The 71552-nt window shown below is 42.8% G+C and overlaps 2 protein-coding genes and 1 long non-coding RNA gene across 6 annotated transcripts; all 3 read right to left on the bottom strand.

Annotated features, from left to right (window-relative positions):
* Positions 1 to 38481: 38481 nt before the first annotated feature.
* LOC124667955 (7-methyl-GTP pyrophosphatase-like) lies at positions 38482 to 53409 on the bottom strand. Of its 2 annotated transcripts, XM_047205176.1 has the most exons (8): positions 53271 to 53409; positions 53099 to 53170; positions 52607 to 52699; positions 39828 to 39897; positions 39653 to 39744; positions 39024 to 39065; positions 38788 to 38868; positions 38482 to 38688 (listed from the first exon to the last, which is right to left on the bottom strand). In XM_047205176.1, exons 1-8 carry the CDS (start codon positions 53349 to 53351, stop codon positions 38608 to 38610), a joined length of 612 nt encoding a protein of 203 aa, XP_047061132.1. In that variant the 5' UTR covers positions 53352 to 53409; the 3' UTR covers positions 38482 to 38607. The 2 variants fall into 2 exon arrangements, with proteins under 2 accessions (XP_047061132.1, XP_047061133.1); XM_047205177.1 differs by lacking the exon at positions 52607 to 52699.
* Positions 40812 to 46633, bottom strand: LOC124667956. 3 transcript variants are annotated; one of them, XR_006991498.1, is made up of 8 exons: positions 46072 to 46633; positions 45921 to 45977; positions 45728 to 45785; positions 44734 to 44845; positions 44510 to 44614; positions 43325 to 43483; positions 41840 to 43215; positions 40812 to 41116 (listed from the first exon to the last, which is right to left on the bottom strand). It is a non-coding gene; the product is annotated as an uncharacterized LOC124667956 (long non-coding RNA). The 3 variants fall into 3 exon arrangements; XR_006991499.1 differs by having other exon boundaries at positions 41840 to 41897; positions 41993 to 43215; positions 45921 to 46633; XR_006991497.1 differs by having other exon boundaries at positions 45921 to 46633.
* A 2923-nt stretch (positions 53410 to 56332) lies between the features above and the next one.
* On the bottom strand, positions 56333 to 60001 carry LOC124661478 (7-methyl-GTP pyrophosphatase-like). The gene is made up of 9 exons (XM_047199334.1): positions 59907 to 60001; positions 59752 to 59823; positions 59575 to 59649; positions 59105 to 59197; positions 58139 to 58208; positions 57961 to 58052; positions 57106 to 57147; positions 56869 to 56949; positions 56333 to 56777 (listed from the first exon to the last, which is right to left on the bottom strand). Exons 1-9 carry the CDS (start codon positions 59928 to 59930, stop codon positions 56697 to 56699), a joined length of 630 nt encoding a protein of 209 aa, XP_047055290.1. The 5' UTR covers positions 59931 to 60001; the 3' UTR covers positions 56333 to 56696.
* Between the last annotated feature and the right edge of the window lie 11551 nt (positions 60002 to 71552).

Consider the following 71552-nt stretch of genomic DNA (forward strand, 5'->3'; position numbering starts at 1 on the left):
TTCTAGATGAGCAACAGAAGATTTTCAAAAAAAAAAACAATCTTTACCTGCTGTTCTGTTTTAACAGATTTCTGCACTATTTGCATTTGCTTCTTAAATCTCTTTCTTTTTTAGTTATTTTGATCAAAGAGCTTTTTGAAGAGTTGCTACAGTAGTTAATGCTTTAAAAGGTGTTTTATATATGTTAAAACTGAACCCAAGTGGATTTGTTTATTTTGATTGTACTAATGCTGCTAATAAAGAATTGTGTGAAGTTTTGTATGAAGGAAGTTTTCAAGTGTAGGGAGAGAAGAATGATGTGATGAGATGAATAATGTACAAAATCTCAAGCTTGGGGATGCCCCTGCACCCCAAGAAATATCCAAGAGGTACAAGCGTCAAAGCTTGGGGATTCCCAAGGCATCCCCTTCTTCATCAACAAAAATATCAGGTCATCTTTCAATACGTTATATTTTATTGCTTTATACGCTATGTGTTGTTCTTGGAGCTTCTTTATTTTTGTTTTTAGTTTTCTGTAGCATATGGTTAGATCCTAGCATTCTTGTGTGGGATAGAGACACACTCTGTTTTCATTGCATAGAATACTCAAGTTTTCGCTCTTATTGTTTTGCGAGTGTTCTAGTTTGCTAGTACTACGTTTAGCTCTTGTTCTTTCACTCGAATTTTGTTCAGAGCTTGTTAGTATTCTTTATTTATGTATGATTAGCTCTCTGGTCCATAATGATTTTCCTCTGAGATCTATTCCAAATAAGTTGATTGGTGTTGGATACGAGTAAAATATTTCATGACTATAGTGATGCAAACGGAAGCTTGTCTAGACTGTGGCATAGACTTTAGCATATCATGTTGGATGTTATTCTTGCCATATTCTTAGTATCTATTGTTGTAGCATGACTTGTCTCAAACAGCTGAGAGTGCATAATGTGCCATTGAAAGAATCATGTGTTATTTCCATCATACAAAGCATAATATTGTGGTATTCTCCTTTGATGTTTTATTGGGTTGACTTAGCACATACTTACAACATGTTATGATTACAAACTAGTCACCTAAAGCCTCTATGATCATTTAGTTTTTTACTTGTAATATCATTTTATGCTTTGATTAATAATGTTTTGTCGCTATGCATGATTATGGCAATTATTGCTCTCTTATTTGGTCGCTCCCAGTCTTTTGCTAGCATTCGCATGTACTGAGTATGAGATCTACTCGTTGCTGAGCGCGGAGTTGATGAATGAGAATTTATGCGCAACATTGAGTGGAATCCCAAGAGGAAGGTATGATGAGCACATCAGGAAGTTTTCCCTCAGTAAGAAACCAAGGTTTATCGATCGGTAGGAGAAAAACGTTCTCTCCCGAGGTGTTGTGAACCAACTCGTGGCAGGGCACACTGCTGGCATCAGCAACAATCTGGAGACCTGCACACAAACAATCAAGTACTTTGTCCCCAACTTTCAGCGAGGTTGTCAAGCTCACTAGTTTTGCTGAAAACAACGGATTAAACGAACCGTGTGGAAGAAGAATTGTTTGCAGAGAACAGAACAGGAAAATGTTGTACAAGATTGCAATTAAAAGAAGAAGGACCGGGGTCCACATTTCACTAGAGGCGCCCGTAGGGATTCGTTGCATAGGAAACAAAAAATTTCCTACCGCGAGAACGCAATCCAAGCCAAGATGCAATCTAGAAGATGGGAGCAACGAGGGGATGAACGAGACTAACCCTTGAAGATTTCCAAAGCCTACAAGAGGAGGCTCTCGTTGCTGCGGTAGACGATCACTTGCCGCTTTCAAAAGCGCGTAGAAGATCTTGACGGTGCCACAATCGGGCAGCACCTCCGTACTCGGTCACACGTTCGGTGTTGATGAAGACGACGTCCTTCTCCCCGTTCCAGCGGGCAGCGGAAGTAGTAGATCCTCCTTGGAATCCCGGCAGCACGATGGCGTGGTGGCGGTGTCGATGGAGATCTCTGGCGGAGCTTCGCTAAGCGTATGCGGGAAAGGTGGTGGAGGAGGGGCGGCTAGGGTTTGGGAGAGGGGGCTATGGGCGTCGGCCTCAAGGGGGCAGGGGTGGTGCGGCCAAGCCATGGGCAGCCCCCTCCCTCTCCTCCTCATTATATAGGTGGAACCCTAAGGGTTTGCCCAAAGTCTTCGAATAAGACCCCAACAGAAAAACTGCCTTATGGACGAAACCTAGAGGGACAGGGACTCTCCCCTTCCCCTTTTTACTTGGCTGGCCAAGGAGGTGGAGTCCACCATGGACTCCACCCTCCCACTTGGTTGGCTGGTTAGGGTTTGTGGAGTCCCTCCGGGACTCCTCCTTCCATAGTGATTTATTCCGGATAATTCTAGAAACCACCTTCCATAAATTCACCAGATCATTTCCAAAATTGGAAAGTGACTTCCTATATATGAATCTTATTCTCCGGACCATTCCGGAACTCCTCGTGATGTCCTGGATCCTATCCGAGACTCCGAACAAAACTTCGAACTCCATTCCATATTCCATATCTACTTAAACGACATCAAACCTTAAGTGTGTCACCCTACGGTTCGCGAACTATGTCGACATGGTTGAGACCTCTCTCCGACCAATAACCAATAGCGGGATCTGGAGATCCATAATGGCTCCCACATATTCAACGATGACTTTAGTGATCGATCGAACCATTTACATACGATATCGATTCCCTTTGTCATGCGATATTTTACTTGTCCGAGGTTTGATCATCGGTATCTCTATACCTCGTTCAACCTCGTCTCATGACAAGTACTCTTTACTCGTACCGTGGTATGTGGTCTCTTATGAACCATTCATATGCTTGCAAGCTATTAGACGACATTCCACCGAGAGGGCCCAGAGTATATCTATCCGTCATCGGGATGGACAAATCCCATCGTTGATCCATATGCCTCAACTAATACTTTCCGGATACTTAATCCCACCTTTATAACCACCCATTTACGCAGTGGCGTTTGATGTAATCAAAGTACCTTTCCGGTATAAGTGATATACATGATCTCATGGTCGAAAGGACTAGATAACTATGTATCGAAAGCTTATAGCAAATAACTTAATGACGTGATCTTATGCTACGCTTAATTGGGTGTGTCCATTACATCATTCATATAATGACATAACCTTGTTATTAATAACATCCAATGTTCATGATCACGAAACCATGATCATCTATTAATCAACAAGCTAGTTATACAAGAGGCTTACTAGGGACTCCTTGTTGTTCACATAACACACATGTATCAATGTTTCGGTTAATACAATTATAGCATGGTATGTAAACATTATCATAAACACAAAGATATATTATAATAACCATTTTATTATTGCCTCTTGGGCATATCTTTAACAGTCTCCCACTTGCACTAGAGTCAATAATCTAGTTTACATATGTAAAGATATAACACCTTGGCCTTCCAGTGCTTTATCATGTTTTGCTCACGGGAGAAGTTTTAGTCAACGGATCTGACATGCTCAGAAACGTATGTATTTTGCAATTCATTTGCATCTCAATGCATCACTCATTTTCCAAATGAGTCGGCATTAAATATGTTTGGTCTTCTGGTGGAACCTTAATTCCGCGGTCTGAAATATGTCACTAATATTGTCATACACAATATAGCTTCAAAGTTCTGACACTATCGGAACTACACCAAGTTCTCAAAGAACCTCTCGACTGAACATCCTCAGTCATTGTCAAAACAATGTCATGATTTGCCTATGTTTGTAGAATCCGTCACAATATTTAGAACTCTTCTAAATCTAGCATTGTGTTACCTTTTAAACAATACTTAGCCTAATTGAGATTTGAATTTCATTTTTATATGTGACCAAACAAATATCGGTGCAACACCTTACAGCGATTTGTTTGACATTACCCCATATAAAATTATATATATATCCTTGGTTCTTCTAAAGTACTCAAGGATATTCTTACTGTCGTCCAATGATCATCACATGAATCATTCCGGTATATGCTCATAACATTTTAGAGCACGGGACATCCGATTGTGTACACATTATTCGTGATCCATAATCACTCATGTGTTTTTACTCATTGAGTGTCGGATACACTCAAGTCTTGTTAAAACTTCACATGAAAAGAACACCTTCTTAATATTTCTATATTGAACTACTTCAATATCCATTCTATGTACTTTGACTTAAACTTATTATGTGTTTCAATCTATCTTCATAGATCTTGACACTAAATATGTTTCTGTCCATATTCTTTCATTGAAGTTAATTCTCAATGAAACCTTTTATAATCAAGTATATAATTACATCATTTATAACCAACTATATGTCATCTACATAAAGTATTATAAATATGTCTCAGCGCTCCCACTTAATTTCTTGCAAATGCAAGCATCTTCATCGTTTACGATGAAATCCAAAACTCTTTGACTATTTCATCCGGTGAAGATTCCAACTCCGCGATACTCACTTCATCCAATTGAAGTTCGTATACCTATCTAGTATTCCACGGACTAGCAAAACAATTGGTTGTATCTTGTATACACCTTTAATACACACTTCTGTTAAGTAATGTATTTTGCCATCCTACTATTATATCTCATGAAAGAAATATGTAGCGATTACTAGAATAATCCACATAGACTATAAGCATTGCTACGGAAGATCTAATCTTATCATAGTCAACTCTTTGAACTTTGTCGTAAACAACTTTTCGACAAGTCGAGCTTATTCAAGGATATTCCTATCCAAGTCCATCAATTTTATAGATCCATTTACTTTCAAAAAGTATTCATCTATCTTGGATTTCATGGCGTATAGCCATTTTAACGGAGTTAGGGCCCATCACAACTTCTTTGTATGTAGTTGGTTTATCATTGTTCAAAAAACAATCCTTTGTTCACAAAACATTTATTTGATCACAAAGTAAACCATACCTACAAGGTTCAATAAGTACTTCGATCTCCATGACTATAACATTTTGTAGACATGGGAGCCATGATCGTCGTGGCCGCTTCCGGAACCAATTCCGATGCTGCGCTACTCTGATCATTATGCTCAGGTTCATAAACCTTATCAAGTTCTATTGTCCTCCCACTCAAATACTTCGCTAATTTTTTTTTCTTGGAAATAAGTAAGAAACATGGACAAACACTTTTGTCTTTGTCTCCATAGTGGAAAGAATTCCCAATCAACTCTGTGGGATAACCAACAAAGACATTCATCCGATTTTGGTTGTAAACTTATTTACTTTATGCTATGCATTCCAAAATTTAAGAAAGGACTATTAGGGTTCATACCCATGCCATAACTCGTATGGTGTCATTTCAACGGATCATGATGATGCTCTATTCGAGTGTAAAAGCGGTAATCTCTAAAGCATAATCCACAAAAAATATAATGGCATCAATATTTTATCTCATCATTGATCCAACAAGGTTTGGATACATCTCTCGGATACTCCATCATCACTATGATACTCCAAGAAACGTGAGTTGTAGAACAACTTCATAACTCTCTTAGATGTTCGCTAAAACTCGTAATTCGAATATTTCCACCATGATCCAATCATAGATATTTGACTTTTATATTACGATGATATCCACTTCATGCTGAAATTTATTTGAATCCATTCAAATGTTTCAGACTTCTTCCTTATCGAATATATCCTCATATATATACTCAATTCATTGTTGGAAGTTTTCATGAAGTAGAAGAATCTCCCGCACACAACTATGCCTAGTGAACCACATACATCATCATATATGTTTCCACTAAGTTAGTTGACCATTCAACTCTTGGCCTATGAACGGTATTTTAGTCATTCTCTTTTGAAAAGATTTGCAAGCGCCAAACGATTCAAAAATCAAATGACTCCAAAAATCCATTTGCATGGAGTTCCTTCATGCGTTCCTTTCTAACATGACCTAAATGGCGGTTCCACAAATAAGTGGAATTAAAAACATTTGCCTTATGGCATTTTAGCGTCAGTGTTATGTATGTGTGTTTCACCATTAAGATTTATAATAACTTATCCATCGTACATGGAGTAATGTCATAATTTGAACAACTCATTGTTTTCATTTGACCAGAGCAAAATAACAATTATTAAGTTCTTTATTATAAATTATAAGGGCTATGTAGAATGCCAACGACAAGCATAATAACACTTTATTATGTTCCAGATGTGCATTATTACCATATTCCTTATTAGTCACTTAGGCCATCATATTCTTGTATTGTGTTATATTGTATGACATCTCATACCAACCAATCTGGTACAAATACCCAAGAATTTCATTATGTGACCAAACAAGGAATACATCCATAACATGTATATCACTTATATACACCTGAGCTAGACTTTCTAGTCTTTTCTTTCTTTCTGCCAAAATATCTTTTGTAGTTTCTCTTTTAGCTTTCCTCATTCTCAGAAAACACTTCACCTTCAATAACTTCTAGGTTTGTTGGTCAAATACCAATAACCTTGAGTTTTTTACTTTGAAGTTGATCATCATATGGCAAGTATTTCAGATTTCACTATTAGTAACTTTGTAATATGATGAACAATTTCACTCATAATTTTATCCATCATATCATGATGACTTTTTCGAGACCATGTTTGTACATGCTAGGCTCATAAAGTTTAACATTAGTATTCGCATGTGCAAATCTGGCTTGTACCCGTTGTATGCACACGTAGAATCTATACCTTAGTATTCGAAACGACGAGTCTTTAGCAACGGTGCATACTAAGGACGATCACTTCATGGATATGCGAATATCGTTAGTGCCCCAATAGTTGGAGGATTGGGACGCCTTGCGTCTTCAACCTTCGTACATTCCCATAAAACTTATGAGTTTATGTAGTCTCACCAAATTATATCCTATCATCTTGCAATAAGGTCTTAGATATCACATATATCTCATACCTTGAGTATTTCTGAAAACTAAATTTTCAGCTCCTTACTTTTCAAACACATTTGAACTTCAAGTTTCATGGAGACAAGATAACTTTAGGTACTAATTGAAACCATACTTCTTTGAATCAACAATGTGAGGTTTACTAAAAGTTTGCAATAGGACTTAATTATTTCTTGATTCTTTAACAATACGGTACCAGTCCGTAAAGTTTCTTGTCCGATTTTAACAGTATTTCTATCTCAATTACAAGACTAGCGCTTGGTAGAAAAACGGATGCCAATACTACAAATTAATTCAAAATACTACTCAGACTATGTTTATGATAATTAGTTCATGTTTTAATCTAATTACTAATGAACTCCCACTTAATACAACATCCCTCATAGTTGTTAAGTGGTACACGATCCACATCCACTACACCAAAACCGATCATCACGTGAGATGATGTAGCTTCAATGGTGAACATCAACATGTTGATCATATCATCCATATGACTCGTGTTCAACCTTTCGGTTTCCGTTGTCCCGAGGCCATGTCCGTACATGCTAGGCTCGTCAAGCAAACCCAAGTATTCCGCGTGTGCAACATGGCTTACACCCGTTGTATGTGAACGTTGAGTCTATCACATCCGATCATCACGAGATGCTTCGAAACGACGAACTATATCAACGGTGCATACGAGGGGAGAACACTTTATTATCTTGATATTAATGTGAGGGATCATCTTATAATGCTACCGTCGCGTTCTAAGCAAAATAAGATGCATAAAGGATTAACATCACATGCAATTCATATGTGATATGATATGGCCCTTTAGTCTTTGTGCCTTCGATCTTCATCTCCAAAGCACGGACATGATCTCCATCATCAACGGGCATGATCTCCATCATCGTCGGCGTAGCATCAAGGTCGATGGCGCCGTCTTCATGGTTGTTCACCCCATGTAGCAACTATTACAACTACTTTGAAATACTACTCAACATGAAATTTAAAGACAACCATAAGGCTTCTGCCGGTTGCCACAATACAATAATGATCATCTCATACATATTCATCATCACATTATGGCCATATCACATCACCAAACCCCGCAAAAACAAGTTAGACGTCTCTAATTTGGTTTGCATATTTTACGTGGTTTAGGGTTTTCGAGTGAGATCTAATCTACCTACGAACATGAACCACAACGGTGATACTAGTGTTGTCAATAGAAAGAGTAAATTGAATCTTCACTATGGTGGGAGAGACGAGACACCCACAAAGCCACTTATGCAATACAAGTTGCATGTCGAACGTGGAGCAAGTCTCATGAACGCGGTCATGTAAAGTTAGCCCGAGCCGCTTCATCCCACCATGCCACAAAGATGCAAAGTACTCAAACTAAAGACAACAAAGCATCAACGCCCACAAAACAATTGTGTTCTACTCGTGCAACCATCTATGCATAGACACGGCTCTGATACCACTGTAGGGATTCGTTGCATAGAAAACAAAAATTTCCTACCGCGAGAACGCAATCCAAGCCAAGATGCAATCTAGAAGATGGGAGCAACGAGGGGATGAACGAGACTAACCCTTGAAGATTTCCAAAGCCTACAAGAGGAGGCTCTCGTTGCTGCGGTAGACGATTGATAACCCACAAGTATAGGGGATCGCGGCAGTCTTCGAGGGAAGTAAAACCCAAATTTATTGATTCGACACAAGGGGAGGTAAAGAATACTTATAAGCCTTAACAACTGAGTTGTCAATTCAGCTGCACCTGGAAAAGCACTAATAACAGGGGTGATGTGAAAGCAGCAGTAGTATGAGAGCAATAGTAACAGTAACACATCAGCAGTAGCAATAACACAGGAGCAATGGCACCGGAAAATAGTTGATACAACTTCCAATGACATGTAGAATGAGTATATAATGATGAGAGATGGACTGGGGTTCCCAGCGATCTACACTAGTGGTAACTCTCCAATAACAAGTTACAAGCGTTGGGTGAACAAATTACAGTTGGGCAATTGATAGGATTCAAAGCATTAAGACAGAACATCAAGATTATTAATCATGTAGGCATGTTTTCCATATATAGTCGTACGTGCTCGCAATGAGAAACTTGCACAACATCTTTTGTCCTACCAGCCGGTGGCAGCCGGGCCTCAAGGGAATCTACTGGATATTAAGGTACTCCTTTTAATAGAGTACCAGAGCAAAGCATTAACACTTGGTGAAAACATGTGATCCTCACATCACCGCCATCCCCTCCGGTTGTCCCGATTTCTGTCACTTCGGGGCCTTTGGTTCCGGACAGTGACATGTGCATACAACTTGTAGATACAATCTAACCAATAATTATAGAGCTTAAATCTAAGATCATGCCACTCGGGCCCTAGTGACAAGCATTAAGCATAACAAGATTGCAGCAACAATAACTTCACAAACTTTATAGATAGACTAATCATAATGTATCATCCATCGGATCCCAACAAACACAACACCGATTACATCGGATGGATCTCAATCATGTAAGGCAGCTCATGAGATCATTGTATTGAAATACATGGGATAGAGAGTACCAACTAGCTACTGCTAGAACCCGTAGTCCATGGGGGAACTACTCACGGAGCATGATGGAGGCGATGGCGTCAATGGAGATGGCTTCCGGGGGCACTTCCCCGTCCCGGCAGGGTGCCGGAACAGAGACTTCTATCCCCCGAATTGGAGTTTCGCGATGGCGGCGGCGCCCCTGGAGTCTTTCTGGAGTTTCGTCAAAAGGTCTCACGTTTTTAGGTCGAAAGGGCTTATATAGGCGAAGAGACGGAGTCGGAGGGTGCCTGGGCCCCCCTCACAGTAGGCCGGCGCGGCCAGGCCTGGGGCCGCGCCGCCATGTTGTGTGGTGGCCCCTGGCCCCTCTCCGACTCTCCTTCGGTGTTCTGGATGCTTCCGGGAAAAATAGGGTTCTGGGCGTTGATTTCGTCGAATTCCGAGAATATTGCCCGAACAGCCTTTCTGGAACCAAAAACAGCAGAAAACAGGAACTGGCACTTCGGCATCTTGTTAATAGGTTAGTTCCGGAAAATGCATAAAAACATTATAAAGTGCAAGCAAAACATGTAAGTATTGTCATAAAACAAGCATGGAACATCAGTAAATTATGGATACGTTGGAGACGTATCAGCATCCCCAAGCTTAGTTCCTGCTCGTCCTCGAGTAGGTAAACGATAAAAAGAGTAATTTCTATAGTGACATGCTACTTACATAATCTTGATCATCCTATTATAAAGCATATGAGATGAATACAGTGACTCAAGGCAATGATCTATAGTTGCTAACAAATAGATAACATATAGCAAAACTTTTCATGAATAATACTTTCAAGACAAGCATCAAAAGCCTTGCACAAGAGTTAACTCATAAAGCAATAAATTCAAAGTAAAGGCATTGAAGCAACACAGAGGAAGATTTAAGTTTCAAGCAAATGCTTTCAACTTTCAACATGCATATCTCATGGATAATTGTCAACACAAAGTAATATGATGAATGCAAATAAGCAAGTATGTAAGAATCAATGCACAGTTGACACAAGTGTTTGCTTCTAAGATGGAAGGAAGTAGGTAAACTGACTCAACATAAAGTAAAAGAATGGCCCTTCGCAGAAGGAAGCATTGATTGCTATATTTGTGCTAGAGCTTTGGTTTTGAAAGCATAAAGAGAGCATAAAAGTAAAGTTTTGAGAGGTGTTTGTTGTTGTCAACGAATGGTAGTGGGCACTCTAACCCCCTTGACAGACAAACCTTCAAAGAGCGGCTCCCATTTTATTTTTATTTTTGTGTGGCACTCCTTCCAACCTTTCTTTCACAAACCATGGCTAACCGAATCCTCGGGTGCCTCGCCAACAATCTCATACCATGAAGGAGTGCCTTTTTATTTTAGTTTTATTATGATGACACTCCTCCCCACCTTTGCTTTCTCAAGCCATGGCTAACCGAATCCTTCGGGTGCCGTCCAACAATCACATACCATGGAGGAGTGTCTATTTTGGTTAATTAATTTGGGCCTGGGAATCCCATTGCCAGCTCTTTTTGCAAAATTATTGGATAAGCGGATGAAGCCACTAGTCCATTGGTGAAAGTTGCCCAACAAGATTGAAAGATAAACACCACATACTTCCTCATGAGCTATTAAACATTGACACAAATCAGAGGTGATAAATTTTGAATTATTTAAAGGTAGCACTCAAGCAATTTACTTTGGAATGGCGGAGAAATACCATGTAGTAGGTAGGTATGGTGGACACAAATGGCATAGTGGTTGGCTCAAGGTTTTGGATGCACGAGAAGCATTCCCTCTCAGTACAAGGCTTTGGGCTAGCAAGGTTATTTGAAGCAAACACAAGTATGAACCGGTACAGACAAAACTTACATAAGAACATATTGCAAGCATTATAATACTCTACACTTGTCTTCCTTGTTGCTCAAACACTTTTACCGAGAAAATATCTAGACCTTAAGAGAGACCAATCATGCAAACCAATTTCAACAAGCTCTACGGTAGTTCTCCACTAATAGGTTTAAACTACATGAAAAAAAAACTTAATCATGATCTACTTGAGAGCTCAAAACAATTGCCAAGTGTCAAATTATTCAAGACAATATGAGGCATTTTCTGTTTCCAACCAAATAACCATAAGTGATGTAGCTTCCAACTTTTATCATTGAACATTAAAAGTAAAATGAAGAACAAGTGTTCATATGAAAAAGCGGAGCGTGTCTCTCTCCCAAACAAGGATTGCTAGGATCCGATCTTATTCAAACAAAAACAAAAATAAAAGCACACGGACGCTCCAAGTAAAGCACATAAGATGTGACCGAATAAAAATATAGTTTCAAGAGAAGAAACACGATAAGTTGATGAAGAAGGGGATGCCTTGGGCATCCCCAAGCTTAGACGCTTGAGTCTTCTTGAAATGTGCAGGGATGAACCACGGGGGCATCCCCAAGCTTAGGCTTTTCACTCTTCTTGATCATATATCATCCTCCTCTCTTGACCCTTGAAAACTTCCTTCACACCAAACTTCTCATAAACTTCATTAGAGGGGTTAGTACTCAAAAAACTTGAATCCACCTTGGTCCTGTAGTGACACATTGCAAGAACTCAATAAAACATTAGCTACAGCTCTCCACGTCTAGAAAGCCTTGCTTAAAGTCCACAAGAGACAATGCAAAAAACTGAGACAGAATCTGCCAAAATAGAACAGCCAGTAAAGAAGAATTTTAAACAGGTACTTCCATTGCTCAAATCAGAAAACTCAAAACTAATGAAAGTTGCGCACATATCTGAGGAACATGCACGTAAATTGGCATAATTTTCTGAGTTACCTACAGAGAAAACAGCCCAGATTCGTGACAGATAGAAATCTGTTTCTGCGCAGAAATCCAAATCTAGCATCAACCTTTGATTAGAGGCGTCACTTGGCACAACATTGCAATAAAATAAAGATAAGGAGAGGTTGCTACAGTAGTAACAACTTCCAAGACTCAACAAAACAGTAGCAAAATAAACACATGGGTTATCTCCCAATAAGTTCTTTCTTTATAGCCATTAAGATGGGCTCAGCAGTTTTAATGATGCACTCGCAAGAAATAAGGTTGAAGCAAAAGAGAGCATCAAGAAGCAAATTCAAAACACATTTAAGTCTAACCCACTTCCTATGCATAGGGATCTTGTACACAAATAAATTCATGAAGAACAAAGTGACAAGCATAAGAAGGTAAAACAAGGGTAACTTCACGAGTTTCAGCATATAGAGAGGTGTTTTAGTACCATGCAAATTTCTACAACCATATTTTCCTCTCTCATAATAATTTTCAGTAGCTTCATGGATAAACTCAACAATATAACTATGACATGCAGCATACTTTTCATGATCCATAAACACATAATTTTTATCAAGCTCAAAAATAGTAGGATTAAAACTTTCAAACCCACTTTTATCAATAATATAACAAGATGATTGATCAATCTCAAGAGATATGGGACTCATAGATAAAGTCAAGACTTCTCCAATCCCATTTTCATTAGTAGTACAATTAATATTATCAAGTAACATAGGACCATCATCTAGAGATTTATCATAAACATTTGCTAAGCAAAACTCTTTAGTACCATGCATCTCAACATCAGGCACAAACAAAGCATTATCATAAGATTTATCAAAATAGCATGGATTATCATAAATAACAGTAGCATAATCATTCTCACAAGTTTTACTCATAGGTAATATTTCAAGAGAATCCACAGGAACATAACATTCATCCTCTTTCGGTAAGCATGAAGGACAATCAAATAGTGTAAGAGATAAAGAGTTACTCTCATTAGAAGGTTGGCATGGGTAGCTAATCCATTCTTCCTCCTTTTGTTCATCACTCTCCTCTTCTTTTTCATCCAATGAGCTTTCGAGTTCATCAATTTCCTCCTCTTTTTCATCCAATGAGCTTTCGGGTTCATCCATTTCTTCTTCCACAGGTTCCCTGCAAATTGTGAGTGCATTCTTGTGCATTAATGAGTCTCTCTTTATAATCAATGATATAAGGATTATCACTGTAACTTTCTATGCAAAAATTAAGGATAGAAGAGACATAATCTTTAAGGTCCTTACAAACAACACAAGTTTCATAATTTTTAAACATGAAGGATTCTATCTCAGAGGCTCCCATAAATATGACAAATTGTTCTACCTCTTCGAACCCAAAATGAATATAGTTATTCCAATTATAGTTCTTAATTAAAACTTCCTCACTAAAGCCACATTGAAATTTAAGATGTTTAGTATCCTCTTTAGAGCAACAGTTTATATCATGGCGTTTAAGCAAGATTTTAGCAATTGTATTCAATTTTTCTATCACAGCACTCATAACTTTTCCCTTTCTTGATTCTCTATAATTATTATATAATACTATAAGCTCCATATAGGTTGTGGGTTCTCCCATAACAGCAGTTTTTAATTTTTAGGTTTTTCAAATTTTTATGGATTTTCGGGTATATGAGAAAAGTAAAACAAAACAAAGACAAACTAGACAAAAGTAAACTAGGCAAAATAATACTAGACAGAAATAAACTAAGCACAAATAAACTAGACAAAAGTAAACTAAGCAAAACGAAATAAAATAAAACAGAGAGAGAGGTAGAGTGTACTCCCCAGGTGAACTTATGAGTAGAGCTATGCCTCCCCGGCAACGGCACCAGAAAACAGTCTTGATAACCCACAAGTATAGGGGATCGCGGCAGTCTTCGAGGGAAGTAAAACCCAAATTTATTGATTCGACACAAGGGGAGGTAAAGAATACTTATAAGCCTTAACAACTGAGTTGTCAATTCAGCTGCACCTGGAAAAGCACTAATAATAGGGGTGATGTGAAAGCAGCAGTAGTATGAGAGCAATAGTAACAGTAACACAGCAGCAGTAGCAATAACACAGGAGCAATGGCACCGGAAAATAGTTGATACTACTTCCAATGACATGTAGAACGAGTATATAATGATGAGAGATGGACCGGGGTTCCCAGCGATCTACACTAGTGGTAACTCTCCAATAACAAGTGACAAGCGTTGGGTGAACAAATTACAGTTGGGCAATTGATAGGATTCAAAGCATTAAGACAGAACATCATGATTATTAATCATGTAGGCATGTTTTCCATATATAGTCGTACGTGCTCGCAATGAGAAACTTGCACAACATCTTTTGTCCTACCAGCCGGTGGCAGCCGGGCCTCAAGGGAATCTACTGGATATTAAGGTACTGCTTTTAATAGAGTACCGGAGCAAAGCATTAACACTTGGTGAAAACATGTGATCCTCACATCACCGCCATCCCCTCCGGTTGTCCCGATTTCTGTCACTTCGGGGCCTTTGGTTCCGGACAATGACATGTGCATACAACTTGTAGATACAATCTAAGCAATAATTATAGAGCTTAAATCTAAGATCATGCCACTCGGGCCCTAGTGACAAGCATTAAGCATAACAAGATTGCAGCAACAATAACTTCACAAACTTTATAGATAGACTAATCATAATGTATCATCCATCGGATCCCAACAAACACAACACCGATTACATCGGATGGATCTCAATCATGTAAGGCAGCTCATGAGATCATTGTATTGAAGTACATGGGATAGAGAGTACCAACTAGCTATCGCTAGAACCCGTAGTCCATGGGGGAACTACTCACGGAGCATGATGGAGGCGATGGCGTCGATGGAGATGGCTTCGGGGGCACTTCCCGTCCCGGCGAGGTGCCTGGAACAGAGACTTCTGTCCCCCGAATTGGAGTTTCGCGATGGCGGCGGCGCCCCTGGAGTCTTTCTGGAGTTTCGTCAAAAGGTCTCGCATTTTTAGGTCGAAAGGGCTTATATAGGCGAAGAGACGGAGTCGGAGGGTGCTTGGGCCCCCCCTCACAGTAGGCCGGCACGGCCAGGCCTGGGGTCGCGCCGCCATGTTGTGTGGTGGCCCCCTGGCCCCTCTCCGACTCTCCTTCGGTGTTCTGGATGCTTCCGGGAAAAATAGGGTTCTGGGCGTTGATTTCGTCGAATTCCGAGAATATTGCCCGAACAGCCTTTCTGGAACCAAAAACAGCAGAAAACAGGAACTGGCACTTCGGCATCTTGTTAATAGGTTAGTTCCGGAAAACGCATAAAAACATTATAAACTGCAAGCAAAACATGTAAGTATTGTCATAAAACAAGCATGGAACATCAGAAATTATGGATACGTTGGAGACGTATCAACGATCACTTGCCGCTTTCAAAAGCGCGTAGAAGATCTTGACGGTGCCACAATCGGGCAGCACCTCCGTACTCGGTCACACGTTCGGTGTTGATGAAGACGACGTCCTTCTCCCCGTTCCAGCGGGCAGCGGAAGTAGTAGATCCTCCTTGGAATCCCGGCGGCACGACGGCGTGGTGGCGGTGTCGATGGAGATCTCCGGCGGAGCTTCGCTAAGCGTATGCGGGAGAGGTGGTGGAGGAGGGGCGGCTAGGGTTTGGGAGAGGGGGCTATGGGCGTCGGCCTCAAGGGGGCGAGGGGTGGTGCGGCCAAGCCATGGGCAGCCCCCTCCCTCTCCTCCTCATTATATAGGTGGAACCCTAAGGGTTTGCCCAAAGTCTTCGAATAAGACCCCAACGGAAAAGCTGCCTTATGGACGAAACCTAGAGGGACAGGGACTCTCCCCTTCCCCTTTTTACTTGGCCGGCCAAGGAGGTGGAGTCCACCATGGACTCCACCCTCCCACTTGGTTGGCTGGTTAGGGTTTGTGGAGTCCCTCCGGGACTCCTCCTTCCATAGTGATTTATTCCGGATAATTCTAGAAACCACCTTCCATAAATTCACCAGATCATTTCCAAAATTGGAAAGTGACTTCCTTTATATGAATCTTATTCTCCGGACCATTCCGGAACTCCTCGTGATGTCCTGAATCCTATCCGAGACTCCGAACAAAACTTCGAACTCCATTCCATATTCCATATCTACTTAAACGACATCAAACCTTAAGTGTGTCACCCTACGGTTCGCGAACTATGTAGACATGGTTGAGACCTCTCTCCGACCAATAACCAATAGCGGGATCTGGAGATCCATAATGGCTCCCACATATTCAACGATGACTTTAGTGATCGACTGAACCATTTACATACAATACCGATTCCCTTTGTCACGCGATATTTTACTTGTCCGAGGTTTGATCATCGGTATCTCTATACCTCGTTCAACCTCATCTCATGACAAGTACTCTTTACTCGTACCGTGGTATGTGGTCTCTTATGAACCATTCATATGCTTGCAAGCTATTAGACGACATTCCACCGAGAGGGCCCAGAGTATATCTATCCGTCATCGGGATGGACAAATCCCACTTGTTGATCCATATGCCTCAACTCATACTTTCCGGATACTTAATCCCACCTTTATAACCACCCATTTACGCAGGTGGCGTTTGATGTAATCAAAGTACCTTTCCGGTATAAGTGATTTACATGATCTCATGGTCGAAAGGACTAGATAACTATGTATCGAAAGCTTATAGCAAATAACTTAATGACGTGATCTTATGCTACGCTTAATTGGGTGTGTCCATTACATCATTCATATAATGACATAACCTTGTTATTAATAACATCCAATGTTCATGATCACAAAACCATGATCATCTATTAATCAACAAGCTAGTTATACAAGAGGCTTACTAGGGACTCCTTGTTGTTCACATAAAACACATGTATCAATGTTTCGGTTAATAAAATTATAGCATGGTATGTAAACATTATCATAAACACAAAGATATATTATAATAACCATTTTATTATTGCCTCTTGGGCATATCTTTAACAGCGCCTCCCCAATAAAATAAATATGCTGGCTAAACAAATTACAGATGGGCAATTGACAAACAAAGATTCTACGCTAATGGTTGGTGCAGAATACATGCTATGAAAGTATGCGGGCATTACAACAATATACATAGACTGTAATCCAACTGCATCTATGACTAACAATCCACCTTCAGGATTTCATTCGCGACACCCTCCAGTATTAAGTTGCAAGCAATGGACTATCGCTTTAAGCAATGTGTGTAAAGTAAACGATGAAACTACCCTTGAATAGAACACCGATGTTTTCTCCCTAGTAGCAACAGCACATCTACAACCGTAGAGAACAAGGTCACTTCCCATGGTTAAATAAAGGCATGAACCTACTATCGAGCATAAATACTGCCTCTTGGAGTCGCTAGCATCTACTTGGCCAGAGCATCTACTAGAAATGGAGAGCATGCAAGATCATAATAACATAATACATAATCTCAACCAAAGCAATCTCTCTATAAATTGGATCCACATCAAACCAACATGTAGCAATTACAAATAGATGATCTTGATCATGTTAGGCAGCTGATACGTCTCAAACGTATCTATAATTTCTTATGTTCCATGCTACTTTTATGATGATACTCACATGTTTTATACACACTTTACATCATTTATATGCATTTTCCGGCACTAACCTATTGACGAGATGCCGAAGAGCCAGTTGCTATTTTCTGCTGTTTTTGGTTTCAGAAATCCTACAAAGGAAATATTCTCGGAATTGGACGAAATCAACGCCCAGGGTCTTTTTTTTCCACGAAGCTTCCAGAAGACCGAAGGTGATACGAAGTGGGGCCACGAGGTGGCCAGACCATAAGGCAGCGCGGCCAGGGAGGGGCCCACGCCGCCCTATGGTGTGGGCCCCTCGTCAGCCCTCCGACTCTGCCCTTCCGCCTACTTATAGCCTTCGTCGCGAAAACCCTATTACCGGGAGCCACGATACGGAAAACCTTCCAGAGACGCCGCCGCCGCCAATCCCATCTCGGGGGATTCAGGAGATCGCCTCCGGCACCCTGCCGGAGAGGAGAATCATCTCCCGGAGGACTCTTTATCACCATGATTGCCTCCGGATTGATGTGTGAGTAGTTCACCCCTGGACTATGGGTCCATAGCAGTAGCTAGATGGTTGTCTTCTCCTCATTGTGCTATCATGTTAGATCTTGTGAGCTGCCTATCATGATCAAGGTCATCTATTTGTAATGCTACATGTTGTGTTTGTTGGGATCCGATGAATATGGAATACTATGTCAAGTTGATTATCAATCTATCATATATGTGTTGTTTATGTTCTTGCATGCTCTCCGTTGCTAGTAGAGGCTCTGGCCAAGTTGATACTTGTAACTCCAAGAGGGAGTATTTATGCTCGATAGTGGATTCATGCCTCCATTGAATGCGGGACGGTGACGGAAAGTTCTAAGGTTGTGGATGTGTCTGTTGCAACTTGGGATAAAACATCAATGCTTTGTCTAAGGATATTTGTGTTGATTACATTACGCACCATACTTAATGCAATTGTCCGTTGTTTGCAACTTAATACTTGGAAGGGGTGCGGATGCTAACCTGAAGGTGGACTTTTTAGGCATAGATGCATGTCTGGATAGCGGTCTATGTACTTTGTCGTAATGCCCTGATTAAATCTCATAGTAGTCATCATGATATGTATATGCATTGTTATGCCCTCTCTATTTGTCAATTGCCCAACTCGTAATTTGTTCACCCAACATGCTATTTATCTTATGGGAGAGACACCACTAGTGAACTGTGGACCCCGGTCCATTCTTTTACATCTGAAATACAATCTACTGCAAACTCTGTTCTTTACTCGTTCTTCGCAAACAAACATCATTTTCCACACTATACGTTTAATCCTTTGTTTACGGCAAGCCGGTGAGCTTGACAACCTCACTGTTACGTTGGGGCAAAGTACTTTGATTGTGTTGTGCAGGTTCCACGTTGGCGCCGGAATCCCTGGTGTTGCGCCGCACTACACTCCGTCACCAACAACCTTCATGTGTTCCTTGACTCCTACTGGTTCGATAACCTTGGTTTCATACTGAGGGAAAACTCGCAGCTGTACGCATCACACCTTCCTCTTGGGGTTCCCAACGGACGTGTGTTAACTACCACGCCAACAGCAAGGATTTTTCTGGCGCCGTTGCCGGGGACCTGAAGAAAAGCTACACCACAAAGATTTCTATCTCCCACGTCAACTGCACGCCATCAAGGATTTTTCTGGCGCCGTTGCCGGGGAGATCAAGACACGCTGCAAGGGGAGTCTCCCACATCCAATCTCTTTACTTTTTTTTGTCTTGCTTTACTTTATTTTATTTACTGCTTTGTTTGTTCTCTATATCAAAAATACAAAAAAAATAGTTACTAGTTTTACTTTATTTACTGTCTTTTTTGCGTTCTCTATATTAAAAACACAAAAAAATTAGTTACTTGCATTTACTTTATTTAGTTTGCTTTATTTATTACTGTTAAAATGAATACTCCTGAGAACACTAAGTAGTGTGATTTCACTAGTTAGGCTTAATGGAAAACAACAAAAATATTAGAGATCTTTATAGTATTTATCTTGAGTTAGGACATGAGGTGTTTGAAGAGAAAAATAAAAAACCTATGGAACTTTATATGCATGGTAATGGCAATGTTATTAGTATGAATGCTTTGAACACCATTGTTGCTAATGCTATGGAAAATTCTAAGCTTGGGGAAGCTGGTTTTGAGGAGCATGATATTTTTAGTCCCCCAAGCATGGAGGAGAAAATTTACTTTGATGATACTTTACCTCTTATATATGATGATTACAATGATGACTATCATATTTTCAGTCCACCTACTATTGAGAAGAAAATTAATTATGATTACAATATGCCTCCTATATATGATGATTATGGTGATGAGAATAATAATGATAGCTATCTTATTGAATTTGCTCCAACTACAATTAATGGTAATGACTATGCTTATGTGGAGAGTAATAATTTTATGCATGTAGCTCATGATAAGAACGTTTCATGTGATATTTATATTGTGGATTTCATCAATGATGCTACTGAAAGTTATTATGAGAGAGGGAAACATGGTTATATGCATCTTAATAATATTAAGTTTCCCCTCTTTATGTTAAGAATCTTGAAGTTGCGCTTGTGTTGCCTTTCTATGCTTGTTGCTTTGTGCTTTCAGTACTTGTTCCCTTACAAGATTCCTTTTCATAGGAAGTGGGTTAGACTTAAAAGTGTTTCTTATTTACTTTTGATGCTCTCTTTTGCTTCAACTCTTATTTCTTGCGAGAGCATCATTAAAATTACTGAGCCCATCTTAATGGCTATAAAGAAAGCACTTCTTGGGAGATAACCCATGTATGTTTTTATTACTGTTTTGTTGAGTTTGGAAGTTGTTACTACTGTAGCAACCTCTCCTTATCTTTATTTTATTGCATTGTTGTTCCAAGTAAAGTCTATGATAGTAATGTTGATACTAGATTTGGATTACTGTGCAGAAACAGATTTCTTGCTGTCACGAAATTTAGCAGCCCCGTCTGTAGGTAACTCAGAAAATTATGCCAATTTACGTGCGTGATCCTCAGATATGTACGCAACTTTCATTCAATTTGATCTTTTTCATCTGAGCAAGTTAAGTGCCCCATAAAAATTCGTCTTTACGGACTGTTCTGTTTTGACAGATTCTGCCTTTTATTTCGCATTGCCTGTTTTGCTATGTTTGATGGATTTCTTTGTTCCATTAACTTTCAGTAGCTTTGTGCAATGTCCAGAAGTGTTAAGAATGATTATGTTACCTCTGAATATATGAATTTTTAATTATGCACTAACCCTCTAATGAGTTTGTTTCGAGTTTGGTGTGGAGGAAGTTTTCAAGGGTCAAGAGAGGAGGATGATACAATATGATCAAGAAGAGTGAAAAGTCTAAGCTTGGGGATGCCCCGTGGTTCATCCTCGCATATTTCAAGAAGACTCAAGCATCTAAGCTTGGGGATGCCCAAGGCATCCCCTTCTTCATCGACAACTTATCAGGTCACCTCTAGTGAAACTATATTTTTATTCAATCACATCTTATGTGCTTTACTTGGAGCGTCTGTTTGCTTTTGTTTTTGTTTTTGTTTGAATAAACTCGGATCCTAGCATTCTTTGTATGGGAGAGAGACACGCTCCGCTGTTGCATATGAACACATGTGTTCTTAGCTTTACTTTTAATGTTCATGGCGAAGGTTAAAACTGCTTCGTTCATTGTTATATTTTTGGAAACAGAAAATGCTTCATGTGGTAATTGGTATAATGTCTTGAATAATTTGATACTTGGCAATTGTTGTGCTCATATAGATCATGTTTAAGCTATTGCATCATGTACTTTGCACCTATTAATGAAGAACTACATAGAGCTTGTTAAAATTTGGTTTGCATGATTGGTCTCTCTGTGTCTAGATATTTTCTGGTTAAGGTGTTTGAACAACAAGGAAGACAGTGTAGAGTCTTATAATGCTTGCAATATGTTCTCATGTAAGTTTTGTTGTACCGGTTTATACTTGAGTTTGCTTCAAACAACCTTGCTAGCCTAAGCCTTGTATTGAGAGGGATTACTTCTCGTGCATCCAAATCCTTGAGCCAAAAACTATGCCATTTGTGTCCACCATACCTACGTACTACATGGTATTTCTCTGCCATTCCAAAGTACATTACTTGAGTGCTACCTTTAAAATTTCATCCCTTGTCTTTGCAATATATAGCTCATGGGAAAATAGCCTTAAAAACTATTGTGGTAAAGAATATGTAGCTTATGTATCTTATTTCTTATAAGTTGCTTGTTGAGCGATAACCATGTTTCTGGGGACGCCATCAAATTTTACACCTTTGTTGAATATCATGTGAGTTGCTATGCATGTTCGTCTTGTCTGAAGTAAGGGCGATTTTCATGATCAAATGGTTTGAGTATGCATGTTGTTAGAGAAGAACATTGGGCCGCTAACTAAAGCCATGAATCATGGTGGAAGTTTCAGTTTGGACACTAATCCTCAATCTCTTATGAGAATATTATCTGTTGTTGAAATGCTTATGCATTAAAGAGGAGTCCATTATCTGTTTTCTATGTTGTCCCGGTATGGATGTCCTTGTTGAGATTTATCAAAAACGAGAAATCAAGTGCGATCTATCTCCTTGGACCTTTGTATAGGCGGCATAGAGGTACCCCTTTGTGACACTTGGTTGAAACATATGTTATGCAATGATAATCCGTGTTAATCCAAGCTAATTAGGACAAGGTGCGAGCACTATTGGTGTTCTATGCATGAGGCTTGCAACTTATAGGATGTCTTATACATAACACATATGATTTATTACTACCGTTGACAATATTGTTTCTATGGTTTCAAAATAAAAAGCTCTAGCACAAAAATAGTAATCCATGCTTCCCTCTGCGAAGGGCCATTCTTCTATTTTATGTTGAGTCAGTTTACCTACTTCTTTCTATCTTAGAAGCAAACACTTGTGTCTACTGTGTGCATTGATTCCTACATACTTGCTTATTTGCATTCATCATATTACTTTGTGTTGACAATTATCCATGAGATACATCCATGAGATAAACATGTTGAAGTTGAAAGCAACCGCTGAAACTTATATCTTCCTTTGTGTTGCTTCAAAACTCGCTACTAAGAATTTATTACTTTATGAGTTAACTCTTATGCAAGTCTTATTGATGCTTCTCTTGAAAGTACTATTCATGAAAAGTCTTTGTTATATGATTCAGTTTATTATTCATTGTCTTTACCATTGCTTCGAATCACTGCATTCATCTCATATGCTTTACAATAGTATTGATCAAGATTATGATAGCATGTCACTTCAGAAATTATCCTTGTTATCGTTTACCTACTCGAGGGCGAGTAGGAACTAAGCTTGGGGATGCTTGATACGTCTCAAACATATCTATAATTTCTTATGTTCCATGCTACTTTTATGATGATACTCACATGTTTTATACACACTTTACATCATTTATATGCATTTTCCGGCACTAACCTATTGACGAGATGCCGAAGAGCCGATTCTTTGTTTTACTGCTGTTTTTGGTTTCAGAAATCCTACAAAGGAAATATTCTCGGAATTGGACGAAATCAACGCCCGGGGTCTTATTTTTCCACGAAGCTTCCAGAAGACCGAAGGGGATACGAAGTGGGGCCACGAGGTGGCCAGACCATAAGGCGGCGCGGCCAGGGAGGGGCCCGCGCCGCCCTATGGTGTGGGCCCCTCGTCAGCCCTCTGACTCTGCCCTTCCGCCTACTTATAGCCTTCGTCGTGAAAACCCTATTACCGGGAGCCACGATACGGAAAACCTTCCAGAGACGCCACCGCCGCCAATCCCATCTCGGGGGATTCAGGAGATCGCCTCCGGCACCCTGCCGGAGAGGGGAATCATCTCCCGGAGGACTCTTCATCACCATGATCGCCTCCGGATTGATGTGTGAGTAGTTCACCCCTGGACTATCGGTCCATAGCAGTAGCTAGATGGCTGTCTTCTCCTCATTGTGCTATCATGTTAGATCTTGTGAGCTGCCTATCATGATCAAGATCATCTATTTGTAATGCTACATGTTGTGTTTGTTGGGATCCGATGAATATGGAATACTATGTCAAGTTGATTATCAATCTATCATATATGTGTTGTTTATGTTCTTGCATGCTCTCCGTTGCTAGTAGAGGCTCTGGCCAAGTTGATACTTGTAACTCCAAGAGGGAGTATTTATGCTCGATAGTGGGTTCATGCCTCCATTGAATCTAGGACGATGTGACGAAAGTTCTAAGGTTGTGGATGTGCTTGTTGCCACTAGGGATAAAACATCAATGCTTTGTCTAAGGATATTTGTGTTGATTACATTACGCACCATACTTAATGCAATTGTCTCGTTGTTTGCAACTTAATATCCGGAAGGGGTGCGGATGCTAACCTGAAGGTGGACTTTTTAGGCATAGATGCATGCTGGATAGCGGTCTATGTACTTTGTCGTAATGCCCTGATTAAATCTCATAGTAGTCATCGTGATATGTATGTGCATTGTTATGCCCTCTCTATTTGTCAATTGCCCAACTGTAATTTGTTCACCCAACATGCTATTTATCTTATGGGAGAGACACCACTAGTGAACTGTGGACCCCGGTCCATTCTTTTACATCTGAAATACAATCTACTGCAAACTCTGTTCTTTAATGTTCTTCGCAAACAAACATCATTTTCCACACTATACGTTTAATCCTTTGTTTACAGCAAGCCGGTGAGATTGACAACCTCACTGTTACGTTGGGGCAAAGTACTTTGATTGTGTTGTGCAGGTTCCACGTTGGCGCCGAAATCCCTGGTGTTGCGCCGCACTACACTCCGTCACCAACAACCTTCACGTGTTCCTTGACTCCTACTGGTTCGATAACCTTGGTTTCATACTTAGGGAAAACTCGCTTGCTGTACGCATCACACCTTCCTCTTGGGGTTCCCAACGGACGTGTGTTAACTACCACGCCAACGACGGCAGCTCACAAGATCTATACATGAAGCACAACAAGGAAAGGACAACCATCTAGCTACTGCTTTGGACCCATGGTCCCGTGGAGGACTACTCACGCATCACCTCGGATGAAGACATGGCGATGTAGAGGCCTCCGGCGGTGATTTACCTCTCCCGGCAGGGTGCCGGGATGGACTGCAGAACCCTCCGGAACTAGGGTTTCGGTTGACGGCGGCGGCGGAACTTTTCGTTGATGGAGGCTCGGGTCCCTGGAGTTTTCCCGATACGAGGAATAAATAGGCAGAAGGGCGGAGCAAACGAGGCGACGAGGCGCCAGTACATGGGCTAGGCGCGGCCAAGGGTGGGGTCGCGCCTGCCCTATGTACTGCCAGGTGGCAGCTCTCATGCGCATGTCCTTCTGGCTCCGTCTTCGTCCCGGAAAAATAAGACTCTGGGCTTTTTTTTCATGCAATTCCGAGAAAATTTCATGTACAACTTTTCTGAAACACAAAAACATCAGAAACCAGAACTAGCACTGCGGCACTGCGTTAATAGGTTAGTCCCAGAAAATGCTAAAAAGTGTGAAAAAGTGAACATAAAACATATAAGAATTGTAACCAAATAAGCATGGAGCATCAAAAATTATAGATATGTTTGGGACGTATGAACATCCCCAAGCGTTAATAGTTTAGTCCCAGAAAATGCTAAGAAGTGATAACAAACAAATAATTTTTGAGGTGACATGCCGTCACATTACTTTGAGCAATCTAAGTGTAAAAGCAAACATAGCTGGAATCATAGAATCCTAACATAAGCATGATAGATATAATCAAACAATGAAACTTAATAACCATGCTAAAACATGAATAGTAATCAAACAAAAGAAAATGTATAACGTGCATGGAAATCAAAGTGATTGTCAAGAGCATAGCATAGATACATAATAAAGTGGTACTCAGATTGTCCCATAAGTGGAAGCAAAACATAAATGCTTGGACACCTTTAAAAAATTATAAGGATGACTAGAAACAAAAAGTTTGAACAAGCAATACCATAATTATGAATCAATCAATAAAATCTTGGGACCATGCACATAAAACTAAGAATGACAACTATGCTCTGATAAGTGGTGCATAAACTACAAAGTGGAGACTCAACATAAAAGTAAAAGAAGGTCTCTCTTTGAGAGGCAAGTAATATCACCCATGCGCTAGATCTTTTTATTGAAACAACAAGAATATAAAATGCACTTTTGAGAGGTGGTTGTTCATGTCAACGAGTAGTAAAAAGAGTTATTTTCATCTTCCATACTAAGCAAGTTTGAGAGCGGTTCCGAAATATTTGGGCGAAGCCTTGATACGTCTCTGACGTATCGATAATTTTTTGTGTTCCATGCCACATTATTGATGATATCTACATGTTTTATGCACACTTTATGTCATATTCGTGCATTTTCTGGAACTAACCTATTAACAAGATGCCGAAGTGCCGATTCTTGTTTTCATGCTGTTTTTGGTTTCGAAATCCTAGTAAAGAAATATTCTCGGAATTGGACGAAATCAACGCCCAGGGTCCTATTTTGCCACGAAGCTTCCAGAAGACCGAAGAGGAGACGAAGTGGGGCCACGAGGTGGCCAAACCACAGGGCGGCGCGGCCCGGGCCCTGGCCGCGCCGACCTATAGTGTGGGCCCTCGTGTGGCCCCCGACCTGCCCTTCCGCCTACAAATAGCCTCCGTCGCGAAACCCCCGGTACCGAGAGCCACGATACGGAAAACCTTACCGAGACACCGCCGCCGCCAATCCCATCTCGGGGAATTCGGAGATCTCCTCCGGCACCCTCGCCGGAGAGGGGATTCATCTCCCGGAGGACTCTTCACCGCCATGGTCGCCTCCGGAGTGATGAGTGAGTAGTTCACCCCTGGACTATGGGTCCATAGCAGTAGCTAGATGGTTTTCTTCTCCTCATTGTGCTTCATTGTTGGATCTTGTGAGCTGCCTAACATGATCAAGATCATCTATCTGTAATACTATATGTTGTGTTTGTCGGGATCCGATGGATAGAGAATACTATGTTATGTTAATTATCAAGTTATTACCTATGTGTTGTTTATGATCTTGCATGCTCTCCGTTATTAGTAGAGGCTCGGCCAAGTTTTTGCTCTTAACTCCAAGAGGGAGTATTTATGCTCGATAGTGGGTTCATGCCTCCATTGAATGCGGGACGGTGACAGTGACGAGAAAGTTCTAAGGTTGTGGATGTGTTGTTGCTACTAGGGATAAAACATTGATGCTATGTCTAAGGATGTAGTTATTGATTACATTACGCACCATACTTAATGCAATTGTCTGTTGTTTTGCAACTTAATACTGGAAGGGGTTCGGATGATAACCTGAAGGTGGACTTTTTAGGCATAGATGCATGCTGGATAGCGGTCTATGTACTTTGTCGTAATGCCCAATTAAATCTCACTATATTTATCATGACATGTATGTGCATTGTTATGCCCTCTCTATTTGTCAATTGCCCGACTGTAATTTGTTCACCCAACATGCTTTTATCTTATGGGAGAGACACCTCTAGTGAACCTGTGGACCCCGGTCCTATTCTTTACATCGCATACAATCTCTTGCAATACTTGTTTTACTGTTTTCGCAAACAATCATCTTCCACACAATACGGTTAATCCTTTGTTACAACAAGCCGGTGAGATTGACAACCTCACTGTTTCGTTGGGGCAAAGTACTTTGGTTGTGTTGTGCGGGTTCCACATTGGCGCCGGAATCTGCGGTGTTGCGCCGCACTACATCCCGCCGCCATCAACCTTCAACGTGCTTCTTGACTCCTACTGGTTTGATTAAACCTTGGTTTCTTACTGAGGGAAACTTGCCGCTGTGCGCATCACACCTTCCTCTTGGGGTTCCCAACGGACGTGTCAACTACACGCATCAAGCAAATTTCTGGCGCCGTTGCCGGGGAGATCAAGACACGTTGCAAGGGGAGTCTCCACTTCCCAATCTCTTTACTTTGTTTTTGTCTTGCTTTATTTTATTTACTACTTTGTTTGCTGCATTATATCAAAACACAAAAAAATTAGTTGCTAGCTTTACTTTATTTACTGTCTTGCACTCTATATCAAAAACACACAAAAAAATTAGTTACTTGCATTTATTTTATCTAGTTTGCTTTATTTACTAATGCTAAAATGAGTAATCCTGAAGTTGAAGTTCGTTCGTTTAAGCAACAAGGGGGAGAATGTTTAAAAGATGCTTGGTATAGAATTAGTGATGCTCATAGTAGGTGCACTAAGAAACACTCCACCACTATCCTGCTCGGGAATTTTTATGTTGGTATCTCTAGTTGGAATAGATATGTTCTTGATTGTCTCGCGGGAGGTAACTTCCTAGGCGCTCCCGCTTTAGAAGCTAGTTGCATTATTGAGAGTTTATTTGGAACACCACCTGTTAATGAAACTAAAATTGAAACCTCTCTTGAGGATGTTATGAAAAAATTGGAAACCATAGAGCAAAACCTTCCAATTATTGATACTATTTTGAAAGCATTACTTGGTAGCACTGATAAACTTGATAAATCTCTAGGTGGAATTAATGAGAGAATCGCCATCTTAGAATCTTGTGCTATTCATGATAATCAAACCCAAAGGATTAGTGAACTAGAAGAGGCTATGGGAACATTGGGTTCAACCTTTTTATCTATAAAGTTTAGAGAGAAAGCTTATGTGGGAAAGGAGCAAAGGTTCATGTATATCTCTAAAGGGGCTAAACCAAAAAGCTATTACAGGCCCAAAATCGATAAAGCTCTTAAAACCACTATAGATAAGGGAGCATCTAAGGTACCCAATGGGATAAATTGTGAAAATAATGTTGATGCTTCGTCTCTCGATAATACTTGATTTACACTTTCTGCGCCTAGCTGAAAGGCGTTAAAGAAAAGCGCTTATGGGAGACAACCCATGTTTTTACTACAGTATTTTTGTTTTATATTTGAGTCTTGGAAGTTGTTTACTACTGTAGCAACCTCTCCTTATCTTAGTTTTGTGTTTTGTTGTGCCAAGTAAAGTCTTTGATAGTAAAGTTCATACTAGATTTGGATTACTCGCGCAGTTTCAGATTTCTTTGCTGTCACGAATTTCGACCTGCCTCCCTGTAGGTAGCTCAGAAAATTAAGCCAATTTACGTGCGTGATCCTCAGATATGTACGCAACTTTCATTCAATTTGGGCATTTTCATTTGAGCAAGTCTGGTGCCATTTTAAAATTCGTCTTTACGGACTGTTCTGTTTTGACAGATTCTGCCTTTTATTTCGCATTGCCTCTTTTGCTATGTTGGATGAATTTCTTTGATCCATTAATGTCCAGTAGCTTTATGCAATGTCCAGAAGTGTTAAGAATGATTGTGTCACCTCTGAACATGTTAATTTTTATTGTCCACTAACCCTCTAATGAGTTGTTTCGAGTTTGGTGTGGAGGAAGTTTTCAAGGATCAAGAGAGGAGTATGATGCAATATGATCAAGGAGAGTGAAAGCTCTAAGCTTGGGGATGCCCCGGTGGTTCACCCCTGCATATTCTAAGAAGAATCAAGCATCTAAGCTTGGGGATGCCCAAGGCATCCCTTTCTTCATCGACAACATTATCAGGTTCCTCCCCTGAAACTATATTTTTATTTCGTCACATTCCGGAAAGTATGAGTTGAGGCATATGGATCAACAGTGGGATTTGTCCATCCCGATGACGGATAGATATACTCTGGGCCCTCTTGGTGGGATGTCGTCTAATGTCTTGCAAGCATATGAATAAGTTCATAAGAGACCACATACCACGGTACTAGTAAAAAGTACTTGTCAGGAGACGAGGTTGAACAAGGTATAGAGTGATACCGAAGATCAAACCTCGGACAAGTAAAATATCGCGTGACAAAGGGAATTGGTATCGTATGTGAATGGTTCATTCGATCACTAAAGTCATTGTTGAATATGTGGGAGCCATTATGGATCTCCGGATCCCGCTATTGGTTATTGGTCTGGAGTGAGTACTCAACCATGTCCGTATAGTTCACGAACCGTAGGGTGACACACTTAAAGTTGGATGTTGAAATGGTAGAACTTGAATATGGAATGGAGTTTGAATATTTGTTTGGAGTCCCGGATGAGATCCCGGACATCACGAGGAGTTCCGGAATGGTCCGGAGAATAAGATTCATATATAGGAAGTCATATTCCAAGTTTGGAAATGATCCGGTGCATTTATGGCAGGTTCTAGAAGGTTCTAGAAAAGTCCGGAAGAAATCACCATGGAAAGTAGAGTCCCGGAGGGACTCCACCTTGCATGACCAGCCAACCCTAAAGGGGAGGAGTCCAAGGTGGACTCCCCTAGGGTGGCCGGCCAACCCACCTCAAGGAAAGGTGGGAGTCCCACCTTGGGTAGGACTCCTCCTTGAGTAGGTTTCCCACATATGGGAGGTTTTAGTGTTGGGGTCTTATTCGAAGACTTGGACTAGAAATCTTGGTGCTTCCACCTATATAATGAGGGGCATAGGAGAGGGGCTGACCACTTCAAGCCTCAGCCTTGGCCGCACCCCTTAGAGGGCCGGCGCCCAACCCCCTCTCTCCCCAAACCCTAGCGGTCTCTCTCCTCCACCACATCCCGCACGCTTAAGCGAAGCTCCGCCGGATTTCTCCACCACCACCGACACCACGCCGTCGTGCCGTCGGATTCAAGAGGAGCTACTACTTCCGCTGCCCGCTGGAACGGGGAGGTGGACGTCGTCTTCATCAACAACCGAACGTGTGACCGATTACGGAGGTGCTGCCTGTTCGTGGCGCCGGAAGCGATCGTGATCAAGATCTTCTACGCGCTTTTGCAAGCGGCAAGTGATCGTCTACCGCAGCAATAAGAGCCTACTCTTATAGGCTTTGGAAATCTTCAAGGGTTAGTCTCGTTCATCCCCTCGTTGCTCCCATCTTCTAGATTGCATCTTGGCTTGGATTGCGTTCTCGCGGTAGGAATTTTTTTGTTTTCTATGCAACGAATCCCTACAAATTATCCATGAGATATACATGTTACAAGTTGAAAGCAACCGCTGAAACTTAATCTTCCTTTGTGTTGCTTCAACGCCTTTACTTTGAATTATTGCTTTATGAGTTAACTCTTATGCAAGACTTATTGATGCTTGTCTTGAAGTACTATTCATGAAAAGTCTTTGCTTTATGATTCACTTGTTTACTCATGTCATTACCATTGTTTTGATCGCCGCATTCATTACATATGTTTACAAATAGTATGATCAAGGTTATGATGGCATGTCACTCCAGTAAATTATCTTTGTTATCGTTTTACCCGCTCGGGACGAGCGTAACTAAGCTTGGGGATGCTGATACGTCTCCGACGTATCGATAATTTCTTGTGTTCCATGCCACATTATTGATGATATCTACATGTTTTATGCACACTTTATGTCATATTCGTGCATTTTCCGGAACTAACCTATTAACAAGATGCCGAAGAGCCGCTTGTCGTTTTCTGCTGTTTTTGGTTTCAGTAAATCCTAGTAAAGAAATATTCTCGGAATTGGACGAAATCAACGCCCGTGGTCCTATTTTGCCACGAAGCTTCCGTAAGACCGAAGAGGAGACGAAGTGGGGCCACGAGGTGGCCAAACCATAGGGCGGCGCGGCCCGGGCCTTGGCCGCGCCGACCTATAGTGTGGGCCCCTCGTGTGGCCCCCGACCTGCCCTTCCGCCTACAAATAGCCTTCGTCGCGAAACCCCCGCACCGAGAGCCACGATACGGAAAACCTTACCGAGACGCCGCCGCCGCCAATCCCATCTCTGGGGATTCTGGAGATCTCCTCCGGCACCCTCGCCGGAGAGGGGATTCATCTCCCGGAGGACTCTTCACCGCCATGGTCGCCTCCGGAGTGATGAGTGAGTAGTTCACCCCCGGACTATGGGTCCATAGCAGTAGCTAGATGGTTGTCTTCTCCTCATTGTGCTTCATTGTTGGATCTTGTGAGCTGCCTAACATGATCAAGATCATCTATCCGTAATACTATATGTTGTGTTTGTCGGGATCCGATGGATAGAGAATACTATGTTATGTTAATTATCAAGTTATTACCTATGTGTTGTTTATGATCTTGCATGCTCTCCGTTATTAGTAGAGGCTCGGCCAAGTTTTTGCTCTTAACTCCAAGAGGGAGTATTTATGCTCGATAGTGGGTTCATGCCTCCATTGAATCTGGGACGAATGACGAAAGTTCTAAGGTTGTGGATGTGCTATTGCTACTAGGGATAAAACATTGATGCTATGTCTAAGGATGTAGTTATTGATTACATTACGCACCATACTTAATGCAATTGTCTCGTTGTTTTGCAACTTAATACCGGAAGGGGTTCGGATGATAACCCGAAGGTGGACTTTTTAGGCATAGATGCATGCCGGATAGCGGTCTATGTACTTTGTCGTAATGCCCAATTAAATCTCACTATATTTATCATGTCATGTATGTGCATTGTTATGCCCTCTCTATTTGTCAATTGCCCGACCGTAATTTGTTCACCCAACATGCTTTTATCTTATGGGAGAGACACCTCTAGTGAACTGTGGACCCCGGTCCTATTCTTTACATCGCATACAATCCATCGCAATACTTGTTTTACTCGTTTTCTCGCAAACAATCATCTTCCACACAATACGGTTAATCCTTTGTTACAAGCAAGCTCGGTGAGATTGACAACCTTACTGTTTCGTTGGGGCAAAGTACTTTGGTTGTGTTGTGCAGGTTCCACGTTGGCGCCAAAATCTCTGGTGTTGCGCCACACTACATCCCGCCGCCATCAACCTTCAACGTGCTTCTTGACTCCTACTGGTTTCGATTAAACCTTGGTTTCTTACTGAGGGAAACTTGCCGCTGTGCGCATCACACCTTCCTCTTGGGGTTCCCAACGGACGTGTCAACTGCACGCATCAAGCAAATTTCTGGCGCCGTTGCCGGGGAACTGAAGAAAAGCTACACCACGGAAATTGCCAACTCCCACGGCAACAGAGTCTTGCTCCACAAGAGGACCACAATATCATTATCAATAAAGACGGCAAAACCCATCTTGCCAAGGGCGGAAACGGAAAGCAAATTGTAACCAAGGGTTTTGACAAGCATGACATCCACAAGAGTAATGTTGTGTGCAACCACAACCTTGCCAAAACCCAATACCTCGGATGTAGAATTATCGCCAAAGGAGACGGTGATATGATTTATGTTGGGCCTCAACTCCTTGACGAGGTTCTTGCCGCCGGTCATATGACTTGTACATCCACTATCAAGTACCCATTTTGAACCTCCGGCGGCATAGTCCTACATGAGATCAATTCTTGGATTTAGGTACCCATTTTTCAATGGGTCCTCTTTTGTTAGCAACAAGGGTCTTTGGAACCCAAATAGACCAAGCAACATAACCATCATATGGGCCAACATATTTAGCATAAACATCACCATAATAATCTTTAAAGAGAACATAGTGAGGGTTATCTATTCCCGCACCATCATCATTAATGGTGTTGCCCTTTCGGGTTTCACCATTAGCTTTCTCATGTGCGGGCTTGGTCTTTTTCTTGTTTGCCTTTTTAGCCTTGGTATTATAACCAAGTCCCTCCTTCCCATTGTTTGACCTTTGCTTACTCAAAAGATCATCCAAGGAAAGTTTACTTTGGAGAGAGGAGGCCTTAGCAAGTTCATCCTTCAACCTAGCATTTTCCTCAATAATATTTGCATGATCACATGAAGGAGTAGAGGTACTAGGTATGTCATATGAAGCTAGCCTAATTTGAAGTTGCTCATAAGACTCGGAGAGGAGAGAGTATTCACTCTTCAAGGCTTTGTGAGCCTTGTCTAGTTCATCTAGATCCTTCACAAGTTTCTCATGATCAACACCAAATTTGGCCTTTTCCTTTATAAGCACTTTAGTCTTAGCTCTAGCAAGATCTCTAGCTTTAGTGAGCTTGTTAAGTTTATCTTGAGGTTCTTCAAGACTTTCTAGCTTCTCTTCAAGAGATGCTATAGTTTCTTGACATTCCTCAAGAGCATTTTTAAGAGCATGTATTTCTAGAGAGTCTTCTCTCTCTATTTGGCACTTTTTCTCAAGAGTATCATTTAGTTGAGCCATACGAACCATGAGACTTGAAACATGCTTCTTAGTGTTACCTTGTAGGTTACTAATGAAATCATCAAACTCTAGCATTTCTTGTTTCACTTTTAGACTAGCGGGATCAACCCCTAGATCATTAGCAATGTTAGGCATAGAGGGGTTAGGAGATGATACCTCGGAAGATTTAGCCATGAGGCAACTTTCTTCCTCCACATGAATGACCTCATTGAGAGATTCACTTGTTGATGAAGAGTTAGTAGCGAGGGAGGCAAGGGCAACCAATCCATTTGAGGTTGCATCTTCTTCATCATCAACATCTTCATCTCCGGAGGTATACTCTTCTTGAGTTGATAGCACAATAGATGTGTCCAAGGTGGACCTTGCCATGAAGCAATGTGCATTCTTGCGTTGAGGGTTCTCATTGGGTGAATCAAAGAGAGATGAAGAGGGAATGTTGGTGGTGACAATGGCGGCCACTTCTCTTGAGCTTTCCTCTTCATCATCACTAGCACTTGCAATCTCATCGGAAGAGTATTCTTCATTAGCCACTAGCACAATCCTTGAGGGCCTCTTGCCCTTCTTGTTCTTGTTATAGAATTTCTTGTTGGGGGGCTTTGAATATTTGCCCTTTGAGTCTTTGCTCTTGTCCTTGGGGATGAGCCTTCCACCATTAGTCTCCCTATTCTCATAGGGACATTCGGCAATGAAATGGCGCTTGTCATTGCAATTGTAGCAAGATCTTGTTCTTGGGCCCGAGCTTGAGGGACCCCTTGAGTTGTTTCTCTTGATGTTGTCCTCCTTGGACTTGGAAGGATCAATCCAAAAGGTGTTTGCATGGAATGCCATGTGGTCATGGTAGTGGTGTTCCAAGTCTTCCGGATAGGTCATGCTCCAAGATGCCCTATAAGATTCTTGAGGAATCACTTCTTGCACGGGGTTGACCACCAAGGCAAGGTTGGACCCTTTTGTCATCCCAATGGCACGATTGCGGGAATCACGAGAGTTTTGCTCAAGCACCTTGAGAGCTTGCATCTCGTGCACGGCTTGTTGAGAGGTGAGAGAGGCATAGCATTCTCTTCCGACAAGAGTCTTGACATCAATAGGCTCGAACGGCATCATGCACTCAATGTACTTCTCCTTGATCCAAGAGTCATTAATGTGAGAGGCACCAACACGGAAGGCGTCGGCAACGGTGAGAAGTCTTCCATACATGTCTTCATGATCTTCATCCGGAAGCCTCATGAATCCTTCGGCTTTATTCCGAAGAGCATTATACTTGTTCCTTCTTGTGCTCTCGCTTCCAATGCAACCCGCGGCCAAAGCATCCCAAGCATCCTTGGCGGTGGTGAAATGCCGAACACGAGACAACTCCTTTGTCCCCACGGCGGTTTGAATCATGTGCAAGGCGGTGTTGTTGAGTTGACTATCAACCGCTTCTCTTCTAGTCAACTTCTTGGGGTTGTAAGGATTGAAGCCTTCCTCGATTATTCTCCAAAGTTCATTGGAGGCACTGCGAACATGAGAGCTAAACTCAAATTGCCAAGTATCGTAATCATTAACGGAAAACTTAGGTGGGTCGCCCCGGATGTTTATATGAGGATGGGGAACCGGTATATCGGGTGATTGGAAAGGTGGAGCTACTCGATTGTAGCTCTCACTCCCACTAGTTCCCTTGGGAGATGCAATGGGGGGTTTGATAGTGTTTAAGTTATCACCATTCATGGGTGCGGTAGCGGAGGGTAATACCGAAGTATCACCCTCTACAACCGCATCCGTGATATTAACCTCTATGGTGGGAGCCACGGGACGGGGAGGGGTCAAAAGCTCGGAAATCATTTTTCTCATGCTTTCCGTTTGAGCATCCATGTATGACTTCAACGAATTGATATCATCCATGGTGACCGGCCTAGTCTCCCCTTCCAATGGTCCATCCTCCAGCATACTCTTAGGCGGTTAAGCTCGAAATAAGAGCCGAGGCTCTGATACCAATTGAAAGGATCGTATGCCGCACCTAGAGGGGGGGGGGTGAATAGGTGCTAACCAATTTTTAGTTCTTTTTCAATTTAGGCTTGACACAAAAGGTAAATTCTCTAGATATGCAACTAAGTGAATTTACCTATATGACAAGGCTAACAACTAAGCAAGATATAGCTAAGCAATATAGAGATAGAATATGATAGAGGTAACCGAGAATGGAGCACGCGATGACACGGAGATGATTCCCGTAGTTCCCTTCCTTTGCAAGAAGGTACGTCTACGTTTGGAGGAGTGTGGTTGCTACGAAAGCCAAACCAACAGCCACGAAGGCTTCACTCGGATCTCCGGTGAGCAACGCCACGAAGGCCTAGCCCACTTCCACTAAGGGATTTCCTCGAGGCGGAAACCGGGCCTTTACAAGGTTCTTGGGGCACATATCCACAACCAAATTGGAGGCTCCCAAATCTGTTACAACACAACAATCAACAACAATACATCAACACAAATCAACTAGGGAACCAAATAGGAACACTAGCATGAGATCCCTCAAACAAGAGAGGGGGAAATGAAGAACGCTTCGGTGAGGATGTAGATCGGTGTCTTCTCCTTCGAATCTCCAAAGATCAAGAGCTTTGGTTGGGGGAGGAAGGAGATCTTGCAAATCTTGAGTTTCTTGAGGTGGCTCTAATGGAGGTGGCTTGGCAGATTTCTTGTGTAATGATTGAGCAAGCAACCAAGGTAGAAGAAGGGGGGTATTTATACCCTCTCACAAAAATGAGCCGTTGCAGCATCCGGGGGGCCGGATATTCCGGCCTAAGTAAGGGCCGGATAATCCGCCCCCCCCCCCCCGGATAATCTGGCCTTCGGAACAAAACTGTGACTTTATCCGGCCAAAAGTCCGGCCCTATGCCAGACTTGTTTTTCTTCCAGTCCTTAGCCAAATTCGAGGGGGCCGGATATTTCCAAAATATCCGGCCCGGATATTCCGGCCCTGGTACAATACCGGGACAATATCCGGGCAAAAATCCGGCCCCTATATCTATGCTGCTTTTCCTCGAAGACTTAGCCAAAATCAGGGGGCCGGATATTTCAACAATATCCGGCCCGGATTATCCGGCCTGGCCAACTTTTTCTGATTTCTTTTGACAGACGACCATATCCAACACACATGAATAAATATCTATGTAATCCCTGTACCACTTAAACAAACATTAGTGTATCACATATATTGACATCAAACACACAAAACATAATGTGAGAGATGTTCTTTCAGCAGCAGAGGGACCCCCCCCCCCCCCCCGCCACGCCACCGGGGCTTTGCCCGACGGTGCCACCGGCAGCGGCGGCGGGAGAAGGGGGTGCGGTGGGGGCTAGGGTTGGGGGTCGTGCGGGAGGGCTGTTTATCCTAGTGATACCCATCAAAACTTGATTTGAAGTTTTTTCACAGTAATTCGGAGAACGAGGCGTGGTTTCCTGCTCTTCTCTGCTTCTAGATTTATACATTAAGTATATTTTGATGTTTTTTTTGTATTTTTACATGCATCGGGATCAAAAAAAATATGATCTTTATAGCATTGTCCAGATGAATGACTCACTTTTAAGTGTTAGAAGTCATTTGGACTTTCTTTTCACGCTTGTGTTGCAAGTTGGTTCCATTAGTGAGACAAGTGCAGTAGGACAAGAAGCATATATTCTATTCTGTTCTATGTTAGACAGGGCAGCTTTTCGTGGTTCTCAAGTATGCAAGAGGAAGTTACTGAACATCAAACTAAGATTTCATCACGGTTAATGAGGGGCATGATGATTACACGAAAAAAAATGCTTTGTGAAGAGACTAGATTACCTAGATCAGAATGCATGGTTAGGCCATTAGCTAGGCTTTAAGTTCAGAGTTAGTATGTGAGTTGTGAGAGAAAGAAAGATCCACTTCATAATGTACTTGCTGCCAGGGAGTATTTATGATATCTTTCTCTATGTAAGCGCTGTTGTAAGACTGTTTATAGTGGGAATAATTTAGGTAGTAACATCACACATTTTAAGGTATTTGATGACATGGCATAGCAATAAATGAAAAAAAGAGGGAGGTGGTAACTAGATATGTTACCATAATATCACACACCCCAAGATAAAATGAGTCTACAAACTAATAAATAAGACTTTGCATGATACCACCTCTAAGTTAGTTTCCACTATGAAGGTAGTAACATGTACTAGTAACTTATGCATGACACCACCTTATGTTACTCCCCACTATGAGCAGTCTAAGTAGCGGTAGGGAAAGTGAATAACATCATGCTACCATTTGTTCATTAAGAAATTTCAATATGAACAGTATGATGGGGTGGCAGTTCAAAACAACAGAATGGTGAGTCACATTATGCATGACAGACCATGGTCACAGAACAGAATGGTGAGCACCATAAATTCCTTGTAAGTCAAAAGTTCCCTCAACACACTCCAATAATCTCCAAACCACTTGATGTGGTGATTAACTGAACAAGCACTAACTGGGAGTTTGGTAGCAGAACAAGACTCCAAAGATGCTGCTAGCTACACCCCCTCCGTCCTGATATGAGATTTATTTTCGGGTCACCAGGCACCATCCAGCTTAGTCCGGAAATTTGCAGCTAGGACTCCTGAAGTGAAGCCTTGATGAGCTTCTCCGTGAGTTCTTTAGGAAGCCCCATTACACTATCCATTGTACCGACCTACACAGGTTGCAATGTTGAGATGCAGTTGACAACTTTCGCAGACATAGAAATATATGGTCCAACCTAGAGCCAGATCATGTAAAGGATGCGACTCACAATGGATTCCACGAGGGGCGAAGTCAGCGGATGCTCCACTAGAAGGCCACCAGCTACGTAGAAGACACTGCCCTCCTCAATCTGAGACATACACGAGTGCAAAGTTTCATTGAGAAATCAGATGATTGGAAGAGTGCAGCATGTTCCATAACGTACACTTCGTTTCTTGAGAAACCGGGAAGGAGCACTGCACAACATGCCAAATTTGAACTGGTGGGTGTGTTTTGTTGACTTACCAGGCTATCAATTACTTCATCGGGTATCTTGTGGAAGTAAACCTGCTCAGGAACAATTATAGTGGAAAGTGTGAGGACTCAAGATGATGAGAACATGGGATTATATTTATAACTGGATTCTGCATATTCATTAGGATCCATTAGATGTTGTGTGCCAGTGGTAAACAGGGTTATCTGAGAAAGCACCTAATTTCTGATTGGAATCTACAAAGGTAATATACTACTTCTGTGCTCAGCCATGATACAGTAAATCTAAATGCTAAATATCAAATTAGTCTCGAAGCTTCAAGATGGATTTCAACTTTATAGAAGAGCACAAGAGCACCTGATCATTAGGAGAATTGGCCCATCAATTTTTGAAAGTTTAAAGCTATCCTCATACAGGTTGTGGTCAGCTGGTCATGTTAGCACTGCATGTTAGGTCACTCCGTCACTGTCATTTCATCAATTTAAGGGGACTGAAAGCGGGACCATATTTTAACAGTAAGCTAGAATTACACCAAATCATGTTACTGAAAAACTGATGTGAATTAAAAATCCAGAATTCATGGTTTAGGTACTCATTCATGCATGAAACATCAGAGGAATAACATTTGAAAAAGAAAACATCAGGGGAATCTGGCTATTACTTCAGATTTATCCCATCCTTCCATTCTAACACAACTTTTCATATTTGTAACAAGAACAGATCCAATTGTTGAAGCATGGCTTTGGGAGTAACCTGTAAGCAGTACATGGTTAAACGGACAAGTATAACATGCCATCTAAGTAATTTGAGATCACACACAATACTTGAAGACAAACCTTGGATGAATTTACGTGCCCCTTCTGAAGTGGTAGGTTTTTTGCGAATAACTCCATCATGGATCACAACCTACATCAAAAAAAAAAAAAAATTAAAACAAGGCGGAAGGGGGTAAATAAGCACTGACATGTATGCATACACACGGTAGGTGCAGCGGCATGCAACACAAAGGGTATATATATTCTTCCACTGTTTTGAGAAAATAAATTAATATTCAACTATGAATGCTACCATTTTAATCACGGATGCCATAACGTGTCTACAAAAACTAGTTTGTCTCTCCAATTTTAACCAAAGTAATTAGTCATTAGCAAGAAAAAAATTGGATACTAAACAAAAGACCTAGATGTGTCCTAGTGTTATGTGGTTGCTAGGGTTTGGGAGGGAGAGAGAGGGCTGCGAGGGCGCGAGAAGGCCGGACGGGGGCCTTTTGCCCACGGCCGGGCAAAAGGGAAGGGATTTCCTTCTTAATTCTTGCTTGATTAGATTGATACGTCTCCTCTCCTTATATAGAGAGGTTTACTTGACCCCTAAGAAAGCGATCCTTATCCCTAATTAACCCTAAGACTAATGGGCTATAGCGCCAGCCCAAGCCCATTACGTACTCTAACACCTGGATTATAATTATCTAAATTCCATAACCAAAGACCCAAACATAATGAAATCACATATGAACCTAACTGCTATTCTTGTCTGTGTAATATCTGGATTATCTGTGGGAAATATATGCAAACGCCCAATTTTGTGCCTCTTGGCATGGATTATTATCTGATCACTCCCAGAACATTTAATATCCAATGCCGAAATACAACAGACATGTTGGATTATTGGTGATACTAGCAGAGACTGGCGCGGCGGCACGCCGCACCTTTCTTGTAGACATGAGCATGAATAAAAAGTATTTATGTTGCAAGCTAGAGTGGTCCTGTTCCCATGTGTAGCGTAGCGTGTGAATATATTCATAAGTGTCAACTCTGTTTTCATTGAATAGAGAAAAGTCAGGCTCTGTTCGGCGCTCGTATTTTACATCAGGCTCCTATAAACTCAACCTCTATTTCTTATTCTGCTAACGGTTGGCTTTGGCTTCGTCCAATTACTAACTACACAAAAATCAATGTTGATGCCCCGTTTATTGAGTCGACATGGGAGGCGAACAATGCCCTGGCGGCTCCTGATCATAGCGGCAGCGTCCAATTCTCTCCTCGACATCTTGTTGAACGGTGCGATGGTGTGTTGATGCTGAAGAATAAGCCCAAGCCCGCCTTGATGACGTCAAACTTGCTGTTACCTGGGTACAGAAACCAGTAATTATTGGAAGTGCCAAACTGCGAACTCTTTAAGTGCAAAGCCGTTCTGTAGACACTGCACTATCTACAACTTTATTACATAGGGTAGAAAAGCTTTGCGATTTTATAGTTTCCAGAGAGTGGAGAGAGATTGCAATAGTGTGGCTAACGGCCGGGCTCCAGATTAGTTAAGAACAAATGTAACCGTTGGCCTGTGGATGCATGAGGAACCAGTCGCAATAGGCCATGTAGTTCTTTGTGACTGTATGAACATTCTCATATGAATTAATACAATCTCTTTTCCCCCAAAAAAGTTCGAATAATGTATTTATAGTATACCCAAATGATAAGAATAGACCATCACACCAATCAATCTAAACCATGAATTGCCATTACTATGTAGATTTTTCTATATATAGATCAGGAAACTGTACCAAGAACAAAATAGCTCCAATCATAACAGATTTTCTTTATTGACATATGGCAAGAACAAAGTAGCTCCAGTCAAAACAACTCCAAGTAAGAATAAGAATCGGAACAAAGAATCAACAAATATCTTCGATACTATTTTATTAAAAATGGAAAGCAAAATAAACATGTGTATCTAGTTGTTCATATAAAAATATACATGCGTATCTTGTTGGACATATAAAGTCCATGCAAATCTGATAAGCTCAATAACGATGAGTGATGACTATGGTAGGAGCAAGGAGAAGAAGTAATACCTTTCAAGAGAAACCTTCGGCTCGGATTAAAGTGTCTTGGAAGGGCATTCAACAACTCCTCCACGCCATGGATGCAAATTGACAGTAGTGAGTCAAGATACATACCACGAACCATTGAGATAAATTAGCATAATGTACATAATAGTAAATTACCGGTTGATTATCATCAGCAAACTATCCCCAATGATAGTGGCAGCATTTACAAAATCCAACACTTAAGGGAATTAATTTGAGAACAATGCAGAACAGTTAAGCGAAAGCAAGAAGCCAACATGTATGTCAAAGTGTACCAAACAGTACCCAAATACATCGACTTGCCTCCAACAAATCCTTTTCAAGCCTGGTTACATAAAAATAGGCGCGACAACAAAAACTATCACGAACACACAAGAATAAATTAGCTCATAGTGGACTGTAAGAAAATGCTTTAATCAAAAGAGTAATTATCAAGCATAATTTTACCAAACCCAGTTGAACCAATGATTACATAAAAAACGCATAAATACAATCGATCCCTTATGTAAGATTAAGCCCTCACCTAAATGCACAAGAAGAATTGGCATGAAACCTCCAGTTTGAAACATGCATCATGATGTTCATAATAATCCTATATATGCATATACAAATCTCACCCACATAAAACGTGACCATACATGAAAGCCATAGGATTATATGTTGGCAAGAATAATTGTGAAAAACACTATAAAGTCCTCCTGTATTAAATGCACCCAAGTAAACGGTTAATCCAAAAAATTCCTTCAGAGAAAGTATGCCATGATTACCTAAAAGATTCAGAGAACAATATGAAATTTGCAAGCAGACCCAGAAACAAAGTTTACTTCCGTGCTCCCACACATTTATTTACTGGAAATTATTCAAAATGCACCTCTCGTTAACATGAGAACTCAGGACTCAGGAAAATCAATGTTTAATAAGCATATCTGCCGACCTATAAGCCATAAACATAATATCTGGCATTACAGGACTAATTAAGCAACTCAAATGCTTTAAATAAGAAGCTCTAAAAACCAATAAACCATGAGTTCAATATTTTGAGGATATAAATTCCAGGAGAACGGAGCTTTATGGTGAAGCCACCCTTGACGGTATGAAAGCAAGATAAATATATCTAATTTGAACATACAAAAGAGGAGAGAAAAGCAAATACGTCAATCATCAATCTATGAGGGAAAAAAGATCCTATCAGCAGAGCCATACCAAAGAGAACAAGAAGAGAAGGGTGAGCAAATTGGAGTGGGCCAAGGAGCACAACAGGCTCGCCGGATGACCCTCTCAGTGCCTCCCTTGCCGTGTCCTGGTCTGCCCGAACTTCTCCGCTACCTCCTTTGTGTCCCCTCCCTTTCCGCTTGTCGTCCCTGCACACACAAATCAAATTAAATGGGTGAGCATCACCATTCGAACTCCGTGAGCGCTCGACCACATGACGAACAAAAAAGAGACACCGTGGCATGAGCGCCAAATTACCGGAGGTGGCAAGCTAGGCGGTCTCCGGAGCAGACTTGACGGTGTGACCATCCTTGCTCGCGGACTCCTCCTTGTGGACATCGCCAACCCTCCCAGGTTGTCCAGGCCAAGCCCTCGGAGATCTTGTGGTCGACCCACCCTGTCCACGACTATCCCTCCCTGCATGCACATCTCAGCGATGACGTCATCCTACGAAGAGCAACACAAGGTGAGAGAGAGAGAGAGAGAGAGAGAGAGAGAGAGAGAGAGAGAGAGAGCAGCAGCAGCAGCCGGCCACCTGTGTGCCTTGCATCCACTCATTTGAAAGCATGATAATTGCTGAAGGGACTAATGCACAAGGCCTGGTACTTTCTTCTGCTTACTGTAAAGCTAATGCCAGAAATATGAAATGCTCTCACCTAAACAGAATAAACATGATGCATCAAATATGAAAGCAGGCATGTCATCCTATGGGTTTTTAAAGACTTCGCGGAGGCTAATTAGCAATTAATAATTATGCATAGTGATAAAGCAGGCAAGCTCCTAGTACCGAGCATGTAGTTTCACTAAGTCTACCAAAAAAAAAAGGCCAGAAGGGTTATATGGTTATAAAGAGCTTTGGTACGCATCATCTGAATTACTATTCAATTATAGCTACACTGGAAAATTAAAACCTGCAAACCATGAAGATAAAATAGATATGACTCAATATGCTTTCACTATCATCTTCATCTTGGGTGGAGAAATTTTATAAGTTAAATAAGTTATCTGAGTAGAGTAGAAGCACAGTATCTTTCATGAAGACCACGGGCATGAACATATTCTTACATTTGTACTTCTGCTTTCTGATGTTTTAGACCAAGGATTTTTTTAGATGAGCACATATGTATAGACAACAATTATCTTTTTTTAATCATGCATCTCAACGTGTGCGCCGAAGAAAAAATAGTAAGATATTGATGAAAGAACTTAACCCCAACATAATAGTTGTTTAGTATCAATAAAAAGAATAGTAAGTTGACTCAATTCCATAACTATAAAGTGAACGATATACGTCCTCCTAAGAAAAATATGAAGGCAAAAAGTTACCTGAAAATATATAGATTGAATAGGTAAATACATAAGTCAATGAATATTTATCAAGCGTAGTTTGCGAAAGAAGAAAAACTGAAGAGTAACAAATCAAAGTTAACAGAAGCATCTTACTCGTTTGTACCGTCTTCTCACCAAGTACTTGTTCACATATCTTAGCAGGAGGGAATAGCGATTTTTTGGAATGGAAACCTAAGAAAAATTCATCAATCGGCTATCCTGCAACGCCATACAAACATAGGGAATAATGAGCATAAGACTTCCCTTCGTCCTAGTTAATTTGGAGATACAAATTTGAGCCCTGAGCTTCGAACTGTATTGTGTATAGGGCACCTCACCTATTTTCTTGTTAAGATCTCCATAACTTGTGGAAAGGTATCTTTCTTCTGCAGACATACTTGTACTCAGGTTACCATCCTTTGGCTAGATAATCTCTACATTCAGTGGGATCTGCACATGTGGGAGGGCGTTAACAGAAACACATAAAGATATATATACATATAAATTATTTGTTCTATGCAAATTATTTAGAGCTCAGTGGTTTCTAAGTAAGAAAATTCAAGGGAAATAAAGAACAAATGGCATACACAACATGTTACTTGCAACAACTAACTAAGAAAGTTCAGGAGGTAATTCATAGCTGGGTGTTTTTTGTCAGGAATACATAGCTTTGTTTTATTTGGTTCTAGCAAAAGGTCAAACTACGAAAATTCAGGAGGTAAAGAAAATGGCATGCACTTTATTCTATCAAGGTGTAGCTAATAACATTCAGGAGGTAAGGAAGAAATGGCACGCACAGCTTCGTTCTATAAAGGTACATGTGTCCTTTGACATTAGTAGAAGCATATTCTTTGACGCACTTTCACACAGATAGTTTAATGCTAGTCTGACAGTATACACATGCATTATTCACTGCTTGATATTTCCCTTGTTGCTTTACTGTTAAGAATCAAGATATTGTATTTTCATACTGCAATTGGATGTAGTAAAATACTGCATCCAACAGTCTAAAATTTTCGATCAATGTAAACTATGTTTACCGTTATGGATCTCATGTAGCAAACAAGTATCACCATGTGGAAATACTCACTGTCAGAATACTGATACTAATTACACTCTGAGAAAAAGTTAAGTACATTGATCATGGATATCAGCTTAACTGTATTCACCAGTTAAGGATGGATGGTAATCCGATTGCAGTTTTGATATTAGTTATTCTTTTTAAGAGTATGTTTATTTTTTGCAAGCAGATATTATTTTCCATCAGCGCCTTAAAAAATGAACTTATGTAGATTCACATGACAGTATTTACCAAAACCTTGTGAGGCTTACGTGTTTGCTTTAAACAACCACTGTTCCAACTCCCAGGTCGCTTTTGGTGGCTGCCCAACTTGCAAAAGAGATTTGGGGATCAAGAACTGGTAACTTAGAGATGTATTGTTCCTCTCGTTCAGAGACATCTAAGGAAAAATGACCCTCAGAGAACAGAAAGAAAGGCTTGAATCAAGAAAACTAAGGTCTATACCTTGTTGTTCCGGTACTGCTCCTGTTCTGGTTGCCGGCCCTGTTCCTCCTTCAACACCTGCAATGTGCTGCACAAAATCAGAGAGATCCGTGGAGGGCAGAGAGCGTATGGTAGGACAGAGGCGGCGGTTCAGTCAGTGTCTACCGACGACCTCAGGTAACAGACACCCCACGAATCCAGGCACGGGCTCCTCATGGGCGTGCGCCGGCCGCGGCCGCTCCACCTGCTCCTACATAGAGCACAGGCGGCATAGATAGGGGTACACATGCAGAGAGAGGACAAGGGGCTCGCCTGTGTTGTTGGGGGCACAGAGGAAACCCGATGGTGCTGGAGGGCATGGATGGGAGCTGGTCGGGGAAGATGGAGGTCTACGGCTCGGGGCGGTGACGGTCTATTTGACCGGCATGTTACAGATCTGATTCCCAAAATCTTGGTGTGGGGGATGAACATGCTGGCTATATGGTCAGCTTGGTGCCGCCGGCGACGACCCGACCTCGTATTTCCTCTTCTCTCTCCTTGATCAAAAGGCGACAACCCCTAGGCTCATCTGGGGAAGAATTCATGCCAAGGGATAGGGGTGGAGGCAGAGCAAGGCGAGGCGAGGCTGATTGATACGGGGAGAATCATAGGGGAAGATGAAGCAGGGCGCAGCAGTCGACATGACTTTTCTAGAACAAACAGTGGCAAGAAGAGAGAGTCAAAGCGGTGGCAGACAAAACCTGAAACTGAAAGTGATGCTGGCCTACCAGCAAAACGCAAAAGCCACATAATAAGGGACCATCAAAACGCAAGACCAAATCTCACGCGTGCCAACACTGCCCGAACGCACACGCGCCAGCAGCCGTCCAATCCACAAACAACCTGTAAAATTGGTAGAGAGCACCGAAGCTGCACACAAGCAGAACCCAGCAAAAACAAAATAATCCAAACAACATACGTGTCAGCCCCACGTAAATTCCCAGCAGGTCTCAAAATTATGACAAAAAAGATGTTGGTTCCCGGTTAATATAGTAGTTATTGTCCTTCTAGCACCATATGTGTCCAACTCCTAAACCAAATGGGGATCACTAAAGTCTCTGGGCCATATATCTTTTTTAAAAACGAAGGGAAAAGCTTTGCATTATCTATTAATTAGAAGAAAATGCCGAGATAATTAGCGGAAAACCGGGCAAAAACCATACAACCCCAACGCATGGCCAAGCCCACTCAAGACCCGAGAACAAAGGGCCGAACTCAGAAAGCCTAATAGAAGACGCCAGAACTGCTATGGGAGGAGCAGACATGGGACGCTCCAACGAAGATGAACATGCCAACCCTCCAGGAGAGTTGTGCCACCGCAACGCCAACAACACAATATCAAGAGCAACTGGACCATATATCTTGAAACACCACAAGAATGATTGTGTGCATCAATCGGTGCACAGGCCGGGGGTTAAACTCCTTTTCAAAAAGAAAAAGAAACACCAGAGCAAAAACTGCCGTGGCAGTAGCACTAAATCTTGAAATGCAGTGGTAGCTTAGGCATGTAAGTACTGTTGTGAATGAGCAACTAGTATTCACTCTTGGGCCAAAGGCCAGTACATGTACATGATGCAATATGCAGGGAACCCCTCATACACTAGGAATATACAGTAAAAGGGTCTATACATCACTAACACACCCCCCCCCCCCTCCCTAAACTTATGGTGAATCAGGAACACTGAGTTTGGAGAGGAAGAACTCATGTTGTGCTCTAGTCTGGGCCTTCGTGAAGAAGTCAGCAAGCTGTAGCTCGGAAGGCACATAATGAAGAGCCATAACCTGATCCTGCACAGCCTTACGCATATAGAAGGCATCAACACCGATGTGTTTTGTGAGCTCGTGCTTCACCGGATCACGCGCAATGCTGATGGAACCAGTACTGTCCGATAAGAGCGGAGTCAGAGCGTCAGCAGAAACACCAAAGTCCGCAAGTAACCAGCGTAACCAAGTCACCTCAGCCGTCAAGAGTGCCATCGCTCGCAACTCAGCCTCAACACTCGAACGAGACTGCAACCTGCTTCTTGGTCTTCCAAGCAATGAGAGAGCCACCAAGAAAGACACAAGAGGCGAGAAGAGACTTGCGATCCTCTCGGATCGCTAGCCCAGGTAGCATCTGAGTAGGTCTGGAGCTGTAAGGAGCTGGAGCGAGGAAAGAAAAGCCGACGGGAGATAGTGCCGCGAAGATAGCGAAGGACACGAAGAAGATGACTATAGTGGACACAAATGGGAGCAGCCATGAACTGACTCAGAATGTGGACGGGGTAGGAGATGTCAGGACGTGTGACAGCAAGGTAGACAAGACTCCCAACCAAGTGACGATAGCGAGTCGGGTCCGGAAGAGGATCACCGTCAGTGGAACGGAGGCGGACATTGAGCTCCATAGGAGTCTCGACAACGCGCTCATCACAAAGAGAAGCACGAGTGAGAAGGTCCTGAATATACTTCTCCTGGGAGATATAGAAGCCATCGGAGGTAGAGGAAACCTCAAGCCCAAGAAAGTAGCGGAGAGGACCAAGATCAGTCATGAGAAACTGATCGCGAAGACGGGCCTTAACAAAGGCAATGTACTCAGGGTCGTCGCCTGTGATGATCATGTCATCAACATAAAGGAGAAGGAGAGTCCGACCACGAGAGGATGTGTGGACAAAGAGCGCAGGGTCATGTGCGCTAGGGACGAAACCAGCAGCGGTGACCACACGTTGAAACCAGGCGCGAGGGGCTTGCTTAAGGCCATAGAGAGAGCGCCGGAGACGACAGACCATGCCATCGGGAACAGAGTAGCCAGGAGGTGGCTGCATGTATACCTCCTCACTTAACTCACCGTTAAGAAAAGCATTCCGCACATCAAGCCGAGAGACGGACCGGTGACGAACGTAAGCAACAGCGAAGAAGAGTACGAACAGGTGGTCATGTGAGCCACTCGAGCAAAGGTCTCATCATAGTCACGGCCATGCTCCTGCTGAAAACCGCGAGCGACAAGACGAGCCTTGTAGCGCTCAAGAGAACCATCGGAGCGAGTCTTAATCTTGTAGACCCACTTGCAGGTGATGGGACGAACAGAGGAAGGAGGAGAGACCACATCCCAGGTGCCAGTACGCTCGAGAGCAGAAATCTCCTCAGCCATCGCTAGCTGCCATTCGGGATGAGCAAGAGCGTCCCGATAAGAGGTCGGCTCAGGGACAGCAGAAAGACCGTAGTGAGTGGGAGAATAGCGATCAGGGGGAGGACGAGGACGAGCACGAAGATGATGAGGCGGCTCAGATGGAGAGGGCATCACACCCGAGGTGGAGGGCATGTCAGGAGGAGCGTCATCATCATCACGTGGACGACGGGAGTAGTGAAAAGGGTAAGGAGGAACCACCGTAGGCGAGGAAGGTGACATGGGAGAGGAAGGTGTGGAGGGTGGGGAAGATGGTGAGGGAGGAGAGGGTGGTCTGATGGGCGAAGGAGGAGAAGGTGGTGGTGGTGAGAGAATCGGGGGACCGGAGGCACAGGAGGAGGTGAGTCAGGGAACATGAGAAAAGAGATATCATCTACCGAGAAGGAAGAGGAGGGACGTGGGTAGAAAGGATGGGACTCATCAAAAGTGACATCCCGAGATATGCGCATCCGACGAGCAATAGGATCCCAACACTTATATCCCTTGTGCTCAGGGCTGTAGCCAAGAAAGACACACTCAACAGATTGAGCAGTCAGCTTGGTGCGTTCGCGTGGAGTAAGAAGAACATAGCAAACGCAACCAAAAAGACGAAGGGTCGAGTAATCAGGAGTGTGCCCAGTGAGACGCTCAAGAGGAATACCACCCTGCAAGGCTGTGGAGGGCTGAAGGTTGATGAGATAGGTGGAAATAGACATGGCCTCAGCCCAGAAGTGAGGAGGAAGAGAGGCAGCGATCATCATCGCACGAGCCGTCTCAAGCAGGTGGCGATGCTTGCGCTCAGCCACGCCAATTTGGGCATGGGCGCCAGGGCAGGAGAACTTAGCAAGAGTGCCCTGCTCAGCAAGAAAACCACGCAACAGCTGGGAGATATACTCACCAGTAGAATCAGCTCAAAAGACACGTATAGGCGTGGAAAACTGAGTATGGACCATGGCAGCAAAACTCTTATATATCGAGAGAACCTCGCTACGAGAAGTCATAAAATAGATCCAAGTGTGGCGAGAGAAAGCATCGATAAAAATAACATAGTAGCGTTGGCCCCCCTTTTAAGTAAAGGGAGCCGGACCCCATACATCAGAATGGACCAAATCAAAGGGACGCTGAGATACAGACTCACTAGTGGGATAAGTTAACTAATTCTGTTTACCAAGCCTACATCCCTGACAACCCTGAAGCGAGACATCTCCTGAGACAGGCCCCAGAAGACCTCGACGAAGTAAAGATGACAAGCGAGAACCACAAAGATGACCAAGACGATGATGCCACTGCTGGAAGGAGGCGGTAGTGGAAGCAGCAAGCACACTTGGTGCAGTCGGTGAAGTGGTGGAAGAATGAACATGAAGCCAGGCAAGCTCCCAAAGTCCCTGGGAGTCACGGCACCGAGGGACAGCCCCAACCAGTGCCCGAGTGTGAGTGTCCTGGACAGAACAAGAATCGACATCAAGAATGACCCGACAACCAGAATCAGTAAGTTGAGCAGCGGAAAACAAGTTCATGGTAAGACGGGGAACATGAGAAACATCAGGAACGGAAAAGGAGGGAGCAGAAAGAGTGACACGACCAGCAACAGGAAGAGAAGTACCATCAGCAGTAAGAACACGAACAGGAAGAGGAAGAGGGCGAAGAGAAGAAAGAGAGGAAGAATCAGGAGACATGTGGAAAGAAGCTCCAGAATCCAGAACCCACGAAGATGTACCTGACTGTGTAGAGGAAACAGCCGCGGAGGCAGCAATACCCGTCGAAGCAGAGCCGGAAGAGGCAAGGAGACGCTGAAGTCTCGCTATATCGTGCTCAGTGAAACCGGTGGTGACAGGCTCGGAAGGTGGAGCACGAGGAGGCACATCGCGCTGCTTCTGATAGCAGTCAGACTCAAGGTGACCAGACCTCCGACAGTGTGTGCAGAACCGAGGAGGACGAGGGCGACCCCCACCGCGAAAAGGGCGGTCACCTCCAGAAGTAGCAGGCGCTGGTGTGGGTAGAAGCGGCGGTGCAGGTGCAGTGGGAACTCGAGCAGCAAGAACAGAAGGTGTCCCAAGTAGTCCAGCACCACGCAGACGAGTCTCCTCAGCACGAAGCTCAGTCAATACCTCTGAGATAGGAACACGGCCCCGAGCAAACAACTGAGCACGACGGGGCTCAAACTGCGGACGAAGTCGAGACAGAACTCATGGATCCTCTAGAAGTCCATATCCGAACGTCATCGTCCGGCAACACCGGCAAGTACCACGGACAACAACTGCGAAGGGAGTCAAGCCGGCGCCGGATGGCCGCACTGCGGGTGTAGAACTCATCAACAGTAAAGTCACCCTGCTGAAGATCATGCTCCTGGCGCAACACAGACAAGTACAGAGAATCCCCAGAAGGCTGATAGCGCTGACGAAGGTGAGGACCACATCTCAGCAACAGTAGCAAGCTCATAAACTCAGAAGCAAACTGTGGCTGAACAGCAGCAGCTCTAGCATCCTCATCACACCACTGAGTAAAAGTAGCAAGACTATCGCGATAGGAGCCAAGAGCCTCTGAATAGGCAAGTACCTGCTCCTCATATGCCTCATCAGCAGCAGTCTTGGCAGACTTGGCTGCGTCCCGATCAGCCTGAGTAGCATCCTCAGCAAGGGCCTGTGGCACGGATGGCGGGGTAGGAGACACAGGAGCAGTGGGGTGTGGCGGACAAGAGACCTCGCCAGTAAGAACACCCCACAGCCGAAGACCACGCATATGAATGCGCATAAAGTCAGCAAACTCCCCATAGTTGGACACCGAGGAATACTGACATAGCCAGACGCGGAGGACGCCATGATCGGGGCCGGGGCAGCAGCGGCCGGATCGGGGCCTGCAACAGCCGGATCGGGGCCTGCACCGGCCGGATCAAGGCCTGCAGCGGCCGGATCGGGGAAGCAGCCAGTCTGCCGGAGACGGGGCAGCTGCGGCCAGATCGGGGCCTGCAGCGGCCGGATCGGGGCAGCAGCGGCCGGATCGGGGCTGGCAGGGGTGAGGCCAGCCGAAGAAGGTGGCGGCCTGAGCGTGGCCGGCCGGAGATGTTGGAGGAGGAGCTCAATTTGGAGCTCAAATCCGACGAAAATCGATCCCAACTAGAACGGGAGAGGAAGAAGAAGGTGGAGCAGCGCGGGCCGAAAAGATCATCGGCGGCAGCGCGGATCGAGCACGGAGTTGCAGCGTGCAAAGAGCTAAACCTAGAGCTCTGATACCATGTTGTGAATGAGCAACTAGTATTCACTGTAGGGCCAAAGGCCAGTACATGTACATGATGCAATATGCAGGGAACCCCTCATACACTAGAAATATACAGTAAAAGGGTCTATACATCACTAATAACAAGTACAATCAGGCAATAATGGCTCTTTCCAGGTTCACTCCCTGCAGATTCTAGAAATTTATTGTAAAAGTGACTACCATTCTGCTATATCCACATGAAACTAACATCACAGTTGTGACTAAAGAGTACTTTTGAAAGGGCTTGTGAAAAGGAATTTCAGCTACATACTTTGTCAGCAGTGATCAACAAGGTAGTCTCTTGAGATTCAACAATATCTTGCATCATCCCATTTTTCACCATCTTCGTCAATATTGCATTTGCCTACAGCATGGATATAGCATTGTGAACACTACTAACCGAAGCATAACCAGAACTTCAACTGGCACAATTTGACCATTTCTTGTTTTTCTTCGTTAAAAGAAGAAATATAAATGAGGTGCCAAAAAATAACACAAATCCCTTTAAACAGGTAGTAACACATGCTAACCACCCTTGTTCTTGATAAAAGATGGACAAACCTTTCCAAGTGACGACCTGCTACAAATTCGTTTTATCACCATAAATAGTTAATTTAAAACCCTGCTGCGAAGCAAACTTCACTCTTACCTAAATTATGCATTCGTTCTTAAGAACTTTTCTGAAACCCAACCAAAAAAATTATAACAACTTTACAAAGATAACAGGACCTAGTTCTTGAGTAAGAGGAAAAAAGGAATTTACTTTCTCGTGAGCCAAGGCGACCACCAGTTCCTCTGGCTTCTCTATTCTGATCTCCTCGTCAATGTCCGCGCTCTAAATCCCAACCGAGGGGAAACAAGAAAACAAAAGAGATAAATCGCAAGAAAAAGGATAGAGTAAACCTTTCACAGAAAAAAAAGGGGGAATCACGTACAAGCACTGTGAACTGGTAGCCCATCTCGGAAAGAATCTGACGGCGCGACCGCGACGCGGAGCCGAGGATCAGCTTCATCATTCAATAAAACCAAGGTAAACATACAAACCCGGTTAGGGAATGAGATTGACCCAACAGGCGGCGGTGAGGTCGGGGGTGCGTACCCTGAGGCGAAGAGACGGCCATTCTTGAACTCACCGAGACGGAGGAAACAAGGGAGAGGAAGGGAGATGTCAACATTGGAGGATTGACAGAAAAAAAATTGGAGGATTGAGAGGTCTTCTTAACACTTCGGTCCATCTTTTTTCTTCCAAAGACATCACGACGATTTTTTTTTTTTGGCGAAAATTCCACCGATCTATTAATGATCATCAACTCGTACAAAGATATTTAAAAGCAATAAAAATTGTAAATAGATCATTAGACCACCTAACGACGACTAACACTAGCACGAGCCAAAGGCGCGTCGCCATCCTCACCCCTCCATCACCGAAGCCAGGCAAAGCTTGTCATAGTAAAACTTGTTGTACTAGATAGACGGGAAGTCGTCATGCTAAGGCCCCAAAAGACCAGCGCACAAGAGCAGCAATCATCGCCAATGAAAGACGAACCGGATCACGGGAGGTCCGCCGGACACACAACTCCGCGCGCCCTCCGCTGGCGCTAAATGCACCACCGGAGCGAGGATAGGACAGGGAGGACCTTATTCTGACTTCAGGAAGTAGCCGCCGCCTCACCATCCCGAAGAATACACTGAAAACGAACTAAACGAAGAACTGAAACCTTCCCGCCGGTGAGAGGCCACGGTCCGCCACACCTCCAAGGCCCAAGGCCACCGGAGGCGACGCAGACCGGCAGCGTCGCCGGCAAGAGGGACGAAACCCTAGATGGGTTTTAAAGCCGCCTTTTTTGGCACAAAAACAGTAGGAAAAAAACTCCCTACTGTGTTATTTTTCTATTTATATAAATTAATAATATGTACATAGTACAAGATTGAGTTCATAAAGTATCTAGCCAAGAGATTTTGACCGACACTCGCCGCTCGAAAGGCGAAAAAACGCTCTCGCGACCGCGTCGTCCCCCGCGGGCGACGGGGCCGCGCCGCCACTCCCCCTCGTCCAGCTCCCCCCTCCTCCCCTTCTCCTCCGCCGTCGTCGGCGTGCGTCGCCGGGCAAGGCCCGGCGGCGCCGGCGGCGGCGGCCCTCGACTTTCCCTCCTCGGCGCGGCGCCGCGCGGGGTAGGTGCGGCCGGGAGGTGCTCCTCGGCCGGCGGCGGTCCGGCGTGGCGGGGTGAGATCCCCACGTCGGGTGGGAGGAGGGGTGGCGGCGCGGCCGTTGGCGGCGGAGCTGCACGAGCGGCGCCATGGCAGTGGCCGCTCGGCCCGGATCCGGGCCCGGGCGGGGCCCGGAGGGGCACGGCGGTGGCTCTGCTCTTGGCACGCCGGCGGCGCTCCCCGGAGAAAGAGAAGACAGGGCGGCGGTGGGTGGGCGGCGGCGGCACTTCGGCCGGCCAGCCGCAGCGTAGCGGCCGGGGCTTTACGGGCCCTTTGGGTCCGGCCGGGCCAGCTCGGGCTCGGTCTGCCTCGTAGCCTCGTCCGGTCGGCTACCGCGAAAGCGGTGGAGGCAGTTCCCTCCCGCGTGGCTGCGGTGCTGCTACCCCCGTCCCCGATGCATCCCTTTTCTTCGTCTAGGCCTTGCTCCGGTGACCACAGTTAGGCGGCGAGGATGGCTACAAGACCGTGGTGGCGTGTGCGGGTGGGCGGCATGTTAGGTGGAGCACGTCGGAGCTTCTGGGTGGTCGGTTTGGTGGTCGGGAGAAATCCCCGTCGGCATGCTCGACACCGACGCGGTGACGCCTACGGGTGTCACCTTTCCTTCCCGAAGGGCGTCGGGTGTACCTCCTCCCCAATCCCTCCGCATACCGGGGAAACCCTAGGACTAGTCCGGGCAACAGCGGCGTCATCGTCGTCTCCTTGGTGAAGGTGTTGCTTGGTATGCGGTGCCTCGGCGTGCTAGGAGCGTGGTGGTACTTCTCCGGAGGGCGCAGCGGTTGCGGGTCTTCTTCGTTTTCGTCGATCTGCCGGTGTCGGCATTTTTTCTTCTTTCCTTTATTTTTCTTTTCTTTTGGGCTTGGTTGTGCTGCGGCCCCAGCGCGTTCGTTGTATCGGGTCGTTTGCTATATTAATATAGCGGGGCGAAAGCCTATTTCGAGGAGGAGTATCTAGCCAAGATTGCATGCCTTCCTTGAGACTAGGTTTGGCCCGTGCATATTCATTTTTACATAGGCTTTAAATTTGCATACACATCTAGAGCCGCTTCCTGATTGCCTTGGTGTCTTCCTATTTTCTGTACCGGTTCGTTTTCACGCCTTGACATCACGACGATTTAATTAAAAAATTGCCTGAAATGTTATGTCCCGAGTATTATTTTTGTCAAAGTCAAACTTCGTAAAATTTGACCAAATTTATCTAAGAATATATCAACATATATGACATCAAATGTTAATATAATAGTATAATTTATTATGGGTCGATTATGGGTAGATGATAATCTTTGTTTGAGGTTGTAGATGTTAACAATTTATTATAAAGATCCCTTAAATTCTGTTGATGAACAACATATAACTTTGACTATGATTTGCTTATAGTATGTCCATAGAATTTGTATAAATATATATGAACTGAAATAGATTTGTACGAAAAATGCAACAATACCATTTATACATTCCAAAAGCACATAATTTTGTTAGTGGTTAAAGTTGTGCATCAAAAACCGCGCAAAAAATAAAGCGTGGCTACGATAAAAGGGAGTATTTTACAAATACTGACTTATGGACAAAACTAGGGTCACATTGTCCGTGATTACAGGAAAACAAAATCTGGACGGTCCTCCTGCCACACAGTGAACTGAAACCCACCTGCTCTACTAACGAAAACATGGGCTGCCCCTATTGGCATCCCTAGGACGATGACTAAAAATGACATGGGTAAAACTACGACATAAAATGAACAATCCCCTATAGTTCATCACCGTATAGCAGCTCTCAGAAAGAAAAGGAGCAAATAAAGCAACACACACGTTTTAAGATAACCATGCACTATGTTCTTCTGAAAACGTGATAGGCATATCACTTGGTCCATCATACCTTAACATCAAATCGGCATGACCTACGAGTCAGTTACAGGAGAAGGCTCCAAAAGGGATGTTATTACTACCCAGCACACTTAACTAACAAGAAGAATTCAATCGATACAATGGTTCAGTTTATCAAAGGTGGCATGACAAAGCTGACGACGGTAGTTAGCTTTTTCGCCCCATTTGCCAGACAGGATGGGTGCTTAATATGTTAATCGCGAGAAGCCAAGAATGGAGATTTTCCGACATGAGATTTCTGGGTAACCAGCCAGCTTAGTCCGGATATTTGCAGCTAGGACTCCTGAAGGGAATCCTTGATGAGCTTCTCTGTGAGCGCTTTAGGAAGCCCCATTACGCTATCCATTGTACCGACCTGCACAAGGTTGCCATATTGAGATGCAGTTTCACAGACATATAAATACATAGTCCAACCTAAAACCAGAACATGCAAGGATGCAACTCACGATGGATTCCACGAGAGGTGAAGTCAGTGGATGCTCAACTAGGAGGCCACCAGCTACGTAGAAGACATTCCCCTCCTCAATCTGAAACATACACAAGTGAAAAGCTTCAATGAGGAATCAGATCATGGGAGGAGTGCACAAATATTCCAAAATGTACACTTCTTTCTTGAGAAACCGGGAAGGGGCACTACAGAACATGCCAAAATTAAACTGGTGAGTGTGTTTTTCCTGACTTACCAGGCTGTCAATAACTTCATCAGGTATCTTGTGGAAATAAACCTGCTCAAGGAAAATTGTAGTGGAAAGTATGAGGCCAAAAACTCTGCGACGCAGAACTCAAGATGATGCATGGGATCATAACTGGATTCTGCATATTTCACTAGGATTGATTTGATATTTTGTGCCAATGGCACCTTATACTTCCTTTAAGAGCCCAAAGAGTTATCAGAGTGTGCACCTAATTTCTAATGGGGGTCAAAAAGTTAATATACAACTTCTGAACTAAACCATGATACAATGAATCAGTAGCGGAGCTTGCCAGGAAAAGCTGGACGGGCCAACAGGTTTAAGAACACTAAAATGGGCTGTTGTTAGGCTAAATGTACCAATATGTAGACAACAAATCTCTAAAGTTGGGCGGGCCATGGCACAGTTTTGTTTCAACTAAGCTCCGCCCCTGCAATGAATCTAAATGGTAAATATCAAATTGGTCTCAAAACTTAAAGATGAATCTCAACTTTCTGAAAGAGCACAAGAGCATCTGAACATTAAGAATGAATTGGCCCATCAATTGACCTCGGACAGATTGCGCTCATCAGCTCATGTTAGGTCACTTTTATTTTATCAACTTTTGGGGGCTGAAAGTTGAAGCAGATTTTAAAAGGAAGCTAGCATTACACCATGTCATGTTACTGAAAAGCTAATCTGAATTAAAATCCAGAATTCATGGGTTAGGTTGCTCATTCAGGAAAAGATGACGATTTAAATGAAAACTGATACATGTGTCAAAGAATGACTTTGTACTCATTCAGGAATGAAACATCAGAGGAATAACATTTGGAAAAGAAAACATCAGAGGAATCTGGCTATTACTTCAGATTTATCCCATCCTCCCCTTCTACTACCATTCTTCACATCTGTAACAAGCACAGATCCAATTGTTGCAGCATGGCTTTGGGAGTATCCTGTAAGCGGTATGTGGTTAAACGGACAAGTCTAACAAACCATCTAAGTAATTTGAGCTCAAAGACGAAAAGTTGAAAAGACAAACCTTGGATGAATTTACGTGCCTCTTCTGGAGTGGTTGGTTTTTCACGGATAACTCCATCATGGACCACAACCTTCATAATGAAAAAAAAAATTTAAGACAAGGTGCAATGGTGGTGTGGGGAGGGGGTTGGTAAATAAAACTAACATGTATGCATACACATGGTACGGGCATAAGGGAATCAATATTCCACTATTTTCTGAGAACATAAATATTCAGCTATATCGATTTTAATCACTTATTTCATAACATGCCTAGAAACACTAGTTTCTCTCTCCATTTTAACAAAAGCAACTAATAATGAACAAGAAAAATCCAAACAAACCCCTCTCTGTTTATAATTATCTAAATTTCATATCCAATTTCCCTCAAAAATATCATACCCAGAAACCAAAATGTAATTAAACCATGGATGAAAATGACCATGTGACATATCAATACGGTCCAGGAAAATACCACTTTTATGCCTCTTTGCTTGGATCCAAATATTATGCAGACTCTTTCGACCTAACTGCTATCCTTGTCTGCATAATAACTGGATTATACATGGGAAAGTATATGCAAAGACCAATTTATGCCTCTTTACATGGATTATTATCTGAGCACTCTCTGAATATTCATATTGGATGATTGGTGTTATTGGCCTTCTAGCACCATATGTGCCTAACTCCTAAACCAAACAATGGTCAGGAAAATGTCTACTACAAGATAGACTAGACCATATATGCAGAAACACCAGAACCAAAACTGGCAAGGCACTAAATCTTGAAGTACAGTGGTAACATAATCATGTAAGCACACTCAGGCAATGATGACTGTTTCCAGCATTACTCCCTCCAGATTCAAGAAATTCAGTATAAAGTGACTACTACTATTCTTCTATATCCACATGAAACTAGCATGTAGCATCACAATTATGACAAAGACTGCAATTAAAAGGACTAGTGAAAGGGGAATTAAACTACATACTTGATCAGCAGTGATCAACAAGGTAGTCTCTTGAGAGTCAGCAATCTCTTGCATCATCCCATTCTTTGCCATCTTCTCCAATATTGCATCTGCCTACAGCATTGATGTAGCATCGTGTGAACACTAAATAACCGAAGCAAAACGAGAACTTTCACCTGGCACAATTTTACCATATCATGTTTTTTTGTTAAAAGAAATATATAAATTAGTAACACATGCTAAAGACCCTTGTTCTTGATGCAAAGGAGAAACCTTTCCAAGCTCCAACCTGGTATAAATTCGTTTTATCACCATAACTAGTTAATGAGAAACCTAAAAAAACACAGCTCCGAAGCAAACTTCACTCCTGCCCGAGAAATTAGGTATTCGTTCTCTTTAGAACCTTTCTGTCTTTCCAAATCGAAAAAACTAGAACAAATTTACAGAGAAAGCAGAACCAAGTTCTTGGGTGAGAGAAAAGGGGAAATTACTTTCGCGTGAGCCAAGGCGACCACCAGTTCCTCTGGCTTCTCCATTCTGATCTCCTTCTCGTCAATGTCCGCGCTCTAAATCCCAACAGAGGGAAAACAAGAAAATAGAATAGGTAAATCACAAGAAAACAGCCGGAGTAGACCTACTTCGGAAAACAAGGGGGGGAAATCACCTACAAGTAGTGTGAACTGGTATCCCATCTCGGAAAGAATCAGACGACGCGAAGCCGACGAGGAGCCGAGGATCAGCTGCATCGTGAACCAAAACCAAGGAAGCCCGGTTAGGGAGGAATAGGGGGAGGGGCGGCGGCGGCGGTGCGTGCTTTGCTTACTCTGAGAGCCGAAGAGGCGGCCATTGTTGAACTCCCAGACACCAGGAAACAGCGGAGGGGAAAGGACAGGTTTACGGAAAGAAGATTTTTGGGTTTTCTTCCATTTATCTTTTTTTGGGTTTTCTTCCATTTATCGTCGGCACAATAGCCGGAAAACATTCGGGCCAGGCCTTTTGCGGCGCCGCTGAAGCGAACTACCGACGGGCCGGCCCAATCACCTGGAACGCTTAAGCATTTATGTTTCTGAAAAACTAATTTTGCTGATAAGCCCGTGTCCGTTTTTCTTCAAAATATTTATTTATTTCCTTTCAAAATGTACACCGATTTTTTTAAATCCTTAAATCAAATTATGTTCACAAATTTGAAAATATCTTCATAATTTTTTTGTGGATTTCAAAATTTTCAAGATTTTGAAGAAAAAATCATGAATGTATAAGTTTACTGATTCGAAAAATGTTCATGAAAATTCAAAATCATTCCAAATTAAAAATTTATCACGCCTTTAGATGTTCGCTGATTTAAAAAAAATGTTCATGAATTTGAAAAAATGTTTACGGATAAAAAAATCATGAAATCAATAAAATGTTCCAGTTTTTGAAATGTTCACGACTTCAAAATTCGCTAATTTAAAAAATCATGAATTCGAAAAATGTTTCGAATTAAAAAAATTCATGAATTTGAAAAAAAGTTCACGTATTAAAAAAATCATGAACTTGAAAAGATGTTCGCAAATTTAAAATGTTTGTGCATTTAAAAATTATTCTTGAATTAAAAACCAGTTACAAAAATTTAGAATGCTTGTAAATTATTAACACAAAACAAAAAATAAAAAAACGAACAAAAAACAGAGCAAGAAACAAGAGGAAAACCCATAAACAAAGAAAACAAGAGAAAAAACCAGAAGCAAAAAAAATACGAGATTTAAAGAGATGGGAACGAAGAAGTTGACCGGCAGAGAATAACTGTGCGATGCATGGCGCGACTATCCGTCGTCGCAATGAGCGGCATATAAGATTTCGCTACTAGGGATGTCCGACAAGCTATAGACGCTTATCACGCAGGCCCAAGCTCACAGGTGTGTAACCACACGTTTTGTGGCCCAAAATTTCCAACTTTTTTACATAGCGTGTCTACTATAGTATGCAATCAAAGGAGCACTTTAGCGCACTACTCTTCTTCCTGAAGCATTGCTATTTGCATAAGGTGGATGGTTCAGGATCAAATCTTTCTGGCCCATGACACTTTGTCCTCACCCATCGTCACCGGGTTCAGATCAAAGATCCGGCACAAATTCTCCCATTCAACTTGTTCCGCCAGCATGAAGCTGCGCCTGAACCGGATGCGCCAGCCCCTCTCAGAATGAACCCCGGCAACCGTCGCAAACTGATTATCGCGGCAAGCGAATAGACCCGGGAAAATGCCGCGAAGGGGACCCCTGCCCGTCCACCAATCTAACCAGAAGTATGTCTTCCTCCCATCCCGCACAAGGTGTTTAGCTCCCAGCTTAAAGTACCATTTGATCTTGTGAATGGCATTCCAAAACTAGGAGCCCTTCGTAGGGACCTCTGGGGAGAAAAGGTCATTGTTGCCCAGGTACTTAGCCCTAAGCAGGTCTGCCCACAGACACTCCTCATTCTGGTACAATTTCCAAATTCATTTGACCATCAGCGCAATGTTCATGTGCTTGGTATTGAGGATCCCCAGACCCCCAAATGCCTTTGGTCTACACATCGTGTCCCAGTCCACCATATGGTACTTCCGTTTGGCGATGACCCCTTCCCAAAAGAATCGAGCCCTAGTTTTGTGCATTGCCCCGTGAGTCTTGTCATGGAGAAGGTACATGCTCATCGCAAACATTGGCAGGCTAGATGGGCAGGAGTTAGTGAGCTCGAGCCTACCAGCCGAGGCCAGGAAGAAACCTTGCCATGGGTCAACCCTATGACCCACCTTCTCCGTCAAGAAGGCCCAGTCTGCCGTCGAGAGAGATTTGTCACTCACCGGCAGACCCAAGTACTGATTTGGGAGAGAGCCCAGTTTGCAGTTCAGCCCATTAGCCACCCACCTTCTCTCCGCCTCTGTAACCCTTGTTACAATGGCCTCGCTCTTCAAGAAATTAATCTTAAGTCCTGACATGTTCTCAAAACATAATAGGATGATCTTGAGGTTGGCCACCCCCACCCTAGAGGGTTTGATCATGATCATGGTATCATCTGCATAGGGTGCTACTCCACCAATTCCCTGTACCTCAAATTGTCGCATGGGGCGGCGATTACACACTTCAAAGAAGTGTGGAGGACTAGGGTTCCCCCGAAGATCAAGGTCTTCCTTTGGCAATTGATCAGGGGGCGACTGCCCTCGGGAGAGCAGTTGGCCAAGCGCCACGGCCCATCGAATGGGGACTGTGCGCTATGTGGGGAGTTCGAGGATTGTAATCATATTTTCTTCACTTGGCAAAGTTTATGTGGGCAGGGATCAGGGAGATCCTGTCGTGCGCTTGGAACCCAACAGGGGTTGGGGACTTTATCGCTATTGTCCAGGGTTTGTCGGGGCGCCTCCGTAGATTAGCTTGGTTTACCTTTGCGGTTCAATGCTGGACGCTTTGGAATGTTCGCAATAAGCTAGCTATAGAGGGAAAGGTCATCGGCAGCCCGGCTGATGCTATGTTCAAAATGTCTATTCATATGCAGGGCTAGAGGGTTCTGGTCAGACAGACGGACCGGAGACTCTTGGACGTGGCGGTGGACGAGGTTAGGCGGCTCCATGGGGCGACGAGGACATGAGCTTCGGGCGGTGCAACGCTACTCGGCAGTGCCCTTGGTCGTCGGCGTCTGGTAGCGCGTGTGTGGATCTTGTTATGTGTTGGTAGACTATGTTGTGCGGTGTCCCCGAACCTTTGATGTTGCTTGTATGACTTGAGGTACCAGACGTGGTGGAGAGTGTGTTGTATCGTCGAATTTGTGATGTGGGGCTATATATATATGGCCGGGCCTTTGGCCTTCTGTTTTAAAAAATCTTTCTGGCACCGTACTAATGGTTGTAAAAACAATCATCTTTATTCATGTTGAAATCTGTTATTAGTTAAGTACTTGATGAAATATCTCTCTCAACTTGCCATTAATCACTAATTATTGCAAAGATGTGTAAATCTTTTCTTTTATTCCTCCATGTGTAGATATCGACATTTTCTGGACCAAATCAAGGGCAATTAATTAAGATGTGCAAGTTGCCTATTTTCTGAAGTCAAAGAGGCCACGAAGAGAAGCATCACTGAGTTTGGCAAGCACTGGTACCAGCCACAACCCGTCAGTACGATGCGCTCTTACCTTGTGCCACCGCCTTCCCCTTTTCAAGGGGGAAATTTTTTATGAAGGAACCTATATATAATGGGCATCACTGCCGCCTCAAAACATAGAAGAATCAGAAAGAGATCATAACAGAAATGAAAGGAATAAGCCGCCCTGAGATCCATTTCACCAAATCACATCTCAGGATAGGGAAACCGTTGCTCCATCGCCATCTTCATCACCATCTCCATCCTCCCCCTATCCTTAGCCATAGATTCTAGTTGTACTCCTGATCTAATCACAATTGGTGGCATTGTATGACGAGGTATCGACTCGACGATGCCTACAGATTGTAGACTTAGGGTTTCGTAGAAAGTAGAGGGCAAGTAAAACTTGAAGGTTGTCAGACGAACAAAGGCGTCCAACTCAACAAAATACGGTGGCTAGGGTTTGCAATGATTCGATCCTTATTTTGACTTTGGCCTTCGCCCTTATATAGGAGGTGAAGCCAAGGCTCTTCCATATTGTAAAAGTACAGATTATCGGGCCGCACTAGGCCTTTGCTTATATTGATACAAGTTGCCTATAATAACTCTACTTTCCTAATCCGAACATCTTCAACCTTCTGGGTCTCCAAATCTTCAAGTCCATCGGCCTTCTACCCCAATCGTGGACCAGGGGTGTATATGCGACATGCCTCTTAGGCATACCTATGTCATTGTAAGACTATTATATATTTATCATAATAGTTTATTTATAAAGTTTATGATTGTTGATCTTATCATGTGTGAGTAGTTCTCACGGGCTGAGGGTTGAGACCTAGCCAGACAAAATCATGTGCATCTAACTTTACATGGGTGTTGTGCTTAATTTTCATTTAAATATTTGTATGATTGTATCTCTATCTCCTACGTACCTCAATCTAGGACTTGTCAAGTATCCAAGATCCCAATATTATATAAAGATAATGAGGTGAGATTAGTAGTAATCTTCTCCTTCTTGTGAAACCCAGTGACAGTAGGGAAATACGGTGGTAGCTTGAGACTCATTGGGAATAACGGTGATATCATTGATAATGCTTTGGTCTATTCTCAGCACTTAATAATCCTTCATAACCATCGTGATGGAGTGATTTGGTTCGACAATAGTCTTGTAGATTGCCATTGCCTATCCGATGGTACTCCAGAGGAGGGATCCTCGTGGAGGGAAGAAGAAGTAGGGGCCATCGGGCGGAGAGTCCTCGGGACGGTGGTACACGATTTACCCAGCTTCGGAACACCTGCTCGAAGATAGGGCCTACTGCTGCTTGTCTGGAATTATCTGGGTGCTTTCGCGTTGTTACAATGAGTTGTGGTTGTGCCTCTAGGGCTCCCCGAATTCGGCTTATAAAGGCGCCAGGATCTAGGGTTTCTACGGAGAGTCCTAGCCGGAATACAAGATGTCTAACTACGGAATATTACATTGTTGTGCACATCGAGGATCCGCCTTTCCTTATACGCCGTACTGGATCCGGCTACCCCTGATGGGCCAGGCCGGATCCGACTTGCAGAGCAGGTCGATGGATCCGGCTCCTTGTTCCTGGGCTGGACTTCCTCCTTCTTGATCAACATCAACTGGGCCGACCGATGGGCCACATGCCACCATCACCATCAATGGGCCACCCGGGCTTGCCGGATCTAGCCACTGTCGATGGTACACCCATGAAGTATACCCACAACAGTAGCCCCCAGAGTTCTCTGAGGTTCATCTCTCCTTTCCGTCTTGCTCGAACCATCTTCATGTCCGGCAATCTTCCCGGAAACACGGGGAAACTTGAAGAACTCCGACTTCATGAAACTTCCTTTTCCAGCTTGCAAGCCGGAAAAATCCTTCATCTAGCGGGACTTCATCCATCGACCTCATCGTTACAACGAGTCTCCAGATTACTACCCTATAGAGATAATGGCTTATCAATTGAAACTCTTCCCGGATCCTCGAAGGGTTCTAACTGTTCCGCTATTCTTGGCGCCATTTTCTGGTAATTGGAACGGTAATTTGATCCATAGCCATTTTTACCGCTAGGGTTTTCGACACGTGTCCATCATCCAACGATGCGACGCTTGCGTTCCGACCACAGGATGCGGAGCACGAATCTCATCCCGCGCCTATAAATATCACCACCACATACTCATAATCACTATTCTCCCCCTGATTCACCTCTCCTCCGAGCGCCGCCACAGAGCTTCGTCTGCCACCGTGCCGGAGTCTGCCGGAGCTTCGCCAGAATCTGCGCCGCCGCACCGTGTTCTTAACTTCAGCGAGACACCCCAACAAAACCTCGCCACCGGCAACTCCGACCACCACAGCGTCCATCTCCGGTAAGTATTCCGGCCTCGAGCTTTTCATCGGTGTTGGTAGGGATGACTAGTGAGTAGTCGTGGTTCCGACTAAGTTTAGTTTCCATTCAATGTAGATGTCTTCGTCTACTCCGCCCCCTGATACGTCTCCAACGTATCCATAATTTCTGATGTTCCATGCTTGTTTTATGACAATACTTACATGTTTTGCTCGCACTTTATAATGTTTTTATGCATTTTCCGTAACTAACGTATTAACAAGATGCCACAGTGCCGGTTCTCGTTTTACTGCTGTTTTTGGTTCCGGAAAGGCTGTTCGGGCAATATTCTCGGAATTGGACGAAATCAACGCCAAAGATCTTATTTTTCCCGGGAGGCTCCGGAACACCGAAGGGGAGTCGGAGGAGAGCCGGGGGGCCACCACACATGTGGGCCGCGCGGCCTACACCCCGGCCGCGCCGGCCTGGTGTGGGGCCACCCCGTCGCCCCTCTCGCGCCGCCTCTTTGCCTATTTAAGCCCTTTCGACCTAAAAACGCAAGTACCAATTGACGAAACTCCAGAAAGACTCCAGGGGCGCCGCCACCATCGCGAAACTCCAATTCGGGGGACAGAAGTCTCCGTTCCGGCACCCTGCCGGGACGGGGAAGTGCCCCCGGAAGCCATCTCCATCAACGCCATCGCCTCCATCATGCTCCGTGAGTAGTTCCCCCATGGACTACGGGTTCTAGCTGTAGCTAGTTGGTATTATCTCCCCATGTACTTCAATACAATGATCTCATGAGCTGCCTTACATGATTGAGATTCATCTCGATGTAATCGGTGTTGTGTTTGTCGGGATCCGATGGATTGTTACGTTATGATTGTCTATCTATAAAGTTTGTGAAGTTATTGTTGCTGCAATCTTGTTGTGTTTAATGCTTGTCACTAGGGCCCGAGTGGCATGATCTTAGATTTAAGCTCTATACTTATTGCTTAGATTGTATCTACAAGTTGTATGCACATGTCTATGTCCGGAACCAAAGGCCCCAAAGTGACAGAAATTGGGACAACTAGAGGGGAAGGCTTAGATATGAGGATCACATGTTTTCACGGAGTGTTAATGCTTTGCTCCGGTGCTCTATTAAAAGGAGTGCCTTAATTTCCGATAGATTCCCTAGAGGCCCGGCTGCCACCGGCTGGTAGGACAAAAGATGTTGTACAAGTTTCTCATTGCGAGCACGTATGACTATATATGGGAAACATGCCTACATGATTAATGATCTTGATGTTCTGTCTTAATGCTATTTCAATCCTATAAATTGCCCGACTGTAATTTGTTCACCCAACACTTGTTATTGGAGAGTTGCCACTAGTGTAGATAGTCGGGAACCCCGGTCCATCTTTCATCATCATATACTCGTTCTACATGTCATTGGAAGTAGTATCAACTATTTTCCGGTGCCATTGCTCTCATATTACTATTACTCGCTGTCGTGTTATCGTTACTACCGCTCTCATATCATCGCTACTTTCACATCACCCTCGTTACTAGTGCTTTTCCAGTGCAAGTTGAATTGACAACTCAGCTTGTTAAGGCTTATAAGTATTCTTTACCTCCCCTTGTGTCGAATCAATAAATTTGGGTTTTACTTCCCTCGAAGACCGCCGCGATCCCCTATACTTGTGGGTTATCAAGACTCGTTTTCTGGCGCCGTTGCCGGGGAGGCATAGCTCTACTCATAAGTTCACCTGGGGAGTACACTCCACCTCTCTCTCTATTTTATTTTATTTTGTTTTGCTTAGTTTACTTTTGTCTAGTTTATGTGTGCTTAGTTTATTTCTGTCTAGTATTATTTCGCTTAGTTTACTTTTGCTTAGTTTCTTTTTGTCTTGTTTTATTTTCCTCATATACCCGAAAATCCAAAAAAAATTGAAAAACCTAAAAATTAAAAACTGATGTTATGGGAGAACCCATAACCTACTTGGAGCTTATAGAATATTATAATAATTATAGAGAATCAAGAGCGGGAAAAGTGATGAGTGCTTTGTGATAGAAAAATTGAATACAATTGCTAAAATCTTGCTTAAACGCCATGATATAAACCGTTGCTCTCAACAGGACACTAAACATCTTAAATTTCAATGTGGCTTTAGTGAGGAATTTTTAATTAAGAACTATAATCGGAATAGCTATATTCATTTTGGGTTTGAAGAGGTAGAACAATTTGTCATATTTATGGGAGCCTTCGAGATAGAATCCTTCATGGTTAAAAATTATGAAACTTGTGTTGTTTGTAAGGACCTTAAAGATTATGTCTCTTCTATCCTTAATTTTTGCAATGAAAGTTACACTCGATAATCCTTATATCATTGATTATAAAGAGAGACTCATTAATGCACAAGAATGCACTCACAATTTACAGGGACCTCGTGGAAGAAGAAATTGATGAACCTAAAAGCTCATTGGATGAAAAAGAAGAGGAGAGTGATGAACAAAAGGAGGAAGAATGGATTAGCTACCCATGCCAACCTTCTAATGAGAGTAACTCTTTATCTCTTACACTATTTGATTGTCCTTCATGCTTACCAAAGGAGGTTGAATGTTATGTTCCTGTGGATTCTCTTGAAATATTCCCTATGAGTAAAACTTGTGAGAATAATTATGCTACTTTTATTTATGATAATCCATGCTACTTTGATAAATCTTATGATAATGCTTTGTTTGTGCCTGATGTCAAAATGCATGGTACTAAAGAATTTTGCGTAGCAAATGTTTATGATAAAGCTCTTGATGATGGTCCTATGTTACTTGATAAATTTAATTGTACTACCAATGAAAATGGGATTGGAGAAGTCTTGACTTTATCTATGGGTCCCATATCTTTTGAGATTGATCAATCATCTTGTTACATTTTTTATAAAAGTGGGTTTGAAAGTTTTGATCCCGTTATTTCTGAGCTTGATAAAAATTATGTGTTTATGGATCATGAAAAACATGCTATATGTGATAGTTATATTATTGAGTTTGTTCATGAAGCTACTGAAAATTATTATGAGAGAGGAAAATATGGTTGTAGAAATTTGCATGGTACTAAAACACCTCTCTATATGCTTAAAATTTTGAAGTTATTCTTGTTTTACCTTCTTATGCTTGTCACTTTGTTCTTCATGAATTTATTTGTGTACAAGATTCCTATGCATAGGAAGTGGGGTAGACTTAAATGTGTTTTTAATTTGCTTTTTGATGCTCTCTTTTGCTTCAACTCTTATTTCTTGCGAGTGCATCATTAAAACTGCTGAGCCCATCTTAATGGCTATAAAGAAAGCACTTCTTGGGAGATAACCCATGTGTTTATTTTGCTACCTGTTTTGTTGTGTCTTGGAAGTTGTTACTACTGTAGAAACCTCTCCTTATCTTTATTTTATTGCAATGTTGTGCCAAGTGAAGCCTCTAATCGAAGGTTGATACTAGATTTGGATTTCTCGCGCAGAAACAGATTTCTATCCGTCACGAATCTGGGCTGTTTTCTCTCGTAGGTAACTCAGAAAATTATGCTAATTTACGTGCGTGTTCCTCAGATATGTACGCAACTTTCATTAGTTTTGAGTTTTCTGATTTGAGCAACGGAAGTACCTCTTTAAAATTCGTCTTTACTGGTTGTTCTGTTTTGGCAGATTCTGTCTCTGTTTTTTGCATTGTCTCTTGTGGACTTTAAGCAAGGCTTTCTACACGTGGAGAGCTGTAGCTAATGTTTTATTGAGTTCTTGCAATGTGTCACTACAGGACCAAGGTGGATTCAAGTTTTTTAAGTACTAACCCCTCTAATGAAGTTTATGAGAAGTTTGGTGTGAAGGAAGTTTTCAAGGATCAAGAGAGGAGGATGATATATGATCAAGAAGAGTGAAAATTCTAAGCTTGGGGATGCCCCCGTGGTTCATCCCTGCATATTTCAAGAAGACTCAAGCGTCTAAGCTTGGGGATGCCCAAGGCATCCCCTTCTTCATCAACTTATCAGGTTTCTTCTATTGAAACTATATTTTTATTCGGTCACATCTTATGTTCTTTACTTGGAGCGGCTGTGTGTTTTTATTTTTGTTTTGTTTGAATAAGATCGGATCCTAGCAATCCTTGTTTGGGAGAGAGACACGCTCCGCTTTTTCATATGAACACTTGTGTTCTTCGTTTTACTTTTAATGTTCAATGATAAAAGTTGGAAGCTATTGCACTTATTTATATTTGGTTGAAAACAGAAAATGCCTCATCATGTCTTGAATAATTTGACACTTGGCAATTGTTTTGAGCTCTCAAGTAGATCATTATTAAGTTTTTTTCATGTAGTTTAAACCTATTAGTGGAGAACTACCGTAGAGCTTGTTGAAATTGGTTTGCATGATTGGTCTCTCTTAAGGTCTAGATATTTTTCGGTAAAAGTGTTTGAGCAACAAGGAAGACAAGTGTAGAGTATTATAATGCTTGCAATATGTTCTTATGTGAGTTTTGCTGTACCGGTTCATACTTGTGTTTGCTTCAAATAACTTTGCTAGCCCAAAGCCTTGTACTGAGAGGAAATGCTTCTCGTGCATCCAAAACCTTGAGCCAAAACCTATGCCATTTGTGTCCACCATATCTACCTACTATGTGGTATTTCCTGCCATTCCAAGTAAATACTTCATGTGCTACCTTTAAACCTTCAAAGTGCTTCTCAATTTGTGTTGATGTTTTATAGCTCATGAGGAAGTATGTGGTGTTTTATCTTTCAACCTTGTCATTTACTCTTGACAGACTCTCACCAATGGACTAGTGGCTTCATCCGCTTATCCAATAATTTTGCAAAAAGAGCTGGCACGGGGTTCCCAGCCCCAATTAATTAACCTTCATTAATAATTCTCTTCACATGTTTTGCTCTGATTCATCAGTAAGCAACTTAATTTTGCAAATAGACACTCCTTCATGGTATGTGAATGTTGGAAGGCACCCGAGGATTCGGTTAGCCATGGCTTGTGTAAGCAAAAGGTTGGGAGGAGTGTCATCCATAAATAATAAAACTAAAGTACATGTGTAAACAAAAGAGAAGAGGGATGATCTACCTTGCCGGTAGAGATAACGTCCTTCATGGGAGCCGCTCTTTGAAAGTCCGGTTGATGAGGTAGTTAGAGTGCCCACTACCATTCGTTGACAACAACAAACACCTCTCAAAACTTTACTTTTATACTCTCTATATGATTTCAAAACTTAAAAAGCTCTAGCACATGATTTAATCCCTCGCTTCCCTCTGCGAAGGGCCTTTCTTTTACTTTATGTTGAGTCAGTTTACCTACTTCCTTCCATCTTAGAAGCAAACACTTGTGTCAACTCGTGCATTGATTCTTACATACTTGCTTATTTGCACTTATTATATTACTTTATGTTGACAATTATCCATGAGATATGCATGTTGAAAGTTGAAAGCAACCGCTGAAACTTAAATCTTCCCTTGTGTTGCTTCGATGCCTTTACTTTGAATCTATTGCTTTATGAGTTAACTCTTGTGCAAGGCTTTTGATGCTTGTCTTGAAAGTACTCTTCATGAAAAGTTTTGCTATATGTTATCTATTTGTTAGCAACTATAGATTATTGCCTTGAGTCACTTCATTCATCTCATGTGCTTTGTAATAGTATGATCAAGGTTATGTAAGTAGCATGTCACTACGTAAATTATTCTTTTTATCGTTTACCTACTCGAGGACGAGTAGGAACTAAGCTTGGGGATGCCGATACGTCTCCAACGTATCCATAATTTCGATGTTCCATGCTTGTTTTATGATAATACTTACATGTTTTGCTCGCACTTTATAATGTTTTTATGCATTTTCCGAACTAACCTATTAACAAGATGCCACAAGTGCCGTTCCGTTTTCTCGCTCGTTTTTGGTTCCGTAAAGGCTGTTCGGGCAATATTCCCTGAATTGGACGAAATGAACGCCAAAGATCTTATTTTTCCCGGAGGCTCCGGAACACCGAAGGGGAGTCGGAGGAGAGCCGGGGCCACCACACATGTGGGCCGCG

The sequence above is a fragment of the Lolium rigidum genome, chromosome 6 (genome assembly GCF_022539505.1).
Source record: "Lolium rigidum isolate FL_2022 chromosome 6, APGP_CSIRO_Lrig_0.1, whole genome shotgun sequence".
Taxonomy (NCBI): Eukaryota; Viridiplantae; Streptophyta; class Magnoliopsida; order Poales; family Poaceae; genus Lolium; species Lolium rigidum.

Excerpts from the sequence above, each read along its gene's own strand:
- LOC124667955 (XM_047205176.1), bottom strand. The coding sequence starts at position 53,351 with ATGATGAAGCTGATCCTCGGCTCCGCGTCGCGGTCGCGCCGTCAGATT. Across the intron at positions 39,066-39,652 it reads AAGGATGGGATAAATCTGAA|GTTTACTTCCACAAGATACC; the intron begins GTAATAGCCAGA and ends GTTCCTGAGCAG. Across the intron at positions 38,689-38,787 it reads CGCCCCTCGTGGAATCCATT|GTCGGTACAATGGATAGTGT; the intron begins GTGAGTCGCATC and ends CAACCTGTGTAG.
- LOC124661478 (XM_047199334.1), bottom strand. The coding sequence starts at position 59,930 with ATGGCCGCCTCTTCGGCTCTCAGA. Across the intron at positions 59,824-59,906 it reads CCGCCTCTTCGGCTCTCAGA|CTGATCCTCGGCTCCTCGTC; the intron begins GTAAGCAAAGCA and ends TTCACGATGCAG. Across the intron at positions 58,053-58,138 it reads GGCACGTAAATTCATCCAAG|GATACTCCCAAAGCCATGCT; the intron begins GTTTGTCTTTTC and ends TACCGCTTACAG.